A 51,751-nucleotide genomic window follows, 5' to 3' on the forward strand; every position below is an offset into this window, starting at 1 on the left:
CTGAGAGTTCTGACAGGAACACACATTATAGACACACTCTCGAGAGGAAACAAACAGTTACTAGTGAAAGAGAGGCAGAGACTCTACAGCCCAGAGTTTTTCCTGCCTGCTCAGGTCACATTAGGTTACAGTAATCATGCTCTGAACTTCAAATAGGGCTGACGTCATCCCACTGCAACTTACTAATACTTCAAACACTATGACACAAATCATGAGTCATGTTCTTTTTGGATCTGTGTTTTAGCCTATCGAGAACACCCTGAGACGGTTTTTCCGGACACAGATGTAGCTAACACAAAGATAAGGTGTTTCTAGTGGGCCAGGCTAAATCTGTGTCTGGGAAACGGGCCCCTCACTGACTTTAGATAAACAGATAGACACACCTGTTGAGGAAAGATGCAACGCACCATATAATTACATGTATAATTCCTTTGTGATAAACTTTAAGACCTGCTGCTATAAGCTGTCAAAACAACTGAATAAGGCGTACCTGTTGAGGAATGGGTCAGAACTGTTGGTTGTCATGGTTCTGGCATCCTGGCCCATCCCAGGGGACGACACAGGGTTGACGGTTCCCCCGTCCTGCTCCATGCTGACAGGTAGTTGGGTCCTCAAAGCCAGCTCCTATAACACACAGCACACACACCATCTGTTAATGGAACTCAAGGAAAAAAGTAAGTACTCCTGTCCAGTCCAGAATGGCCCATAGGGCAGGAGCCTATCTCCTGTTTCTGTAGTGAGGCAGCTTGATGTACCAGGACACCCCCTGGACAGGACACTAGTCTATCTCCTGTTTCTGTAGTGAGGCAGCTTGATGTACAGGACACCCCCTGGATAGGACACTAGTCTATCTCCTGTTTCTGTAGTGAGACAGCTTGATGTACCAGTACACCCCCTGGACAGGACACTAGTCTATCTCCTGTTTCTGTAGTGAGGCAGCTTGATGTACCAGGACACCCCTTGGACAGGACACTAGTCTATCTCCTGTTTCTGTAGTGAGACAGCTTGATGTACAGTACACCCCCTGGACAGGACACTAGTCTATCTCCTGTTTCTGTAGTGAGACAGCTTGATGTACAGTACACCCCCTGGACAGGACACTAGTCTATCTCCTGTTTCTGTAGTGAGACAGCTTGATGTACCAGGACACCCCCTGGACAGGACACTAGTCTATCTCCTGTTTCTGTAGTGAGACAGCTTGATGTACAGTACACCCCCTGGACAGGACACTAGTCTATCTCCTGTTTCTGTAGTGAGACAGCTTGATGTACAGTACACCCCCTGGACAGGACACTAGTCTATCTCCTGTTTCTGTAGTGAGACATCTTGATGTACAGTACACCCCCTGGACAGGACACTAGTCTATCTCCTGTTTCTGTAGTGAGGCAGCTTGATGTACCAGTACACCCCCTGGACAGGACACTAGTCTATCTCCTGTTTCTGTAGTGAGGCAGCTTGATGTACAGGACACCCCCTGGACAGGACACTAGTCTATCTCCTGTTTCTGTAGTGAGGCAGCTTGATGTACCAGGACACCCCTTGGACAGGACACTAGTCTATCTCCTGTTTCTGTAGTGAGACAGCTTGATGTACAGTACACCCCCTGGACAGGACACTAGTCTATCTCCTGTTTCTGTAGTGAGACAGCTTGATGTACAGGACACCCCCTGGACAGGACACTAGTCTATCTCCTGTTTCTGTAGTGAGACAGCTTGATGTACCAGTACACCCCCTGGACAGGACACTAGTCTATCTCCTGTTTCTGTAGTGAGGCAGCTTGATGTACAGTACACCCCCTGGACAGGACACTAGTCTATCTCCTGTTTTTGTAGTGAGGCAGCTTGATGTACAGGACACCCCCTGGACAGGACACTAGTCTATCTCCTGTTTCTGTAGTGAGGCAGCTTGATGTACAGTACACCCCCTGGACAGGACACTAGTCTATCTCCTGTTTCTGTAGTGAGGCAGCTTGATGTACAGGACACCCCCTGGACAGGACACTAGTCTATCTCCTGTTTCTGTAGTGAGACAGCTTGATGTACAGGACACCCCCTGGACAGGACACTAGTCTATCTCCTGTTTCTGTAGTGAGACAGCTTGATGTACCAGTACACCCCCTGGACAGGACACTAGTCTATCTCCTGTTTCTGTAGTGAGGCAGCTTGATGTACAGTACACCCCCTGGACAGGACACTAGTCTATCTCCTGTTTTTGTAGTGAGGCAGCTTGATGTACCAGGACACCCCCTGGACAGGACACTAGTCTATCTCCTGTTTCTGTAGTGAGACAGCTTGATGTACAGTACACCCCCTGGACAGGACACTAGTCTATCTCCTGTTTCTGTAGTGAGGCAGCTTGATGTACCAGTACACCCCCTGGACAGGACACTAGTCTATCTCCTGTTTCTGTAGTGAGGCAGCTTGATGTACAGGACACCCCCTGGACAGGACACTAATCTATCTCCTGTTTCTGTAGTGAGGCAGCTTGATGTACAGGACACCCCCTGGACAGGACACTAGTCTATCTCCTGTTTCTGTAGTGAGGCAGCTTGATGTACAGGACACCCCCTGGACAGGACACTAGTCTATCTCCTGTTTCTGTAGTGAGGCAGCTTGATGTACAGGACACCCCCTGGACAGGACACTAGTCTATCTCCTGTTTCTGTAGTGAGGCAGCTTGATGTACAGGACACCCCCTGGACAGGACACTAGTCTATCTCCTGTTTCTGTAGTGAGACAGCTTGATGTACAGGACACCCCCTGGACAGGACACTAGTCTATCTCCTGTTTCTGTAGTGAGACAGCTTGATGTACCAGTACACCCCCTGGACAGGACACTAGTCTATCTCCTGTTTCTGTAGTGAGGCAGCTTGGTGTACAGGACACCTCCTGGACAGGACACTAGTCTATCACAGGGCGGAACACATAGTAGGTTGTAATTGTATATTCTGGACTGATTTTATGTATAAATGTGTCAGTGTCACTTTAATGCAGTAGCCTCAGAATATTCCTCAGCCCAGCTCCCAGCTGACCACACCGATATGTGTTAGGGGTGAAATAACTAAGTCCTTGTATGCCAAAGTCTCAGTCTGTGTGTGTGTGTGTGTGTGTGGGTCACCAAGTTCATTTGCTTTCTATCCACTGTATACAAAGTTAAATCTAGGATTAAATAGACAGACACCATTACACCATTACCTGAACCTTCCACTAGTTTCTACTTGAGTAGGACAGTAGAGAGAGAGAGAGAGAGAGAGAGAGAGAGAGAGAGAGAGAGAGAGAGAGAGAGAGAGAGAGAGAGAGAGAGAGAGAGAGAGAGAGAGAGAGAGAGAGAGAGAGAGAGAGAGAGAGAGAGAGAGAGAGAGACAGACAGAGAGAGAGAGTTGGAAGCATTTATTTTTCCATACATGCAGATCTAAAGCCTGGGATTGAAGTTGTGATTAAACTGCTTCTTTCCATCCGTCAAAGTCTACATCCCAAATAGGGCTCTGGTTAAAAGTAGTGCACTATATAAGGAATAGGGCGCCATTCGAGGACACAGTTAATGTCTATGTGTAACGGTAGCCCTGTCTACCTCCTTCCTGCCATCACTAGCCCTGCACTAGCCCTGCACTAGCCCTGCACTAGCCCTGCACTAGCCCTCCACTAGCCCTGCACTAGCCCTGCACTAGCCCTCCACTAGCCCTCCACTAGCCCTGCACTAGCCCTGCACTAGCCCTCCACTAGCCCTGCACTAGCCCTGCACTAGCCCTCCACTAGCCCTGCACTAGCCCTGCACTAGCCCTCCACTAGCCCTGCACTAGCCCTGCACTAGCCCTCCACTAGCCCTGCACTAGCCCTGCACTAGCCCTGCACTAGCCCTGCACTAGCCCTGCACTAGCCCTCCACTAGCCCTGCACTAGCCCTGCACTAGCCCTGCACTAGCCCTCCACTAGCCCTGCACTAGCCCTGCACTAGCCCTGCACTAGCCCTGCAATAGCCCTGCACTAGCCCTGCACTAGCCCTGCACTAGCCACACACAACCGAGCCAACTTAAAGCTGAGTAGGATATGATCTCGTTTTTATGAAGAACGTAAAACCGCAGCTAGACACCTCGGTGGTTCATAAAAACTTTATTGGTCGAGGTTAATGAGAACGGACACACTGTTCTCTCCCAAAATAGTTGACTTTTCATTACCTTGCAGAAATGACAGATTTTAAGAGGTTGGTGCAATTTTCTTTCCTGTGAAGAACACTTCTATAAGGGCTATTCAATTAGAGGTTTTTAGAGGCTGGTTTTTCTATTAACTGTTTCTAGTGTGTCTACTGTTTCATTACTGAGGAATAACCCGATGTTACAGTAATCAAGTAACCCTTTACTGAGGAATAACCCGATGTTACAGTAATCAAGTAACCCTTTACTGAGGAATAACCCGATGTTACAGTAATCAAGTAACCCTTTACTGAGGAATAACCCGATGTTACAGTAATCAAGTAACCCTTTACTGAGGAATAACCCGATGTTACAGTAATCAAGTAACCCTTTACTGAGGAATAACCCGATGTTACAGTAATCAAGTAACCCTTTACTGGGGAATAACCCGATGTTACAGTAATCAAGTAACCCTTTACTGGGGAATAACCCGATGTTACAGTAATCAAGTAACCCTTTACTGAGGAATAACCCGATGTTACAGTAATCAAGTAACCCTTTACTGAGGAATAACCCGATGTTACAGTAATCAAGTAACCCTTTACTGGGGAATAACCCGATGTTACAGTAATCAAGTAATCCTTTACTGAGGAATAACCCGATGTTACAGTAATCAAGTAACCCTTTACTGGGGAATAACCCGATGTTACAGTAATCAAGTAACCCTTTACTGGGGAATAACCCAATGTTACAGTAATCAAGTAACCCTTTACTGGGGAATAACCCGATGTTACAGTAATCAAGTAATCCTTTACTGAGGAATAACCCGATGTTACAGTAATCAAGTAACCCTTTACTGGGGAATAACCCGATGTTACAGTAATCAAGTAACCCTTTACTGGGGAATAACCCGATGTTACAGTAATCAAGTAACCCTTTACTGGGGAATAACCCGATGTTACAGTAATCAAGTAACCCTTTACTGGGGAATAACCCGATGTTACAGTAATCAAGTAACCCTTTACTGGGGAATAACCCGATGTTACAGTAATCAAGTAACCCTTTACTGAGGAATAACCCGATGTTACAGTAATCAAGTAACCCTTTACTGAGGAATAACCCGATGTTACAGTAATCAAGTAACCCTTTACTGGGGAATAACCCGATGTTACAGTAATCAAGTAATCCTTTACTGAGGAATAACCCGATGTTACAGTAATCAAGTAACCCTTTACTGGGGAATAACCCGATGTTACAGTAATCAAGTAACCCTTTACTGGGGAATAACCCAATGTTACAGTAATCAAGTAACCCTTTACTGAGGAATAACCCGATGTTACAGTAATCAAGTAACCCTTTACTGAGGAATAACCCGATGTTACAGTAATCAAGTATTCCTTTACTGGGGAATAACCCGATGTTACAGTAATCAAGTAACCCTTTACTGGGGAATAACCCGATGTTACAGTAATCAAGTAACCCTTTACTGGGGAATAACCCAATGTTACAGTAATCAAGTAACCCTTTACTGGGGAATAACCCGATGTTACAGTAATCAAGTAACCCTTTACTGAGGAATAACCCAATGTTACAGTAATCAAGTAACCCTTTACTGGGGAATAACCCAATGTTACAGTAATCAAGTAACCCTTTACTGGGGAATAACCCGATGTTACAGTAATCAAGTAACCCTTTACTGAGGAATAACCCGATGTTACAGTAATCAAGTAACCCTTTACTGGGGAATAACCCAATGTTACAGTAATCAAGTAACCCTTTACTGAGGAATAACCCGATGTTACAGTAATCAAGTATTCCTTTACTGGGGAATAACCCGATGTTACAGTAATCAAGTAACCCTTTACTGGGGAATAACCCGATGTTACAGTAATCAAGTAACCCTTTACTGGGGAATAACCCGATGTTACAGTAATCAAGTAACCCTTTACTGGGGAATAACCCGATGTTACAGTAATCAAGTATTCCTTTACTGGGGAATAACCCGATGTTACAGTAATCAAGTAACCCTTTACTGGGGAATAACCCGATGTTACAGTAATCAAGTAACCCTTTACTGGGGAATAACCCGATGTTACAGTAATCAAGTAACCCTTTACTGAGGAATAACCCAATGTTACAGTAATCAAGTAACCCTTTACTGGGGAATAACCCGATGTTACAGTAATCAAGTAACCCTTTACTGAGGAATAACCCGATGTTACAGTAATCAAGTAACCCTTTACTGGGGAATAACCCGATGTTACAGTAATCAAGTAACCCTTTACTGGGGAATAACCCAATGTTACAGTAATCAAGTAACCCTTTACTGAGGAATAACCCGATGTTACAGTAATCAAGTATTCCTTTACTGGGGAATAACCCGATGTTACAGTAATCAAGTAACCCTTTACTGGGGAATAACCCGATGTTACAGTAATCAAGTAACCCTTTACTGGGGAATAACCCGATGTTACAGTAATCAAGTATTCCTTTACTGGGGAATAACCCGATGTTACAGTAATCAAGTAACCCTTTACTGGGGAATAACCCGATGTTACAGTAATCAAGTAACCCTTTACTGGGGAATAACCCGATGTTACAGTAATCAAGTATTCCTTTACTGGGGAATAACCCGATGTTACAGTAATCAAGTAACCCTTTACTGGGGAATAACCCGATGTTACAGTAATCAAGTAACCCTTTACTGGGGAATAACCCGATGTTACAGTAATCAAGTAACCCTTTACTGGGGAATAACCCGATGTTACAGTAATCAAGTATTCCTTTACTGGGGAATAACCCGATGTTACAGTAATCAAGTAACCCTTTACTGGGGAATAACCCGATGTTACAGTAATCAAGTAACCCTTTACTGGGGAATAACCCGATGTTACAGTAATCAAGTATTCCTTTACTGGGGAATAACCCGATGTTACAGTAATCAAGTAACCCTTTACTGGGGAATAACCCGATGTTACAGTAATCAAGTAACCCTTTACTGGGGAATAACCCGATGTTACAGTAATCAAGTAACCCTTTACTGGGGAATAACCCGATGTTACAGTAATCAAGTAACCCTTTACTGAGGAATAACCACTGCTACTGTCCCTTCTCTGCAGCCCTCATCCCACTCACTGGTTACGTCCCAAATGGCACCCTAGTCCTAACGGCGCTGGTCAAAAGTGCACTATATAGGGATTAGGGTGGCATTTGGGACTCATTCACTATGTTGTTACTGTGTTGTTACAGGGTGGGCAGGGTGGGCATGGTGGGCATGGTGGGCAGGGTGGGCAGGGTGGGCATGGTGGGCATGGTGGGCATGGTGGGCAGGGTGGGCATGGTGGGCATGGTGGGCATGGTGGGCAGGGTGGGCATGGTGGGCAGGGTGGGCATGGTGGGCATGGTGGGCATGGTGGGCAGGGTGGGCATGGTGGGCATGGTGGGCAGGGTGGGCAGGGTGGGCATGGTGGGCAGGGTGGGCATGGTGGGCATGGTGGGCATGGTGGGCAGGGTGGGCATGGTGGGTATGGTGGGCATGGTGGGCATGGTGGGCATGGTGGGCAGGGTGGGCATGGTGGGCATGGTGGGCATGGTGGGCAGGGTGGGCATGGTGGGCATGGTGGGCAGGGTGGGCAGGGTGGGAAGGGTAAGCAGGGCAGGCACTACCCTGTGAAAATGAATGAATGAAAAATGAAAAATATATATTTTATCAATAATGTTGTCATCTACATGTTTTTTCTGCATGATAAAATTGATTTCTGAACTAATACTTCCCAAATCTGGTGATCTGGTACAAAATGCGCAAGGAGGCCAGGGGAAAGGCAGCCTCGTCATGTGCCTGCCTTTCCCCTCCTTCAAACGCAATGCAAGGCATTGACATGATTGATATGATTACGTTTGCAATCGCAACAAATAATCTGCTCAAACCCCAACCAAGGATTATCAAAAGTCGTGGTATAAATTCTCGGACAACCCAAAGATTCCTAGATGCCCTTCCAGACTCCCTCCACCTACCCAAGGACGTCGGAGTTCAAAAATTGGTTAACCACCTAACCGAGGATCTAACCTTACCCGTAATACCCTAGATGCAGTCGCACCCTTAAAAACAAAAAACATTTGTCACAAGAAATTTGCTCCCTGGTATACAGAAAATACCCGAGCCCTAAAGGAAGCTTCCAGAAAATTGGAACGGAAATGGTGCCTCACCAAACTGGAAGTCTTCCGACTAGCTTGGAAAGAAAGTACCGTGCAATATCGAAGAGCCCTCACTGCTGCTCAATCAGCCTATTTTTCCAACCTAATTGAGGAGAATAAGAACAATCCAAATTGTATATTTGATGCTGTCGCAAAGCTAACTAAAAACCAGCATTCCCCAAGAGAGGATGGCTTTCACTTCAGCAGTGATGAAATCATGAACTTCTTCAATGAAAATATCATGATCATTAGAAAGCAAATTACGGACTCCTCTTTGAATCTGCGTATTTCTCCAAGAGTTTGCACAGAACTGCCAGGACCTCGAGTTGAATGAATGAAAGTTTTTTAATCCTGTATCTCTTGACACATTCATGGAAATTGTAATGGCCTCTAAACCTTCAGGCTGCATACTGGACCCTATTCCAACTAAACTACTGAAATAGCTACTTCCTGTGCTTGGCCCTCCTATGTTGAACATAATAAATGTCTCCCTATCCACCAGATGTGTCTCAAACTCACTAGAATTGGCAGTAATTAAGCCTCTCTTGAAAAAGCCAAACCTTGACCCAGAAAATGTAAAAAACTATCGGCCTATATCGAACCTACAAAGCATTACATGGACTTGCTCCTACCTATCTCTCCGATTTGGTCCTGCCGTACATACCTACACGTACGCTACGGTCACAAGACGCAGGCCTCCTTATTGTCCCTAGAACTTCTAAGTAAACAGCTGGAGGCAGGGCTTTCTCCTATAGAGCTCAATTTTTATGGAATGGTCTGCCTATCCATGTTAGGGAAGCAGACTTTATCTCAACCTTTAGGTCTTTACTGAAGACTCATCTCTTCAGTAGGTCCTATGAGTGAGTGTAGTCTGGCCCAGGGGTGTGAAGGTGAACGGCAAGGCACTGGAGCGACGAACCGCCCTTGCTGTCTCTGCCTGGCCGGCTCCCCTCTCTCCATTGGGATTCTCTGCCTCTGACCCTATTACGGGGGCTGAGTCACTGGCTTACTGGTCCTTTCCATGCCATCCCTAGGAGGGGTGCATCACTTGAGTGGGTTGAGTCACTGATGTGATCTTCCTGTCCGTTTTTTTGGTGGAGGAGATCTTTGTGGGCTATACTCAGCCTTGTCTCAGGGTAGTAGGTTGGTGGTCTGTTGATATCCCTCTGGTGGTATGGGGGCTGTGCTTTGGCAAAGTGGTTGGGGTTATATCCTGCCTGGTTGGCCCTGTCCGGGGGTATCGTCGGACGGGGCCACAGTGTCCCCCGACCCCCCCCCTGTCTCAGCCTCCAGTATCTATGCTGCAATAGTCTATGTGCCGGGGGGCTAGGGTCAGTCTGTTATATCTGGTGTTATTCTCCTGTCTTATCCGGTGTCCTCTGTGAATTTAAGAATGCTCCCTCTAATTCTCTCTCTCTCTCTCCCTCCCATCCCGGAGGACCTGAGCCCTAGGACCATGCCTCAGGACTACCTGGCCTGATGACTCCTTGCTGTCCCCAGTCCACCTGGTCGTGCTGCTAATCCAGTTTCAAAAATTGTTTGCGCTGAAACGGATACCGATCAAGGACGACTCTCATCATCTCCATCGACTTTTAAAACTGAGGGCCAACAGGGAGGAGTTTTACAGTTCAGTCACTGATGTCTTTACCCAGAAGGATAGACGGATGGACTTCATTACAAGTAGACCTAAATGTAAGTGCAAGTGTGTATTTCCAGTAGTGCCGTCTACTATTATTACATTAGCTACGTCTACTGAGTGGTGGGACTGGGATACTGAGTGGTGGGACTGGGATACTGAGTGGTGGGACTGGGATACTGAGTGGTGGGACTGGGATACTGAGTGGTGGGACTGGGATACTGAGTGGTGGGACTGGGATACTGAGTGGTGGGACTGGGATACTGAGTGGTGGGACTGGGATACTGAGTGGTGGGACTGGGATACTGAGTGGTGGGACTGGGATACTGAGGGGTGGGACTGGGATACTGAGTGCTGGGACTGGGATACTGAGGGGTGGGACTGGGATACTGAGTGGTGGGACTGGGATACTGAGTGGTGGGACTGGGATACTGAGTGGTGGGACTGGGATACTGAGTGGTGGGACTGGGATACTGAGTGGTGGGACTGGGATACTGAGTGGTGGGACTGGGATACTGAGTGGTGGGACTGGGATACTGAGTGGTGGGACTGGGATACTGAGTGGTGGGACTGGGATACTGAGGGGTGGGACTGGGATACTGAGTGGTGGGACTGGGATACTGAGTGGTGGGACTGGGATACTGAGTGGTGGGACTGGGATACTGAGTGGTGGGACTGGGATACTGAGTGGTGGGACTGGGATACTGAGTAGTAGGTTGGTGGTCTGTTGATATCCCTCTGGTGGTATGGGGGCTGTGCTTTGGCAAAGTGGTTGGGGTTATATCCTGCCTGGTTGGCCCTGTCCGGGGGTATCGTCGGACGGGGCCACAGTGTCCCCCGACCCCCCCCCTGTCTCAGCCTCCAGTATCTATGCTGCAATAGTCTATGTGCCGGGGGGCTAGGGTCAGTCTGTTATATCTGGTGTTATTCTCCTGTCTTATCCGGTGTCCTGTGTAAATTTAAATATGTTACTCATGCAATATAATCATTTCTCACAGACATTGTATAATAATATGTTTTAAGATCATTTCCACTACAATATTGTGAGTATGAAGGTATTTTTGCAGAGTTCATTCATTTTGCAGACCTAGAATATCATCCATGGACATAAATACGGTATTTTTTGCGGAGGCAGTTTTGCCAACACAGAACTTAACCAATTGACATAAATCTGAGTTAGAATTAGGGACGGACAGGAGCAGCTCCTGGCATTTCAGTCTCATTCTCTCTATAATACTATGCTACTGATGGTGGGGAGAGTCGGAGTTAGGGGCAGAGTTCAGTGCTGTTGTGCCGACATAGAATGTCCCACATGGACATGAATCTGAGTTGGGGTTGGTATTCAGGTTAGGCTATATGGCAGGCTATTGACTTGGAGTCTCTGGCAGTGCAGCTCCTGGTGTTTCAGTCTTAGCGTCTCTATAATATGCAACAAAATATTTTGCTGTGCGACCTGGAATTTTAATTTGGGAGCACTGTGGAACAAAAAATACATCCAATATCCTTTACATATATATATTTTTTAAATAATAATTGTTGTAATGATAAGGCTTCACTGTTTCCCGGGAGCAGATTCATTAGTGTTATGCTTGCACCACTGATATAGCAAAAACGGTGTGTTTCTTACCAAACTGTTTAAAAGATGCTGTTCATTGACTACAGCTCAGCGTTCAACACCATAGTGCCCACAAAGCTCATCACTAAGCTAAGTACCCTGGGACTAAACACCTCCCTCTGCGACTGGATCCTGGACATCCTGACGGGCCGCCCCCAGGTGGTAAGGGTAGGCAACAACACATCTGCCACACTGATCCTCAACACGGGGGCCCCTCAGAGGTGCGTGCTTAGTCCCCTCCTGTACTCCCTGTTCACCCACGACTGTGTGGCCAAGCACGACTCCAACACCATCATTAAGTTTGCTGACGACACAACAGTGGTAGGCCTGATCACCGACAACGGTGAGACAGCCTATAGGGAGGAGGTCAGAGACCTGGCAGTGTGGTGCCAGGACAACAACTTCTCCCTCAATGAGAGAAAGACAAAGGAGCTGATCGTGGACTACAGGAAAAGGCGGGTCGAACAGGCCCCCATTCACATCAACGGGGCTGTAGTGGAGCGGGTCGAGAGTTTGAAGTTCCTTGGTGTCCACATCACCAACAAACTATCATGGTCCAAACACACCAAGACAGTCGTGAAGAGGGCACGACAACACCTTTTCCCCCTCAGGTGACTGAAAAGATTTGGCATGGGTCCCCAGATCCTCAAACGGTTCTACAGCTGCACCATCAAGAGCATCCTGACCGGTTGCATCACCGCCTGGTATGGCAACTGCTCGGCATCCGACCATAAGGCACTACCTCACTGGGGCCAAGATTCCTGCCATCCAGGACCTATATACTAGGCGTGTCACAGGAAGGCCCAAAAAATTGTCAAAGACCCCAGTCACCAAACCCCCTTGGAGTTTTTCCTATTCTGTTGCATTACAACCTGTAATTTAAATAGATTTTTATTTGGATTTCATGTAATGGACATACACAAAATAGTCCAAATTGGTAAAGTGAAATGAAAACAATAACTTGTTAAAGAAAAATCTAAAAAATAAATAACGGAAAAGTGGTGCGTGCATATTATGTATTCACCCCCTTTGCTATGAAGCCCCTAAATAAGATCTGGGTCAACCAATTCCCTTCAGAAGTCACATAATTAGCTAAATAAAGTCCACCTGTGTGCAATCTAAGTGTCACATGATCTGTCACATGATCTCAGTATATATACACACCTGTTCTGAAAGGCCCCAGAGTCTGCAACACCACTAAGCAAAGGGCACCACCAAGCAAGTGGCACCATGAAGACCAAGGAGCTCTCCAAACAGGCCAGGGACAAAGTCGTGGAGAAGTACAGATCAGGGTTGGGTTATAAAAAAATATCAGAAACTGTGAACATCCCACAGAGCACCATAAAATCCATTATTAAAAAATGGAAAGAATATGGCACCACAACAAACCTGCCAAGAGAGGGCCGCCCACAAAAACTCACGAACCAGGCAAGGAGGGCATTAATCAGAGAGGGAACAAAGAGACCAAAGATAACCCTGAAGGAGCTGCAAAGCTCCACAGCGGAGATTGGAGTATCTGTCCATAGGACCACTTTAAGCCTTACACTCCACAGAGCTGGGCTTTACGGAAAGCCATTGCTTAAAGAAAGAAATAAGCAAACACGTTTGGTGTTTGCCAAAAGGCATGTGTGAGACTCCCCAAACAAATGGAAGAAGGTATGTCTTCTTCCGCTATGTCTGGCGCAAACCCAACACCTCTCATCACCCCGAGAACACCATCCCCACAGTGAAGCATGGTGGTGGCAGCATCATGCTGTGGGGATGTTTTCCATCGGCAGGGACTGGGAAACTGGTCAGAATTGAAGGAATGATGGATGGCGATAAATACAGGGAAATTCTTGAGGGAAACCTGTTTCAGTCTTCCAGAGATTTGAGACTGGGACGGAGGTTCAACTTCCAGCAGGACAATGACCTAAGCATACTGCTAAAGCAACAGTGAGTGGTTTAAGGGTAAACATTTAAATGTATTGGAATGGCCTAGTCAAATCCAATTGAGAATCTGTGGTATGACTTAAAGAATGCTGTACACCAGCGGAACCCATCCAACTTGAAGCAGCTGAAGCAGTTTTGCCTTGAAGAATGGACAAAAATCCCAGTGGCTAGATGTGCCAAGCTTATAGAGACATACCCCAAGAGACTTGCAGCTGTAATTGCTGCGAAAGGTGGCTCTATCCAAAGGGGGGGGGGGGGGTTCTGTTTTTTTGTCTTATTTCTTGTTAGTTTCACAAGAAAAAATATTTTGCATCATCAAAGTGGTAGGCATGTTGTGTAAATCAAATGATACAAACCCCCCAAAAATCCATTTTAATTCCAGGTTGGGGGTATTTTACATTCATAAACCATGTCGCGGGTCATTCGAAAACTACTTGCAGGCCGCATTTGTTTTACACCTTGTTCAGTCATGTTTTTACCTCATTAGGTAGCTAGCTAACAACCTGGTAACTTTATATCTTGGTAGCACAGAAAGAAAGAAAAAGGGTCAAAGTGTTTTTTTGTAGTTTTTTTTCTGCGGTTTTTCAAAAATGATCTGATCGGATTTCATCAATTGGATACGATTACATGTTAGAATTGGGTTTTTCAAAACTGAATCCTCCGGATTCGGATCCAATCTGACCTTTAATCTGTTTTTTGTATTTTTTTTTTAAGGTGATTAGGATAATTTTAATGCCAAAAATCTTAATTATCTTGATCCCACTGTAAGGGTGGATTCACGGTGGATTTAGAAAGGTGAAAGGCCCTACAAGCAAGACATTTCAATGTAACTAACGTGACAAGGTTTCAAAAACGTTCTTACATCTGAAAACCAAATGTTCATAATGTTAAATTGACCCAAGTATAGGTATGTGGTCAGTTGTTATTAACATTTACATTTTAGTCATTTAGCAGACGCTCTTATCCAGAGCGACTTACAGTTTAGTGAGTGCATACATTATTATTATTGTATTTTTTTCATACTGGCCCCCCCCCGTGGGAATCGAACCAACAACCCTGGCGTTGCAAACACCATGCGCTACCAACTGAGCTACATATTGAGAAGTGTGTAATAAATGCGTGTACTGGATATGGAGGCTCTATTATATATAATCTAGGAACCTTTATTCATGTAGTTTACTGCTCTCTGTTTCCTTACGCCAGTGTAGAAGTAGTCCCACAACCTGTCCAGTAGATTTATTTTTTATTTTATTTCACCTTTATTTAACCAGGTAAGAAGCCAGTAGAGAACAAGTTCTCATTTACAACTTCGACCTGGCCAAGATAAAGCAAAGCAGTGCGATAAAAACAACAACAACACAGAGTTACATATGGGGTAAAACAACATAAAGTCAAAAATACAACAGAAAATATATATACAGTGTGTGCAAATGTAGCAAGTTATGGAGGTAAGGCAATATTGCCAGGTGGAGGCTGTGATCTTGATATCGTTGGTATTAGAAAAAGAACAGCTCAAAAACAGCCAGATCGATCTGATCCTGGATTACAAAAAAATATGATTCCAGAATCCAGATAATTCTGATCCAGATTAAACTTTTTTTTTTTTAACTGGGCCCTGGAGATCAATTATCATAGATGTCAATGAATGAAGGAGAGATTGCATGTCATTGTCAAAAACGTGACGCTCTTAAAGAGACCGTGTACAATTTTCAATGCATCTCAATAGGAAAAAAATAATTTATACATAATGTAGAAACCTAATATTCCACAAAACCTGGCACCTACTACCATCCCCCGTTCAAAGGCACTTCAATCGTTTGTCTTGCCCATTCACCCTCTGAATGGCACACATACACAATCCACGTCTCAATTGTTCCAAGTTTTAAAAATCCTTCTTTAAACCTGTCTCCTCCCCTTCATCTACACTGATTGAAGTGGATTTAACAAGTGACATCAATGAGGGGTCATAGCTTTCACCTGGTCAGTCTGTGTCACGGAAAGAGCAGGTGTTCTTAATGTTTTGTACACACATGGACATGAAGGAGACAGGCAGGCTCTGTACGTCTCAGCCTCCGCTGTACTATACTATATAATACACTGAAGGTTCTTAAATGGTTATTCTTCAGGTTCCTTGGAGAACTCTTGCCAGATATAGAACCTTTGAGGTAAGTGTGGGGTTCTGGACGTGGCATCTACAGTTCTTTAGAATTCTAAAAAAGGTTCTTTAAATGTATGGAAGCCTGCATATGCGGTCTCTCATAGCACACAGGCGGTGTTAAGTAGTGTAGATGTTTTCAGTGTAACATTTCTAGTGTTGATTCAGGAGTTAAATTAACACTGTAAAGCTGGGGGGGGGGGGGGTCCAACTCATTCCATGGAGGGCCTAGTGTCTGTTGGTTTTTGGTTTTTCCTTTCAATTAAGACCTAAACAACCAGGTGAGGAGAGTTCCTTACTAAGACAGACAACCAGGTGAGGAGAGTTCCTTACTAAGACAGACAACCAGGTGAGGAGAGTTCCTTACTAAGACAGACAACCAGGTGAGGGGAGTTCCTTACTAAGACAGACAACCAGGTGAGGAGAGTTCCTTACTAAGACAGACAACCAGGTGAGGGGAGCTCCTTACTAAGACCTTGACAACCAGGTGAGGGGAGCTCCTTACTAAGACAGACAACCAGGTGAGGGGAGTTCCTTACTAAGACAGACAACCAGGTGAGGAGAGTTCCTTACTAAGACAGACAACCAGGTGAGGAGAGTTCCTTACTAAGACAGACAACCAGGTGAGGGGAGTTCCTTACTAATTAGTGACCTTAATTCATCAATCAAGTACAAGGGAGGAGCGACACTCTGCCCTCCGTGGAATGAGTTTGACACGTGCTGTAAAGAGTTAAATGAGTGTTGTAAAAGAACCCCAGTGTTGGTGTTAATAACCAGAGTTGAACCAAAACCATGCCCATCATTATCATATTTCCCAGCATTCTCTATTGCAGGTAGATTTTTTTAATTGTTTGTTTCAATATCTGTGTTTTTTGCATGTACATTGATTGATGAATTAATCTTATGCTACTCAAATATAAAATAACATACATGTTTCTAAACTATTCCCATCTGTTACTTGGACTTATTGAACCTGTTAATGAGATGTTTAATGAGATGTTTAATTTAGTCTCATATCTTAATCTTCCTAACCTTGGCAGTCATTCTGAATGCAGGTTGCGGGTGAATAACAATTCAAAATATTGGATATCCCCACTCTGGCTGAATTCCAATAGGAATTACACATCACTTTGCAAGCCAGCATAATGTGACTTGCAGGCCTGATGTGGCCTGTAAAGTGAGTTTCAGGCCTCTCTATTAGGGTAAATCTAGGTCTTAAAAAGAAGGCCTTGAAATAATAATAATAATCTCACTTGGTGAAGGCCACTGGACTGAAAATGAATGAATGCAACAACCATGTCTCTGTCAATATCAAACACAGTCATGGCTGGTACTGGTAACTCGAAAGGCAGAGACATTTCTGGTTTTGGGGATTTTTGTATGGTTCTTCAAAGAACCATCCCATTTATGGTTCTTCAGAGAGCCTAAGATTGTTCCCATATGGCATCACTCTCAAGAACCTTATTTGGTTCCAAGTTGCACCTTTTATTTTTAAGAGTGTACTATGCTATACTGTACTATACTATACTATACTATACTATACTGTACTGTACTGTACTGTACTATACTATACTATACTATACTATACTATACTATACTATACTATAATGTACTGTACTGTACTATACTATACTATACTATAATGTACTGTACTATACTATACTATACTATACTATACTGTACTATACTATACCACTGGTTAGGGACAAGGACAGGCTGCTAACCTGTGGCCTGGTGCGTAGCAGCTCCTGATGTTTCAGCCTCAGCCTCTCCTTCTCCATCTGCAGCTGCTGGAGCCTCATCTGGTTGCTGCCTCCCATGACTCCTCCGCTCTGGGGACTGGAGGGCAGCTGACCCCCCTGCTTACCTGGAGCACTCTGGGTGATACGCTGCTGGTTCAGGCCTACGGAGGGGGGAGAGAGAGGCTCATTATGACACAGTATATCGTCAGGTGAAACTGGTGTCCAATCATTCTCATAACACTACAACGTGCAGCTCAGTAACACGTACTTATGCATGGGACTCTCGTTTCCAGACCAGTTTATAGAAATCAACAGATATGATGTCCAGCAGTGTGTCTGTCAGTGTAAAGTGTGGGTGTAGAAGGTAGCTAGTAGGGGTGTAGAAGGTAGCTAGTAGGGGTGTAGAAGGTAGCTAGTGTGGGTGTAGAAGGTAGATAGTGTGGGTGTAGAAGGTAGCTAGTGTGGGTGTAGAAGGAAGCTAGTGTGGGTGTAGAAGGTAGATAGTGTGGGTGTAGAAGGTAGCTAGTGTGGGTGTAGAAGGTAGCTAGTGGGGGTGTAGAAGGTAGCTAGTGGGGGTGTAGAAGGAAGCTAGTGGGGGTGTAGAAGGTAGCTAGTGTGGGTGTAGAAGGTAGCTAGTGGGGGTATAGAAGGTAGCTAGTAGGGGTGTAGAAGGTAGCTAGTGGGGGTGTAGAAGGTAGCTAGTGGGGGTGTAGAAGGTAGCTAGTGGGGGTATAGAAGGTAGCTAGTAGGGGTGTAGAAGGTAGCTAGTAGGGGTGTAGAAGGTAGCTAGTGTGGGTGTAGAAGGTAGCTAGTGTGGGTGTAGAAGGTAGCTAGTGTGGGTGTAGAAGGTAGCTAGTTTGGGTGTAGAAGGTAGCTAGTGTGGGTGTAGAAGGTAGCTAGTGTGGGTGTAGAAGGTAGCTAATGGGGGTGTAGAAGGTAGCTAGTGGGGGTATAGAAGGTAGCTAGTAGCGGTGTAGAAGGTAGCTAGTGTGGGTGTAAAAGGTAGATACTAAGGGTGTAGAAGGTAGCTAGTGAGGGTGTAGAAGGTAGCAAGTAGGGGTGTAGAAGGTAGCTAGTAGTGGTGTAGAAGGTAGCTAATAGGGGTGTAGAAGGTAGCTAGTAGGGGTATAGAAGGAAGCTAGTGTGGGTGTAGAAGGTAGATAGTGTGGGTGTAGAAGGTAGCTAGTAGGGGTATAGAAGGTAGCTAGTGGGGGTGTAGAAGGTAGCTAGTGTGGGTGTAGAAGGAAGCTAGTGGGGGTGTAGAAGGTAGCTAGTAGGGGTGTAGAAGGTAGCTAGTGGGGGTGTAGAAGGTAGCTAGTGTGGGTGTAGAAGGTAGCTAGTAGGGGTATAGAAGGTAGCTAGTGGGGGTGTAGAAGGTAGCTAGTGTGGGTGTAGAAGGAAGCTAGTGGGGGTGTAGAAGGTAGCTAGTAGGGGTGTAGAAGGTAGCTAGTGGGGGTGTAGAAGGTAGCTAGTAGGGGGTATAGAAGGTAGCTAGTGTGGGTGTAGAAGGTAGCTAGTGGGGGTGTAGAAGGTAGCTAGTGGGGGTATAGAAGGTAGCTAGTGTGGGTGTAGAAGGTAGCTAGTGGGGGTATAGAAGGTAGCTAGTGTGGGTGTAGAAGGTAGCTAGTGTGGGTGTAGAAGGTAGCTAGTGTGGGTGTAGAAGGTAGCTAGTGTGGGTGTAGAAGGTAGCTAGTGTGGGTATAGAAGGTAGCTAGTGTGGGTGTAGAAGGTAGCTAGTGTGGGTATAGAAGGTAGCTAGTGTGGGTGTAGAAGGTAGCTAGTGTGGGTGTAGAAGGTAGTCAGTGTTGGGCCAGTGAAGCCGGTTGTGTATGGTGAGGTTAGAGGGAAGGAAGCCCCAACACAAATCCCAAGTCTTCCACAACGCATCAATCAAACAGTGATTCCTTTTAAGACCTGCTTCCCCTCCTCAAATGCTGTGGGGTGTTACTGTAACCCAACCAATCAGGGACTCTGTTGACTTTATGTGCTGGAGGCACCAAAGAGAAAACAATAGGGCTGACAGGGAAGGGGCTGCTCCTGCCTACGGGCCCTACTCTCATCACCATTCAATCACTGTCTGTTTACACCATCTCTACTGCTGAATGAAACACGGCTCAGGGCTCCCCTGGGAACCTGCCCTGTCCAGCCTCCTCAGCCCCCTGCCTGGCCCTGCCCTGTCCAGCCTCCCCCACAGTCCCCCAGCCCCTCTACCCTGTCCTAACCCCCCTCTGCCTGGCTCCCCCACCCCCTGTCCTGTCCAGCCCTGTGGTTCACTGCCCTGCCTCTTGGATACATTTTGGGTGGGGGTGATAGGGGGAGGTGGGGGTGGGGGTGAAGGTGGAGGTGAAGGTGGGGGTGGGGGTGATAGGTGGAGGTGGGGGTGGGGGTGGGGGTGGGAGTGAAAGTGGAGGTGAAGGTGGGGGTGATAGGTGGGGGTGGGGGTGATAGGGGGGGTGGAGGTGGAGGTGGTGGGGTGAAGGTGGAGGTGGTAGGGGGGTGGAGGTGGTAGGGCTGGAGGTGGTAGGGGGGTGGAGGTGGTAGGGTGAAGGTGGAGGTGGTAGGGTGAAGGTGGAGGTGGTAGGGGGGAGGGGGGTGAAGGTGGAGGTGGTAGGGGGGAGGGGTGTGAAGGTGGAGGTGGTAGGGGTGGAGGTGGTAGGGTGAAGGTGGAGGTGGTAGGGGTGGAGGTGGTAAGGGGGGGGGGGTGGAGGTGGTAGGGGTGGAGGTGGTAGGGGTGGAGGTGGAGGTGGAGGTGGGGGGGGTGGAGGTGGTAGGGGTGGAGGTGGTAGGGGTGGAGGTGGTAGGGGTGGAGGTGGTAGGGGTGGAGGTAGAGGTGGTAGGGGTGGAGGTGGAGGTGGGGGTTGGTGGAGGTGGTAGGGGTGGAGGTGGTAGGGGCCTCTGTGGCTGATCACTTCACCATCAGGGCTCCATCAGCAGATCCCAGGGCAGACCCAGGGGTGTTCATGGTTCACTTCAGGCCCACAGTGCAGCGCCTGCCTGGCTGGAAGGGTGGAGTTGGAGGTGGAATATGGGTGGTTACTAGGCCCAAAAGATCCAGGGAGGGGTAGGCTAGGGCTAGAGGTGGATGTGGGGGTAGGGGGTTGGATGTAGGATAGGAGTGGTTAGTAGACCCAAGGATAGGAGTGGTTAGTAGACCCAAGCTGGAGGGGAGGGAGACCTAGGTCAGGCAGAGCCGGGAAGGGCTGGAGGGGGTGGAGGTGGAGGTGAAGGTGGGGGTGGAGGTGATGGTGGGAGGAATAGGGGTAGATAGTAGGTCCAGCAGATAAGCATAGATAAGATACGGGACAGGTTAATGGCGTCTGTTTCATGTCTTGTTCACGCTCCTCTGCAACACAACAAGCCAGCCACAGGACAACAGCAGTCTCTCTGCAACACAACAAGCCAGCCACAACAGCAGTCTCTCTGCAACACAACAAGCCAGCCACAACAGCAGTCTCTCTGCAACACAACAAGCCAGCCACAACAGCAGTCTCATCACAGCATCAGGGTTGGCAGGGAGCTTACTATACAACAGAAAGCACATATCCTGAAGGCAGGGCACACACACACATACACACACACACACGCACACACAGACACACACACACTCTCTCTGGGGAGGGTGTGCCAGCTGAGGGCAGTAAACTAGTACTTTAGATAGATATGACTGGGGCAACACCACAGCTTTTTTTTTCTTTGAAGCATGTGTCAATATTTGGCTGCTGTCAATTGAGGCTGTTGCCAGGGTGATGTGTTTCCAGGTCAAGATAAGCTAAGAGAAGAAATAGAAAGGATACGTGATCAATATGAAAAGGTCCGTTGGCGAGACAATGACAACTAAGACATATTAAAAAGGTGGGCGGGTATCAGTTGTGAGTACGTTTACATGAACACGAATAATTCGATATTAAACTGATTATGGCAGTAGGCAGATTATGGCATTAGTCACGTAAACCCCATCACTCAAAAAAATCTTTCAAATGATTAGGACATGTAAAACATCAGGTTTTCTGAGCAATCTTTCAAATGATTAGGACATGTAAACCCCTTAATCAGAGTGTGTTTGATCCGCATGTGTTAGCCCGAGCAGCGCGAGTTCGGAAAAACTGAACGTGTGCATCTTACAAATAGTCTTCGCATACAAACTGTCCGAACTCAGAATGAAATATGCTTCACAAAAATAACATGTGGTAGAACGTTTATTTTGATTGCCGATTTTTTGTTGTTGTTGCATTTATCAAAGTCCCATCAGGTAGCCTGATTTCAGATGTTCAGAATTATTACGGAAATCGTTCTTCTTGCACAGCATGTAAACGTTTAAATCAAACTATTATATTAATCGGACTATTCACAATAATCCTATTATTTTGTGCATGTAACCGTACTCACCGTAACGCCATTATATTAGATTAGTGCTGGTATATGTTTAGGAGGGTTTGCGATGGAAAATATATTCCATATTCTGAATAAAAAAGAAAGCCTGTACATTTGTCAAATTCATGTGTAAATAAAATATACAAATAAAATAAAAATAAAATAATAATGTAAAATGATCTTGAGTGGTCTATAATGGAAAGTGTTTAGGAACAAGTGCCTGTCACACTGCCAGTGGCCCCACACCGCCTGGCCCCACACCGCCTGGCCCCACACTGCCTGGCCCCACACCGCCTGGCCCCACACTGCCTGGCCCCACACCGCCTGGCCCCACACCGCCTGGCCCCACACCGCCTGGACCCACACCGCCTGTCCCCACACCGCCTGGCCCCACACTGCCTGGCCCCACACCAACACTGGAAAAGATGAGTACTTCACAAGCGTGACATCATCAAGCAGCTGCCAACAAGGTGCCAACTTCTGTGCTGAAGTGCTGCGATAGCAGACAGACAGAATACACACATCACATGACAGATACAGTTAACCGAACTCATTTAGCATTTGGCTTCAACATATCAAAAGAAGAGAGAAGGGAACTAAACAAGAAAGTATCTTTGTGGGTCCTAAGCAGAGAGCTGCAGAGAGATTCTGAGTTCGCATTACGGTTTCAACACAACAAAAAGAAAGAAAGAGAAGAGAACCAACCAAACGTGTTTTTGAGGTCCTGACTCCTGAGTCTCGCTGTCTCTCGTAACTCCTAGCACTGTGTATCTGCTCCTAGCCAACCTGTGAAAAACAACATGAATGCTCTGTGGCACAGCTCCTACAGTGTGGCTCAGTTGGCAGAGCATGGCCCTTGCAAGACAAAGGTTGTGGGTTTGATTCCCATGGGGGACCAGTATGAAAATGTATTCAATCACTACTGTAAATCCCTCTAAATAAGAACATCTGCTAAATGTCTAAATAAATGCTCCAGTATCCCCAAGCCCCCTCCTGAACCAGCCAGCCCCCTCCTGAACCAGCCAGGCCAGCCCCCTCCTGAACCAGCCAGGCCAGCCCCCTCCTGAACCAGCCAGCCCCCTCCTGAACCAGCCAGGCCAGCCCCCTCCTGAACCAGCCAGGCCAGCCCCCTCCTGAACCAGCCAGGCCAGGCCCCTCCTGAACCAGCCAGGCCAGGCCCCTCCTGAACCAGCCAGGCCAGGCCCCTCCTGAACCAGCCAGGCCAGGCCCCTTCTTTTATTTTAAATGTTTGTACCCCCTTTTTCTCCCCAATTTCGTGATATCCAATTGCGATCCAATTACGATCTTGTCTCATCACTGCAACTCCCCAACGGGCTCAGGAGAGGCGAAGGTCGAGTCGTGCGTCCTCCGAAACATGACCCGCCAAGCCGCACTTCTTAACACCCGCTCGCTTAACCCGGAAGCCAGCTGCACCAATGTGTCAGAGGAAACACTGTTAAACTAATGACCGACGTCAGCTTGCAGGCGCCCGGCCCACCACAAGGAGTCGCTAGAGCACGATGAGCCAAGTAAAGCCCCCCAGGGCAAACCCTCCCCTAACCCGGATGACTCTCGGCCAATTGTGCACCACCCTATGGGACTCCCGGTCACGGCCGGTTGGGATCAAACCCCAGGCTGTAGTGATGCCGCAACACTGCAATGCAGTGCCTTAGACCGCTGCACCATTCGGGAGGCCCGGCCAGGCCCCTTCTGAACCCAGTCCAGCCAGGCCCCTTCTGAACCCAGTTCAGCCAGGCCCCTCCTGATATCAGTCTCAGCCAGGCCAGAACCCTTCTAAACCCAGTCCAGCCAGGCCCCTCCTGAACCCAGTCCAGCCAGGCCCCTCCTGATATCAGTCCCAGTCCAGCCAGGCCCCTCCTGAAATCAGTCCCAGTCCAGCCAGGCCCCTCCTGATATCAGTCCCAGTCCAGCCAGGCCCCTCCTGAAATCAGTCCCAGTCCAGCCAGGCCCCTCCTGATATCAGTCCCAGTCCAGCCAGGCCCCTCCTGAAATCAGTCCCAGAGCACCCAATGCTTTTTCACTGCTCACCTTCTCCTCTCATTTTAAAGGGGAACACAACACAGGATTATCCCGGCATTCTTCTCCCTCTTTTTTTATACATTTGCAGGATCTAAAAACGCTTTCAGTGTAAATGTAAACGACTAAAACCAAATAGGAAGTGTGTAGAAAATATAAATGGACATATATATTATATATTTTTTTATAATAGCCTATAGTCTTTACAATCAATGAAATAAAAGCTAGACAATCAGGCCCCCATTGATGTTGATATAATGTTTGAGCATTAGAACACAGCATTAGCCGTGGCAAAATACGTGAAATGGTAGGAAATGATCTTAAAAACTGGAAAATCTTCTCTCAGCTCCATGGCAAAATTGATAGAATTGCAGAATTGCAGGAGATTAGCTTTGAAACTGCTACATTTTCTCTCTGCCGCCAAGATATTTTGGACTTATTCTTTGGTGTGTGTGTTTTTTCATGGCCCAAACCCCTACCCTGCCTGCCTCCTGGCCTGCTCTGCGATGGGGCCTCACACAGGGGGGAGAGGAGAGCAGAGACAGCCCCAGCTGGCTGCAGCCCTCAGCTCTCAGTTAAAGGAGCTCGGCTGCTTTTCTTGTCAGAGCTCAAATTAGCCTCCATTATCAAAGCAGCTGGCGTCTGATTGGAAAGACCTACATATCAGTGCAACAGTCTACAGCTCTCATACAGCCTGCAATGTAAAACCATTACAATACACAGAGAGACAGGGATTACAAAAGCACCGGCACTGTTTTTAAAACATTCAATGAAATAGTTGCGAAACAAAACTTTGTCTTTACCAAATGTACATTAATTCTAAAAACAACTTCCTCGAACTACATACAAATCAGACAATAAGATTAGTGGTTGCTGAACTGACTGTAAAAGTCAAATCAATAAGGTCAAATAATATTGTACTATAGACATCACTACTGGAGAATGAAAAACCTGTTGCTTGTAGCACAGAATTAATCTCCCTCCTCTCTCTCTCTCCCTCCTCTCTCTCTCTCTCTCTCTCTCTCCCTCTCCCTCTCCCTCTCCCTCTCCCTCCCTCCTCCTCTCCCCCTCTTTCATTACATCCATGATTCAGGGTCCCACCAGGCTGCTGCATTCAAGACTTATAAATCTTCAAAGAGCTTAACCCATCTGAGCCGCTTCCCCTACTCAGCTGCCCCACTCCTTCCTCCTTCTCCCCCTCTCCTCAGCTCTCCCCCTCTCCTCATCTCTCCCTCCCTCCCTCCCTCCCTGCTTTTGCTTCTGGGCCGTGCCCCCCCCCCACCCCCCCTTGTTGTGTGCCTAAAAAAAATAGAATATATGTATTTTTTGTAAATAGCACCCCTTGTGTGCACTTCCAGTAATACCGTATACTCCGGTATGGTATAGAAACGGTATGATGGTATGAAAATCTGGATACCACCCAACCCTAGTGTGTGTGTTCCCGGGCGAGCTTCCCTGGGGAACAGGCTCAGTAATGAGTCTCCTCAAGTTAATGAGCCAGAGAAATGAGCAGGACCCATCATCTCTATGAGTCCACACACACAAACACACACACACACACAAACACACACACGTGTTTTACTATCGTTGTGGGGACCAAATTATTCATTCCATTTCAAATTCCTATTTTCCCTGACCCCTAACCCCTAATCCTAAACCTAACTCTTAACCTAACCCTAACCTTAACCCTAACTCATAACCCAAAACCTAACCCCTAACCCTAATTCTAACCCTAACCCTAATTGTAAACCTAAACCTAACCCCTAAGTCTAAATTAGCCTTTTTCCTTATCGGGTATGACGCGACAAGCTTGGCACACCTGTATTTTGGGAGTTTCTCCCATTCCTCTCTGCAGATCCTCTCAAGCTCTGTCAGGTTGGATGGGGAGCGTTGCTGCACAGCTATTTTCAGGTCTCTCCAGAGATGTTCGATCTGGTTCAAGTCCGGGCTCTGGCTGGGCCACTCAAGGACATTCAGAGACTTGTCCCGAAGCCACTCCAGCATTGTCTTGGCTGTGTGCTTAGGGTCGTTGTCCTGTTGGAAGGTGAACCTTCGCCCCAGTCTAAGGTCCTGAGCGCGCTGGAGCAGGTTTTCATCAAGGATGTCTCTGTACTTTGCTCCGTTCATCTTTCCCTCGATCCTGACTAGTCTCCCAGTCCTTGCCGCTGAAAAACATCCCCACAGAATGATGCTGCCGCCACCATGCTTCACCGTAGGGATGGTGCCAGGTTTCCTCCAGACGTGACGCTTGGCAATCAGGTCAAAGCGTTCAATGTTGGTTTCATTCAGACCAGAGAATCTTGTTTCTCATGGTCTGAGAGTCATTTAGGTGCCTTTTGGCAAACTCCAAGCGTATCATGTGCCTTTTACTAAGGAGTAGCTTCCGTCTTGCCACTCTACCATTAAGGACTGATTGGTGGAGTGCTGCAGAGATGGACCTTCAATGCTGCAAAAACATTTTGGTACCCTTCCCCAGATCCGCGCCTCAACACAATACTGTCTCGGAGCTCTACGGACAGTTCCTTCGACCTCATGGCTTGGTTTTTGCTCTCAACTCTGGGACCTTATATAGACAGGTGTGTGCCTTTACAAATCATGTCCAATCAATTGAATTTACCACAGGTGGAATCCAATCAAGTTGTATAAACATCTCAAGGATGATCAATGGAAACAGGATGCACCTGAGCTCAATATCGAGTCTCACAGCAAATGGTCTGAATACTTATGTAAATAAGGTATTTCTGTTTTTTATTTTTAATAGATTTTGCAAAAATTTCTAAAAATCTGTTGTTGCTTTGTCATTATGGTGTATTTTGTGTAGATTGATGAGGATGATTTATTTTACAACCATTTTAGAATTAGGCTGTAACGTAACAAAATATGGAAAAATTAAAGGGGTCTGAATACTTTCCGAATGCACTGTATGTGGTTTTCTTGCCTACCTTAGTTAAATGCACTGACTGTCCTCTCTGGATAAGAAAGTCTTCCAAATGACCTAAATGCAGATGATTAGGGCTGGAGGATGAGGCCAGAGACCCCCAGGAGGATGGTCTGCTCATTAAGGCTGGAGGATGAGGCCAGAGACCCCCAGGAGGATGGTCTGCTCATTAAGGCTGGAGGACGAGGCCAGAGAACCCCCAGCAGGATGGTCTGCTCATTAAGGCTGGAGGACGAGGCCAGAGACCCCCAGGAGGATGGTCTGCTCATTAAGGCTGGAGGATGAGGCCAGAGACCCCCAGGAGGATGGTCTGCTCATTAAGGCTGGAGGACGAGGCCAGAGAACCCCCAGCAGGATGGTCTGCTCATTAAGGCTGGAGGACGAGGCCAGAGACCCCCAGCAGGATGGTCTGCTCATTAAGGCTGGAGGATGAGGCCAGAGACCCCCAGCAGGATGGTCTGCTCATTAAGGCTGGAGGATGAGGCCAGAGACCCCCAGCAGGATGGTCTGCTCATTAAGGCTGGAGGACGAGGCCAGAGACCCCCAGCAGGATGGTCTGCTCATTAAGGCTGGAGGACGAGGCCAGAGACCCCCAGCAGGATGGTCTGCTCATTAAGGCTGGAGGACGAGGCCAGAGGCCCCCAGCAGGATGGTCTGCTCATTAAGGCTGGAGGACGAGGCCAGAGGCCCCCAGCAGGTTGGTCTGCTCAGCACCTGCATAACACTGTAGCCTACAGATAACCACTGAGCACATCTGAACATTTAGAACATGAACATGTGGCAGTAGTGCATCAGTAAATCTATGTTAATTTCACTCTTCACCTCAGATGGCACGGGTTTGGTCAAATACGCAAACAATTGTGCTTGATGGTAAAGTTGTTGTGAGTAGAGCAGCCTCACCGCAGGCCTCTCTCCGGTTGGTAGCCTATTTGATTAAACTGCAGCATTTTTTACAAGCCGTGTCCTTGGTTCCTTCATTGTCAAAGACAACTCCATCAAATTGAGCTTTGTTAATGTTAGTGAAGGATCCTTGGCTGCAACAAAGACGTTGCAATTCCTCTATTGAAGGCTTCTTCATTTTAGCCTACTAACGTAGGCTGGCATCTGAGGTAGCCTGGTGACTGGCATCTGAGGTAGCCTGGTGACTGGCATCTGAGGTAGCCTGGTGGCTGGCATCTGAGGTAGCCTGGTGGCTGGCATCTGAGGTAGCCTGGTGGCTGGCATCTGAGGTAGCCTGGTGGCTGGCATCTGAGGTAGCCTGGTGACTGGCATCTGAGGTAGCCTGGTGACTGGCATCTGAGGCAGCCTGGTGGCTGGCATCTGAGGTAGCCTGGTGACTGGCATCTGAGGTAGCCTGGTGGCTGGCTACCACTGGAGCGAGGCGGACGTGAGCCGACAGAAGGGGGAGGGGGGTTAATGACCGTTAGTTGTATTTATTTCTCAAAGCCTTCACGGTTGTTTTCTTAATGAAATGCTACACATGACATATTTCCGCCCCAAAAAAACTATGTTTATTACTTTTCCTGTACTGCCCATTCATGTGGTCTGTTGATCCTGTCCCATCCTGTCCCAAACATGACTCTAGAACTTCACTCCCATTCCTGCAAGACCCGCGGGAATCCTCTTCCAGCAGCAACCCATGTACCTGTGCCTGTCACCATACAGCTAAATCCCATGGCTGGAGAGAACGCTCCACACCCCAGCTACATGTGCCTGTCACCATACAGCTAAATCCCATGGCTGGAGAGAACGCTCCACACCCCAGCTACCTGTGCCTGTCACCATACAGCTAAATCCCATGGCTGGAGAGAACGCTCCACACCCCAGCTACATGTGCCTGTCACCATACAGCTAAATCCCATGGCTGGAGAGAACGCTCCACACCCCAGCTACATGTGCCTGTCACCATACAGCTAAATCCCATGGCTGGAGAGAACGCTCCACACCCCAGCTACCTGTGCCTGTCACCACACAGCTAAATCCCATGGCTGGAGAGAACGCTCCACACCCCAGCTACATGTGCCTGTCACCATACAGCTAAATCCCATGGCTGGAGAGAACGCTCCACACCCCAGCTACATGTGCCTGTCACCAGCTCACCAGGCCACCAGAGGCTGCAGCATCACAGCCGACCTCACACATTCATTCTCAAGGATTAGCTAAGGGGCTAACTCAGCTATTGTTCAAACACTGAAATGGCTAACGTCTAGGCCTAACACTTAAATACTCAAACTTAGCCGCTGTCTGAGTTCTGGACTATAGGGAGAGCTGTGTATGCTGTCCAAACTCCTCCCATCAACTTTCAATACGCGGAATCAATTGGAAATGACTGGAAAGTGGCTTAAGGTCTCATGTAAAACGTTCTGTTGTTGTTGATGCTGCTACTTTTCCTCTCCCAGACTCTGTGAAGCCATGTAGTAGCAGTGGACCAAGAGGGGATGTTGAAATGTGGTTAGAAAGATGATGTCATAGTCTGACTAGTCACTGCAGGCAGAGCCATATGGTCTCACAGTGAAATGAACTGTGACTGCATATTGAATTAAAGTGAGTTTAATCATGGTTACGTGTCCAGCGTGAATACTGAAGGAGTACTAAAGGAATACTAAAGGAGTACTAAAGGAGTACTAAAGGAGTACTAAAGGAATACTAAATGAATGCTAAAGGAGTGCTAAAGGAGTACTAAAGGAATACTAAAGGAGTACTAAAGGAGTAGTAAAGGAGTACTAATGTAATACTAAAGGAATACTAAATGAATACTATAGGAGTACTAAATTAATACTAAAGGAATACTAAAGGAATATTAAATGAATGCTAAAGGAGTACTAAAGGAGTACTAACGGAGTACTAAACGAGTACTAAGGGAATAGTAAAGGAGTACTAAATGAGTACTAAATGAGTACTAAAGGAGTACTAAGGGAATAGTAACGGAGTACTAAAGGAGTACTAAATGAATACTAAATGAGTAGTAAAGGAGTACTAAAAGAATACTAAAGGAGTACTAAATGAATACTAAAGGAGTACTAAATGAATACTAAAGGAGTACTAAAGGAGTACTAAGGGAATAGTAAAGGAGTAGTAAAGGAGTACTAAAGGAATGCTAAAGGAATACTAAAGGAGTACTAAAGGACTACTAAAGGACTACCAAAGGAGTACTATGTAACAAAAAAGGTTAATACTAAAGTAATAACAGTGTTACTAGACAGGAATAAGACCAACGTGTGAAGTGTTACCTAACAGGCTGAGAGGTGTCGATTACAGAAATGAGAGATGTGTTTGTGTGTTTTCTCACCGTAGCGCGGGTCGAGTCGCGGGTCGAGCCAGGAGGTGGTTTTGTTCTTGTGGTTGATGTAGTAGATCTCTCCCTCTGAGGTGATGGCCTGTTCCCAGCAGTCAGGAAGAGGACCTGAGAGAGGACAGGGACACACACACAGGGAGGTTAGGCTGGGGCTGGGCTGGACAGGCAGGGTGTGGAAGCAGGGTTGCATCACAGAGTGATACTGACTCGATCAGCAACAGCTAGTTACAGGAAAACACACCAATAAAGATAGAAGCAAAAAGTCATCTGGATGGGTGTGCTAAACATCTGGATGGGTGTGCTAAACATCTGGATGGGTGTGCTAAACATCTGGATGGGTGTGCTAAACATCTGGATGGGTGTGCTAAACATCTGTTTAAAATATAGCTGGATCAGTCATTATAGCCATCAACAGGCTCCAAGCAAGGTTCCACCATTAGACTAAATTGTGATGGCCCAAATAACAGCTATTATTGAATGAATAAAGTTACATATTTAAATGAACATAAGAATATATTATCTGAAAAAAAGCAACCATTGCTGAGATGTTAAAATAATACAAGCTCTGAAAGTGATGTCATGCTGATATAGGTAAATAAAGGGTCAAGGGTCAAGGGTCAATATAAGAAAACGAACCCACGAACAGAAAAAAAAACTATAACCTATTCAGAAGTAGTGTAGGAATGGTTGCCAGTGACGACAGATAAAAGTGCCGATCACAGAGGACAAACATGTTGATAATAATAATATGCCATTTTAGCAGACGCTAATATCCAAAGCGACTTACAGTCATGCGTGCATACATTTTTTACGTATGGGTGGTCCCGGGGATCGAACCCACTACCCTGGGCGTTACAAGCGCCGTGCTCTACCAGCTGAGCTACAGAGGACCACAGCCGTGGGGATGTGGTTCCATGTTGAACTAGTCTTGTTCCACCTCCGGGTGTTCGTATCCTGGGGAGAAGAAGTTCACCAGGACCCTATCTGAGGCGGCTCACTAACACGAGTTACAAGTATCAAAGTTTAATTAGTCGTATGTACAGGATACACATGGTATACGTGTGGTCCTCTGTAGCTCAGCTGGTAGAGCACGGCGCTTGTAACGCCCAGGGTAGTGGGTTTGATCCCCGGGACCACCCATACACAAAAAAATTAAAATAATGTATGCACGCATGACTGTAAGTCGCTTTGGATAAAAGCGTCTGCTAAAATGGCATATTATTATATACCGTCCAACAAAATGTGTGCTGGTTCCTCCTGGACAATGCAACAACAATAAGAAGTAATAAAATATACGAATATGAACATGAAGAAAATGTCTCAGTAGAATAGGATAAACATTTTAGCATCAGTATAATACAGGAAGGCTGAATTTATAGTCCAATATTTACATGTGTTTTGGGGAAGGGGGGATTGAGTGGCAAGTATTTAGCAATCATAATAAGAGTCTGGTAGCAGCAGTTGTGATGTGTGTGTAGCATGAATGTATAGGTGTGTGTGTGTTTGTGTGTGTGTGAGTGAATGAGTGCATTTGTTCTAAGGTGTAGGCAATCAGAGCAGGTGGTCAGTCCAGTTCCAGTGTTCAGCAGTCTGATGGCTTGTGGATAGAAACTGTCTCTGAGCCTGTTGGTATCAGACCTCATGCTCCAATACAGTCTGCGTAGCTCCTGCCTTTCTAGGGAGTTTTTCCAAGCCACTGTGCTTCTGCCTCTGCATTGCTTGCTGTTCGGGGTTTTAGGCTGGATGTCTGCATTTTTTAAACATTTTTAGCAGACGCTCTTATCCAGAGCGACTTACAGTTAGTGAGTGCATATATTATTTTTTTATTTTTTTCATACTGGCCCCCCGTGGGAATCGAGCCCACAACCCTGGCGTTGCAAACGCCATGCTCTACCAACTGAGCTACATCCCTGCCGGCCATTCGCTCCCCTACCCTGGACGACGCTGGGCCAATTGTGCGCCACCCAATTGTTCCTTGACTAATGACAGCGGGACAATTATTGGCCGCCATCCTGAGTTGATTTAACATTATAACCTAATATGGCGAACATTATTCTTGATCTAGTAGGTTACATTTTAAATTTTAGTCATTTAGCAGACGCTCTTTTCCAGAGCGACTTACAGGAGCAATTAGGGTTAAGTGCCTTGATCAAGGGCACATCGACAGATTTTTCACCTAGTCGGCTCGGGGGATTAGAACCAGCGACCTTTCGGTTACTGGCACAACGCTCTCAACCACTAAGCTACCTGCCGCCCAGTTAAAATAAATGATAAGAATACCACATGGATCCCCAGTCAACCATGGGGTTTGGTACACGCTTAGAAGAAAAGGTTCCAAAAGGGTTCTGGCTATCCCCATAGGATAATCCTTTTGGGTTCCATGTAGAACCCTCTGTAGAAAGGGTTCTACATGGAACCCTAAAAGGTTCTACTTGGAACCAAAAAAGTTATACCGGCAACCAAAAAGGGTTATTCATAGGGCTCTAACTCCTCTAGCCCCACAGTGAAATAGGGTGCAGGCCAGGCAGCAGGCTGTTAGCCAACCTGCCAGCTTAGTGGAGTTTGCCAATAGCACAGTAGTGTAGTCAGCTCAGCAATACCCATTGAGACTGTGTCTGTGCCTCGATCTAGGTTGGGCAAAACTAAACATGGCGGTGTTCACCCTAGCAATCTTATTAGGATAAAGACCTCCTCCATTCCTGCCATTATTGAAAGAGATCGTGATACCTCACATCTCAAAATAGGGTTACTTAATGTTAGATCCCTCACTTCAAAGGCAGTCATAGTCAATGAACTAATCACTGATCATAATCTTGATGTGATTGGCCTGACTGAAACATGGCTTAAGCCTGATGAATTTGCTGTGTTAAATGAGGCCTCACCTCCTGGTTACACTAGTGACCATATTCCCCGTGCATCCCGCAAAGGCGGAGGTGTTGCTAACATTTACGATAGCAAATTTCAATTTACAAAAAAAAAAATGGCGTTTTCATCTTTTGAGCTTCTAGTCATGAAATCTATGCAGCCTACTCAATCACTTTTTATAGCTACTGTTTACAGGCCTCCTGGGCCATATACAGCGTTCCTCTCTGAGTTTCCTGAATTCCTATCAGACCTTGTAGTCATAGCAGATCATATTCTAATTTTTGGTGATTTTATTATTCACATGGAGAAGTCCACAGACCCACTCCAAAAGTCTTTCGGAGCCATTATCGACTCAGTGGGTTTTGTCCAACATGTCTCTGGACCTACTCACTGCCACAGTCATACTCTGGACCTAGTTTTGTCCCATGGAATAAATGTTGTAGATCTTAATGTTTTTCCACAAAATCCTGGACTATCGGACCACCATTTTATTACGTTTGCAATCGCAACAAATAATCTGCTCAGACCCCAACCAAGGAGCATCAAAAGTCGTGCTATAAATTCTCAGACAACACAAAAATTCATTGATGCCCTTCCAGACTCCTTCTGCCTACCCAAGGACGTCAGAGGACAAAAATCAGTTAACCACTTAACTGAGGAACTCAATTTAACCTTGCGCAATACCCTAGATGCAGTTGCACCCCTAAAAACGAAAAACATTTGTCATAAGAAACTAGCTCCCTGGTATACAGAAAATACCCGAGCTTTGAAGCAAGCTTCCAGGAAATTGGAACGGAAATGGCGCCACACCAAACTGGAAGTCTTCCGACTAGCTTGGAAAGACAGTACCGTGCAGTACCGAAGAGCCCTCACTGCTGCTCGATCATCCTACTTTTCCAACTTAATCGAGGAAAATAAGAACAATCCAAAATTTCTTTTTGATACTGTTGCAAAGCTAACTAAAAAGCAGCATTCCCCAAGAGAGGATGGCTTTCACTTCAGCAGTGATAAATTCATGAACTTCTTTGAGGAAAAGATCATGACCATTAGAAAGCAAATTACGGACTCCTCTTTGAATCTGCGTATTCCTCCAGGGCTTAGCTGTCCTGGATCTGCACAGCTCTGCGAGGGCCTGGGATCGGGAGAGACACTTAAGTGTTTTAGTACTATATCTCTTGACACAATGATGAAAATAATCATGGCCTCTAAACCTTCAAGCTGCATACTGGATCCTATTCCTACTAAACTGCTGAAGGAGCTGCTTCCTGTGCTTGGCCCTCCTATGTTGAACATAATAAACAGCTCTCTATCCACCGGATGTGTACCAAACTCACTAAAAGTGGCAGTGATAAAGCCTCTCTTAAAAAAGCCAAACCTTGACCCGGAAAATATAAAAAACTATCGGCCTATATCGAATCTTCCATTCCTCTCAAAAATTTTAGAAAAAGCTGTTGCGCAGCAACTCACTGCCTTTCTGAAGACAAACAATGTATACGAAATGCTTCAGTCTGGTTTTAGACCCCATCATAGCACTGAGACTGCACTTGTGAAGGTGGTAAATGACCTTTTAATGGCGTCAGACCGAGGCTCTGCATCTGTCCTCGTGCTACTAGACCTTAGTGCTGCCTTTGACACCATCGATCACCACATTCTTTTGGAGAGACTGGAAACCCAAATTGGTCTACACGGACAAGTTCTGGCCTGGTTTAGATCCTACCTGTCGGAAAGATATCAGTTTGTCTCTGTGAATGGTCTGTCCTCTGACAAATCAACTGTACATTTCGGTGTTCCTCAAGGTTCCGTTTTAGGACCACTATTGTTTTCACTATATATTTTACCTCTTGGGGATGTTATTCGAAAACATAATGTTAACTTTCACTGCTATGCGGATGACACACAGCTGTACATTTAAATGAAGCATGGTGAAGCCCCAAAATTGCCCTCGCTAGAAGCCTGTGTTTCAGACATAAGGAAGTGGATGGCTGAAAACTTTTTACTTTTAAACTCGGACAAAACAGAGATGCTTGTTCTAGGTCCCAAGAAACAAAGAGATCTTCTGTTAAATCTGACAATTAATCTTGATGGTTGTAAAGTCGTCTCAAATAAAACTGTGAAGGACCTAGGCGTTACTCTTGACCCTGATCTCTCTTTTGACGAACATATCAAGACTATTTCAAGGACAGCTTTTTTCCATCTACGTAACATTGCAAAAATCAGAAATTTTCTGTCCAAAAATGATGCAGAAAAATTAATCCATGCATTTGTTACTTCTAGGTTAGACTACTGCAATGCTCTATTTTCCGGCTACCCGGATAAAGCACTAAATAAACTTCAGTTAGTGCTAAATACGGCTGCTAGAATCCTGACTAGAACCAAGAAATTTGATCATATTACTCCAGTGCTAGCTTCCCTACACTGGCTTCCTGTTAAGGCAAGGGCTGATTTCAAGGTTTTACTGTTAACCTATAAAGCGTTACATGGGCTTGCTCCTACCTATCTTTCCGAGTTGGTCCTGCCGTACATACCAATACGTACGCTACGGTCACAAGACGCAGGCCTCCTAATTGTCCCTAGAATTTCTAAGCAAACAGCGGGAGGCAGGGCTTTCTCCTATAGATCTCCATTTTTATGGAACAGTCTGCCTACCCATGTGAGAGACGCAGACTCGGTCTCAACCTTTAAGTCTTTACTGAAGACTTATCTCTTCAGTAGGTCATATGATTGAGTGTAGTCTGGCCCAGGAGTGTGAAGGTGAACGGAAAGGCTGGAGCAACGAACAGCCCTTGCTGTCTCTGCCAGGCCGGTTCCCCTCTCCACTGGGGTTCTCTGCCTCTAACCCTGTTGCAGGGGCTGAGTCACTGGCTTGCTGGTGCTCTTTCATGCCGTCCCTGGGAGGGGTGCGTCACTTGAGTGGGTTGAGTTACTGACGTGATCTTCCTGTCTGGGTTGGCGCCCCCCCCCCTTGGTTTGTGCTGTGGTGGAGACCTCTGTGGGCTATACTCGGCCTTGTCTCAGGATTGTAAGTTGGTGGTTGGGGATATCCCTCTAGTGGTGCGGGGGCTGTGCTTTGGCGGAGTGGGTGGGGTTATATCCTTCCTGTTTGGCCCTGTCCGGGGGTTTCTTCGGATGGGGCCACAGTGTCTCCGGACCGCTCCTGTCTCAGCCTCCAGTATTTATGCTGCAGTAGTTTATGTGTCGGGGGGCTGGGGTTAGTTGGTTATACCTGGAGTACTTCTCCTGTCTTATCCAGTGTCCTGTGTGAATTTAAGTATGCTCTCTCTAATTCTCTCGTTCTCTCTTTCTCTCTGAGAACCTGAGCCCTAGGACCATACGTCAGGACTACCGGGCATGATGACACCTTGCTGTCCCCAGTCCGCCTGGCCTTGCTGCTATTCCAGTTTCAACTGTTCTGCCTGCGGCTACGAAACCCCTACCTGTCCCAGACCTGCTGTTTTCAACTCTTAATGATCGGCTATGAAAAGCCAACTGAGAGACCTGAGCCCTAGGACCATACGTCGGGACTACCGGCCGTGGTGACTCCTTGCTGTCCCCAGTCCGCCTGGCCTTGCTGCTATTCCAGTTTCAACTGTTCTGCCTGCGGTTATGGAACCCCTACCTGTCCCAGACCTGCTGTTTTCAACTCTTAATGATCGGCTATGAAAAGCCAACTGAGATTTATTCCTGATTATTATTTGACCATGCTTGTCACTTATGAACATTTTTGAACATCTTGGCATGGTTCTGTTATAATCTCCACCCGGCACAGCCAGAAGAGGACTGGCCACCCCTCATAGCCTGGTTCCTCTCTAGGTTTCTTCCTAGGTTTTGCCTTTCTAGGGAGTCTTTCCTAGCCACCGTGCTTCTACACCTGCATTACTAGCTGTTTGGGGTTTTAGGCTGGGTTTCTGTACAGCACTTCGAGATATTAGCTGATGTAAGAAGGGCTATATAAAATAAAATTGATTGATTGATTGATTCAAAGGGTTCTTCTATGGGGACAGCCGAAGAACCCATTAAGGTTATAGACAGTACCTTTTTTCTAAGAGTGTAAGATTCAACCAGAGCTATTCAAAAAAGTTGCACCTTGTAGCAAACTGAAGCCTAACGCACAAAACCACTCCAGAGATGAAAACTTCCCCTTCAGGTGGTCTGAGATCTTATCCATTAAAAAAGCTCATTTTGCTTTTAGTTTAACTCAAAAGGTCTGTGAATACACTGATCGCTAGCGGTGCTCATGATGTTCTGCCGCTGGACTGGTACAGGGCTGCCCGTGTGTGTGAGTGTGAGTGTGAGTGTGAGTGTGTGTGTGTGTGTGTGTGTGTGTGTGTGTGTGTGTGTGTGTGTGAGTGTGTGTGTGTACTGACCACTAGCAGTGCTCATGATGTTCTGCTGCTGGACTGGTACAGGGCTGGTGGGAGGGGCCTGGTTCATCTGTAGGAGGGCCTTACGAGGGTCCTGCCAGGTGGTCGACTGGTCAAGATGGCTGCACAGAGAGAGAAGAGATGAGTTCATCACTGAACAAAATGAGCAAGTTTGATTATGAACTTTCAGTGCCTTCGCAGAATTCTACTGTCAGATTCATGGAAATTAGTGCAAGATCTAGAACTGTACTGTTATTGGTATGAGGAGTCATTCACAGTTCCAACAAACGTTTGGAGAGGTTCCAGTTTAATCCGGGTTTGACCAGATAATGGAAGCCTATGAGGCTGTGGCAGACGCCCTCGAACCTTGAACAGCTCCGTATCCTAAATGATGGTCTATATCAGTGGACGTCCCATCCTATGTTGTGCTTATAGACACCTAGAGGTTGTGTCCCAAAACGTCACCTTATTCCCTTTATTCATAGGCTGCACCTCCGTCACTCGGTCGCGTCTTGACATTGTCATGAACGTTCTCAAGCCGCCCTCTACCGGCCGCGCCATAGTGGTGCCCTGAAGTGGCGATGAGCCCAGTCATTCTGGACGGAGGCTAACTACCGTTTAGTCTAAATTACACTATAGTGCCTGGAAATACGATGCCATTGCTAAAGTAGTCAAATGTTTAGCAAGAAACAACTTTGCCAGTATTATCATGTCGTCAAATGTACTTTAGACAGATGGCAATGTTGTCATTAGCTAGCAAAGTTCGTCAAAAATAGCTAGCAATGCTAACGTTAGCTAGCTAAAATCCGGTGGCCTCCCCTCAATCTTAGCTAGCTAGCTAACGCTATACTGCATCTAAAGTCAATCTGGTGACATCAAAATGATGACAAAAGGTTTCTCTACTAATTATTTGCCTCCTTCTGAATGTCATTGTATTTCAATGCCACTGTAATGGACTTTTGATGAAATATTCATCAGCGCTCGTTGACGACGCTTTGAGTAGAATGCTCAGTCGGGCATCAGTCCAAAACGAATGTTCAAAACAGTATTGTGACGAAACATGCAACCGATGAATAGTGCACTACTTTTGACCAGTGCCCATAGGGTAGTGCCTTATATAGTGAATAGGGTGTGATTTGGGACTGAACAATAGATAATTATAGAGCGTCCCTTTAGGGAGGGGACCCCACAAACTGAACTACTGTATAGAGCGTCCCTTTAGGGAGGGAACCCCACAAACTGAACTACTGTATAGAGCGTCCCTTTAGGGAGGGAACCCCACAAACTGAACTACTGTATAGAGCGTCCCTTTAGGGAGGGAACCCCACAAACTGAACTACTGTATAGAGCGTCCCTTTAGGGAGGGAACCCCACAAACTGAACTACTGTATAGAGCGTCCCTTTAGGGAGGGAACCCCACAAACTGAACTACTGTATAGAGCGTCCCTTTAGGGAGGGAACCCCACAAACTGAACTACTGTATAGAGCGTCCCTTTAGGGAGGGAACCCCACAAACTGAACTACTGTATAGAGCGTCCCTTTAGGGAGGGAACCCCACAAACTGAACTACTGTATAGAGCGTCCCTTTAGGGAGGGAACCACACAAACTGAACTACTGTATAGAGCGTCCCTTTAGGGAGGGAACCCCACAAACTGAACTATTGTCTTTCCTCCCACACACAGGAGGTTTACACACAGGATAATATTTTCAACACCTTCAGCCTGTAATATATATTGTAAAGCAACACAACTCAACACCTTCAGCCTGTAATATATATTGTAAAGCAACACAACTCAACACCTTCAGCCTGTAATATATATTGTAAAGCAACACAACTCAACACCTTCAGCCTGTAATATATATTGAAAAGCAAACACAACTCAACACCTTCAGCCTGTAATATATATTGTAAAGCAACACAACTCAACACCTTCAGCCTGTAATATATATTGTAAAGCAAACACAACTCAACACCTTCAGCCTGTAATATATATTGTAAAGCAACACAACTCAACACCTTCAGCCTGTAATATATATTGAAAAGCAAACACAACTCAACACCTTCAGCCTGTAATATATATTGTAAAGCAACACAACTCAACACCTTCAGCCTGTAATATATATTGTAAAGCAACACAACTCAACACCTTCAGCCTATAATAGATATTGTAAAGCAACACAACTCAACACCTTCAGCCTGTAATATATATTGTAAAGCAACACAACTCAACACCTTCAGCCTATAATAGATATTGTAAAGCAACACAACTCAACACCTTCAGCCTGTAATATATATTGTAAAGCAAACACAACTCAACACCTTCAGCCTGTAATATATATTGTAAAGCAACACAACTCAACACCTTCAGCCTGTAATATATATTGTAAAGCAAACACAACTCAACACCTTCAGCCTGTAATATATATTGTAAAGCAACACAACTCAACACCTTCAGCCTATAATAGATATTGTAAAGCAACACAACTCAACACCTTCAGCCTGTAATATATATTGTAAAGCAACACAACTCAACACCTTCAGCCTATAATAGATATTGTAAAGCAACACAACTCAACACCTTCAGCCTGTAATATATATTGTAAAGCAAACACAACTCAACACCTTCAGCCTGTAATATATATTGTAAAGCAACACAACTCAACACCTTCAGCCTGTAATATATATTGTAAAGCAAACACAACTCAACACCTTCAGCCTATAATAGATATTGTAAAGCAACACAACTCAACACCTTCAGCCTGTAATATATATTGTAAAGCAACACAACTCAACACCTTCAGCCTGTAATATATATTGTAAAGCAACACAACTCAACACCTTCAGCCTATAATAGATATTGTAAAGCAACACAACTCAACACCTTCAGCCTATAATATATATTGTAAAGCAAACACAACTCAACATCTTCAGCCTGTAATATATATTGTAAAGCAACACAACTCAACACCTTCAGCCTGTAATATATATTGTAAAGCAACACAACTCAACACCTTCAGCCTGTAATATATATTGTAAAGCAACACAACTCAACACCTTCAGCCTGTAATATATATTGTAAAGCAACACAACTCAACACCTTCAGCCTATAATAGATATTGTAAAGCAACACAACTCAACACCTTCAGCCTATAATATATATTGTAAAGCAAACACAACTCAACACCTTCAGCCTGTAATATATATTGTAAAGCAACACAACTCAACACCTTCAGCCTGTAATATATATTGTAAAGCAACACAACTCAACACCTTCAGCCTGTAATATATATTGTAAAGCAACACAACTCAACACCTTCAGCCTGTAATATATATTGTAAAGCAACACAACTCAACACCTTCAGCCTGTAATATATATTGTAAAGCAACACAACTCAACACCTTCAGCCTGTAATAGATATTGTAAAGCAAACACAACTCAACACCTTCAGCCTGTAATATATATTGTAAAGCAAACACAACTCAACACCTTCAGCCTATAATATATATTGTAAAGCAACACAACTCAACACCTTCAGCCTGTAATATATATTGTAAAGCAAACACAACTCAACACCTTCAGCCTGTAATAGATATTGTAAAGAAACACAACTCAACACCTTCAGCCTGTAATATATATTGTAAAGCAAACACAACTCAACACCTTCAGCCTATAATAGATATTGTAAAGCAACACAACTCAACACCTTCAGCCTATAATAGATATTGTAAAGCAACACAACTCAACACCTTCAGCCTGTAATATATATTGTAAAGCAAACACAACTCAACACCTTCAGCCTATAATATATATTGTAAAGCAACACAACTCAACACCTTCAGCCTGTAATATATATTGTAAAGCAAACACAACTCAACACCTTCAGCCTGTAATATATATTGTAAAGCAACACAACTCAACACCTTCAGCCTGTAATATATATTGTAAAGCAACACAACTCAACACCTTCAGCCTGTAATAGATATTGTAAAGCAAACACAACTCAACACCTTCAGCCTATAATATATATTGTAAAGCAACACAACTCAACACCTTCAGCCTGTAATATATATTGTAAAGCAACACAACTCAACACCTTCAGCCTGTAATATATATTGTAAAGCAAACACAACTCAACACCTTCAGCCTATAATATATATTGTAAAGCAAACACAACTCAACACCTTCAGCCTGTAATATATATTGTAAAGCAACACAACTCAACACCTTCAGCCTGTAATAGATATTGTAAAGCAAACACAACTCAACACCTTCAGCCTGTAATAGATATTGTAAAGCAAACACAACTCAACAGCTTCAGCCTGTAATAGATATTGTAAAGCAAACACAACTCAACACCTTCAGCCTGTAATATATATTGTAAAGCAAACACAACTCAACACCTTCAGCCTGTAATAGATATTGTAAAGCAAACACAACTCAACACCTTCAGCCTATAATAGATATTGTAAAGCAACACAACTCAACAGCTTCAGCCTATAATATATATTGTAAAGCAAACACAACTCAACAGCTTCAGCCTGTAATAGATATTGTAAAGCAACACAACTCAACAGCTTCAGCCTATAATATATATTGTAAAGCAACACAACTCAACAGCTTCAGCCTGTAATAGATATTGTAAAGCAACACAACTCAACACCTTCAGCCTATAATAGATATTGTAAAGCAACACAACTCAACAGCTTCAGCCTATAATATATATTGTAAAGCAAACACAACTCAACAGCTTCAGCCTGTAATAGATATTGTAAAGCAACACAACTCAACAGCTTCAGCCTATAATATATATTGTAAAGCAACACAACTCAACAGCTTCAGCCTGTAATAGATATTGTAAAGCAACACAACTCAACACCTTCAGCCTATAATAGATATTGTAAAGCAACACAACTCAACACCTTCAGCCTATAATAGATATTGTAAAGCAACACAACTCAACACCTTCAGCCTATAATAGATATTGTAAAGCAAACACAACTCAACACCTTCAGCCTGTAATATATATTGTATTTGTATTTGTATTTATTATGGATCCCCATTAGTTCCTGCCAAGGCAGTAGCTACTCTTCCTGGGGTCCAGCAAAATTAAGGCAGTTTATACAAATTTTAAAACATTACAATACATTCACAGATTTCACAACACACTGTGTGCCCTCAGGCCCCTACTCCACCACTACCACATATCTACAGTACAAACTCCATGTGTACGTGTGTGTATAGTGCGTATGTTATTGTGTGTGTGTGTGCATGTGTCTGTGTCTATGTTTGTGTTGCTTCACAGTCCCGCTGTTCCATAAGGTGGATTTTTATCTGTTTTTATATCAAATTTTACTGCTTGCATCAGTTACTTGATGTGGAATAGAGTTCCATGTAGTCATGGCTCTATGTAGTACTGTGCGCCTCCCATAGTCTGTTCTGGACTTGGGGACTGTGAAGAGCCCTCTGGTGGCATGTCTTGTGGGGTATGCATGGGTGTCTGAGCTGTGTGCCAGTAGTTTAAACAGACAGCTCGGTGCATTCAACATGTCAATACCTCTCACAAATACAAGTAGTGATGAAGTCAATCTCTCCTCCACTTTGAGCCAGGAGAGATCGACATGCATATTAGTAATATTAGCTCTCTGTGTACATCCAAGGGCCAGCCGTGCTGCCCTGTTCTGAGCCAATTGTATTTTCCTAAGTCCCTTTTTGTGGCACCTGACCACATGACTGAACAGTAGTCCAGGTGTGACAAAACTAGGGCCTGTAGGACCTGCCTTGTTGATAGTGCTGTTAAGAAGGCAGAGCAGCGCTTTATTATGGACAGACTTCTCCCCATCTTAGCTACTGTTGTATCAATATGTTTTGACCATGACAGTTTACAATCCAGGGTTATTCCAAGCAGTTTAGTCACTTCAACTTGCTCAATTTCCACATTATTTATTACAAGATTTACTTGAGGTTTAGTGAATAATTTGTCCCAAATACAATACTTTTAGATTTAGAAATATTTAGGACTAACTTATTCCTTGCCACCCATTCTGAAACTAACTGCAGCTCTTTGTTAAGTGTTGCAGTCATTTCAGTCACTGTAGTAGCTGACATGTATAGTGTATAGTCCTCCGCATACATAGACACACTGGCTTTACTCAAAGCCAGTGGCACGTCGTTAGTAAAGATTGAAAAAAGTAAGGGGCCTAGACAGCTGCCCTGGGGAATTCCTGATTCTACCTGGATTATGTTGGAGAGGCTTCCATGAAAGAACACCCTCTGTGTTCTGTTAGACAGGTAACTCTTTATCTACATTATAGCAGGGGGTGTAAAGCCATAACACATACGTTTTTCCATCAGCAGACTATGATCGATAATGTCAAAAGCCGCACTGAAGTCTAACAAAACAGCCCCCACAATCTTTTTATCATCACTTTCTCTCAGCCAATCATCAGACATTTGTGTAAGTGCTGTATAGTGTTGAGTCATCCGCGTACTGTGAAATAGCATTGTATCTTGTCAAACACAATGTTTTCCAAAAGTTTACTAAGGGTTGGAACAGGCTGCATGGTTACTTGAGCCAGTAAAGGGGGCTTTAGTATTCTTAAGTAGCAGAATGACTTTTGCTTCCCTCCAGGTCTGGGGGCACACACTTTCTAGTTGGCTTAAATTGAAAATATGGCAAATAATTTTACATCTAAGTTGTCAGACACCAGTGTTTGTAAGTTTGCTAAGTTTGCTAATAGTTGGCAATATCAGTTGGTTTTGTGATAAATGTGCCATCTGATTCAATGAATGATGGAGCTGAGTTTGCCTTTTTTCCCAAAATGTCATTGAATGTGCTCCAAAGCTTTTTACTATCATTCTTTATGTCATTTATCTTTGTTTCATAGTGTAGTTTCTTCTTCTTTTTATTCAGTTTAGTCACATGATTTATCAATTTGCAATACGTTTGCCAATCGGTTGTGCAGCCAGACTTATTTGCCATTCCTTTTGCCTCATCCCTCTCAACCATACAATTTTTCAACTCCTCATCAATCCACTGGGATTTAACCGTTTTTACAGTCATTTTCTTAATGGGTGCATGCTTATTAGTAACTGGAATAAGCAATTTCATTCATGTGTCAAGTGCAGTGTCTGTTTGCTCCTCATTACACACCACGGACCAACACATATTCTTCACATCAGCAACATATGAATCACTACAAAACTTACTGTATGACCTCTTATACACTATATTAGGACCAGCCTTTGGAACTTTGGTTTTCCTAGATATGGCTACTATATTGTGATCACTACATCCGATGGATCTGGATACTGCTTTCAAGCATATTTCTGCAGCATTAGTAAAGATGTGATCAATACATGTTGATGATTTAATTCCTGTGCTGTTTGTAACTACCCTGGTAGGTTGACAGATAACCTGAACCAGGTTGCAGGCACTGGTTACAGTTTTAAGCTTTTTCTTGAGTGGGCAGCTTGATGATAGCCAGTCAATATTTAAAATCACCCAAAAAATATACTTCTCTGTTGGTATCACGTACATTATCAAGCATTTCACACATGCTATCCAGATACTGACTGTTAGCACTTGGTGGTCTATAGCAGCTTCCCACCAGAATGGGCTTTCGGTGAGGCAGATGAACCTGAAGTCATATTACTTCAACAGTATTTAACATGAGATCCTCTCTAATCTTCACAGGAATGTGGTTCTGAATATAAACAGCAACACCTCCACCACTGGCATTTCTATATTTTCTATAAATGTTATAACCTTGTATTGCTACCACTGTATCATCAAAGGTATTATCTAAGTGATTGTCAGAGATAGTCAGAATATGAATGTCATCTGTTACTAGGAAATTATTGATTTCATGAACCTTGCTTCTTTAGCTACATATGTTAACGTGGGCTATTTTGAGCACTTTTCTTCTGGGATGCTTACTTGTTTTCATTGCTTTACTGGGAAGCTTAGCAGAAGTAGATATGCTCATGTTATTTATGTTAGTACAGGATGAGCTGCACACAGCGGACTTCCTCCTCGGGCACACCGCCTCAGTGCCAACAATATAAATCTGGTTCTTAGGCACATGATTACTGCATACAATAGCTGTAGGATCAGCAGAGGCATTCAGGGCAGTTAGAGGGACATAAATTAGGTTACTTACGTTGTGTCTACCGACGCCCCTGGTGTAATGTACATTTGCTGAAGCATTATGACAACTCTGCGTCACAATGGTAGGGATTAGCTGAGCTGGGCTTGGGTCACTGATAAGTCATTGTCTCAACACAGCCATATAATGCTGTGAAAGGATCTAGGAACCCAAATGATTTGGGTGGATCCCATCCTTCTTATAAAACGTGTTTTGTTTCCAAAAGGTATCAAAATTGTCAACAAAAGTTGCACCCATTGAGCTGCAATAATCACGTAGCCAGTTGTGAAGAGAAAGAATCCTGTTAAAGCGTTCAATGCCATGATTCAGAGAGAGCACAGGGCCAGATATGATGGGTCTTTTGTCTAGCAGAGAGTCAATCAGCTCTTTAAAATCCAGTTTCAACTGTTCAGAGCTGCCCTTCATAATGTCATTAAAACCCACATGGACTACTATTGTAAATCAAACTCAACTCAATACCTTCAGCCTGTAATATATATTGTAAATAGGCCATTTCTTCTGACAGTTATTCAAACCACACATTTCTTTCTGTAATAGTTAATGTAATAGATAATGTAATAGATAATGTCCCTGTAATAGATAATGTCCCTGTAATAGATAATGTAATAGATAATGTCCCTGTAATAGATAATGTCCCTGTAATTGATAATGTAATAGATAATGTCCCTGTAATGGATAATGTAATAGATAATGTCCCTGTAATAGATAATGTCCCTGTAATAGATAATGTAATAGATAATGTCCCTGTAATAGATAATGTCCCTGTAATAGATAATGTCCCTGCCGTAGTCACACAGTCTTTGGTTCATTTACTCTCAAACACACAGATACACAGAACAACAATCCCCTTATCAAGTACACTCCCCTTATCAAGTACACTCCCCTTATCAAGTACACTCCCCTTATCAAGTACACTCCCCTTATCAAGTACACTCCCCTTATCAAGTACACTCCCCTTATCAAGTACACACCCCTTATCAAGTACACACCCCTTATCAAGTACACTCCCCTTATCAAGTACACTCCCCTTATCAAGTACACTCCCCTTATCAAGTACACACCCCTTATCAAGTAAGCCCAAACCAGATGGGATGGTGTATTGCTTCAGAATGCTGTGGTAGCCATGCTGGTTAAGTTTGCTTTGAATTCTAAATAAATCACAGACAGTGTCACTAGCAAAGCACCCCCACACCATAACACCTCCTCCTCCATTTACGGTGGGAAATACACATGCAGAGATCATCCGTTCACCTAATCTTCATCTCACAAAGACACAGCGGTTGGAACCAAAAATCTCCAATTTGGACTCATCAGACCAAAGGACAGATCTCCACCGGTCTAATGTCCATTGCTCGTGTTTCTTGGCCCAAGCAAGTCTCTTCTTATTATTGGTGTCCTTTAGTAGTGGTTTCTTTGCAGCAATTCGATCATGAAGGCCTGATTCACACAGTCTCCTCTAAACAGTTGATGTTGAGATGTGTATGTTAGTTGAACTCTGTGAAGCATTTATTTGGGCTGAAGTTTCTGAGGCTGGTAACGCTAATGAACTTATCCTCTGCAGCAGAGTAACTCTGGGTCTTCCATTTCATGCCAGTTTCATCATAGCACTTGATGGTTTTTGCGACTGCACTTGAAGAAACTCTCAAAGTTATTGAAATGTTCCGTAATGACTGACCTTCATGTCTTAAAGTAATGATGGACTGTTATTTCTCTTTGCTTATTTGAGCTGTTCTTGCCATAATATGGACTTGGTCTTTTACCAAATAGGGCAATCTTCTGTATACCACCCCTACCTTGTCACAACACAACTGATTGGCTCAAACGCATTAAGAAGGAAATACATTCCACAAATTAACTTTTAAGAAGGAACACCTGTTAATTGAAATGCATTCCAGGTGACTACCTCATGAAGCTGGTTGAGAGAATGCCAAGAGTGTGCAAAGTTGTCATCAAGTCAAAGGGTGGCTATTTGAAGAATCTCAAATATATAATATATTTTGATTTGTTTAACACTTTTTTGGTTACTACATGATGCCATATGTGTTATTTCATAGTTTTGATGTCTTCACTATTATTCTACGATGTAGAAAATAGTAAAAATAAAGAAAAACCCTTGAATGAGTAGGTGTGTCCAAACTTTTGACTGGTACTGTATGTATCATACCTCTTACAGATGACATCATACCCCTTACAGATGACCTCATACCTCTTACAGATGACCTCATACCTCTTACAGATGACCATCATACCTCTTACAGATGACCTCATACCTCTTACAGATGACCTCATACCTCTTACAGATGACCATCATACCTCTTACAGATGACCTCATACCTCTTACAGATGACCATCATACCTCTTACAGATGACCTCATACCTCTTACAGATGACCTCATACCTCTTACAGATGACCATCATACCTCTTACAGATGACCTCATACCTCTTACAGATGTTTTATTTGTAAAAAAAAAAAAAAAAGTCATTTAGCAGACGCTCTTATCCAGAGCGACTTACGGGAGCAATTAGGGTTAAGTGCCTTGCTCAACGGCACATCGACAGATTTTTCACCTAGTCTGCTCGGGGATTAGGACCAGTGACCTTTCGGTTACTGGCACAACGTTCTTAACCGCTAAGCTACCTGCCGCACAGATCATCTCATACTTCTTACAGATGAGGCCATGATTGTTTCCAGTTTCAGCTGTAACATCCATTAAAACGACCTTTGATTCTAGAGGCCATGATTGGTTCCAAAATAACTTTAGTAAGTTACCACATTGTTGCTCCCATCTATTCTGGGCTGGTCTAGCCAGAGGCTAGAGGACTGGCTGGCTGGGTTGCCACATTGTCTCTCAGTGACGTGAAACCATTGATAATTACAGCTTTGTTGGTACTTGTTGGCTGATTCAGATGGAAAGCCTCTGGTCTCTTCTCACAGGGTGTTGTGTATAGACACACAAACACACACAAACACACACACACACACACACACACACACACACACACACACAAACAAACACACACACAAACAAACAAACACACACACACACGTGCAAACACACACACACACAAACACACACACACACACACACACACAAACACGTGCAAACACACACACACACACTCAAACACACACAAACACGTGCAAACACACACACACACACAAACACGTGCTCACACACACAAACACGTGCTCACACACACACACACACACACACACACAAGCACGTGCACACACACACACACACACACATACAAATACAGACACAAACTCTCACAGGGCTGTGTCTATAGACCTGGGATCCTCAACTAGATTCAGCTGCAGGTCGGTTTTTGCTTGAGCGGATGGTCAGGGGGCCGGAACATAACTACAAATAATTTGTAAGACTGAAAATTGATCGCAAGAAGCCCAAACGGATAAACTATATATATAGCAGTATGTGCACACCCTTTCAAATTAGTGGATTCGGCTATTTCAGCCACACCCGTTGCTGACAGGTGTACAAAATCGAGCACACAGCCATGCAATCTCCATAGACAAAACATTGGCTGTAGAATGGCCTTACTGAAGAGCTCAGTGACTTTCAACGTGGCACCGTCATAGGATGCCACCTTTCCAACAAGTCAGGTCGTCAAATTTCTGCCCTGCTAGAGCTGCCCCGGTCAACTGTAAGTGCTGTTATTGTGAAGTGGAAACGTCTAGGAGCAACAACGGATCAGCCGCGAAGCTCACAGAACTGGTCCGCCGAGTACTGAAGCGCGTAGCGTAAAAATGGTCTGTCCTCGGTTGCAACACTCACTACCGAGTTCCAAACTGCCTCTGGAAGCAACATCAGCACAAGAGCTGTTCGTCGGGAGCTTCATGAAATGGGTTTCCATGGCCAAGCAGCCGCACACAAGCCTAAGATCACCATGCGCAATGCCAAGCGTCGGCTGGAGTGATGTAAAGCTTTCCGCCAGTGGACTCTGGAGAAAGAGTCTTTGGAGTGATGAATCACGCGTCACCATCGGGCAGTCCAACAGATGAATCTGGGTTTGGCGGATGCCAGCAGAACGCTACCTGCCCGATTGCATAGCGCCTTCTGTAATGTTTGGCGAGGAGGAATAATGGTCTGGGGCTGTTTTTCATGGTTCGGGCTAGGCCCCTTAGTTCCAGTGAAGGGAAATCTTAACACTACGGCATACATATTCTAGATGATTCTGTGCTTCCAACTTTGTGGCAACAGTTTGGAGAAGGCCTTTTCCTGTTTCAGCATGACAATGTCCCCGTGCTCAAAGCGAAGTCCATACAGAAATGGTTTGTCGAGATTGGTGTCGAAGAACTTGACTGGCCTGCACAGAGCCCTGACCTCAACCCCATCAAACACCTTTGGGATGAATTGGAACACCGACTGCGAGCCAGGCCTAATTGCCCAACATCAGTGCCCGACCTCACTAATGCTCTTGTGGCTGAATGGAAGCAAGTCCCCCGCAGCAATGTTCCAACATCTAGTGGAAAGCCTTCCCAGAAGAGTGGAGGCTGTTATAGCAGCAAAGGGGGGACCAACTCCATATTAATGCCCATGATTTTGGAATGAGATGTTTCGACGAGCAGTATATTTCACTAAAACATAATCATTTCAAACCTTAGTAATTTGTATACAATAGTATATATCTCTCTATTATGCGTGGGAATACTTTGGAACAGATTAAAACAATTAAAATCAATTGGAACTGAAATTATTTATTTATTTTCTCAGAAAACTTGGGGTGGGCAAATAAAATCCCCCGTGGGAGGGAGGGAGGGATAGGGGGAGGGAGGGAGGGAGGGTCAGTCCCATGCCTCGGTGCAGGGGGTTTGTGTTCCTGGAAGCGGCCTGGACATCACAGTGTCAGCATCTAAATCCCAAACAGCACCCTATTCCCTACATAGTGCACTACTTTTGACCAGGTCCCATAGGCTAGTAGTGCACTATGTAGGGAATAGGGTGCCGTTTGGGACGTACCCAGCCTCTTTAACAATCTGGCGCCACATTTACAAAGGCTCAGTCTGAGCTACGACCCAATACCCTGCTGCTAGTCTCTCTCTCTCTCTCCGTGTCTCTCTCTCTCTCTCTCCGTGTCTCTCCCTCTCTCCCTCCCCCAGGAAGGGCCTTCTATACCATCAAAAGGAATATAAAATTCGACATACCAATTAGGATCTGGCAAAAAATACTTGAATCAGTTATAGAACCCATTGCTCTTTATGGTTGTGAGGTCTGGGGTCCGCTCACCAACCAAGAATTCACAAAATGGGACAAACACCAAATTGAGACTCTGCATGCAGAATTCTGCAAAACTATCCTCTGTGTACAACGTAAAACACCAAATAATACATGCAGAGCAGAATTAGGCAGATACCCGCTAATTATCAAAATCCAGAAAAGAGCAGTTAAATTCTACAACCACCTAAAAGGAAGCAATTCCCAAACCTTCCATAACAAAGCCATCACCTACAGAGAGATGAACCTGGACAAGAGTCCCCTAAGTAAGCTGGTCCTGGGGATCTGTTCACAAACACAAACAGACCCCACACAGCCCCAGGACAGCAACACAATTAGACCCAACCAAATCATGAGAAAACAGAAAGACTTGACACGTTGGAAAGAATTTACAAAAAAACAGGGCAAACTAGAATGCTATTTGGCCCAAAACAGAGAGTACACAGTGGCAGAATACCTGACCACTGTGACTGACCCAAACTTAAGGAAAGCTTTGACTATGTACAGACTCAGTGAGCATAGCCTTGCTATTGAGAAAGGCCGCCGTAGGCAGACCTGGCTCTCAAGAGAAGACAGGCTATGTGCACACTGCCCACAAAATGAGGTGGAAACTGAGCTGCACTTCCTATCTTCCTGCCAAATGTTTGACCATATTAGAGACACATATTTCCCTCAGATTACACAGACCCACAAAGAGTTCGAAAACAAATCTAATTTTGATCAACTCCCATATCTATTTGGTGAAATACCACAGTGTGCCATCACAGCAGCAAGATTTGTGACCTGTTGCCACAAAAAAAGGGCAACCAGTGAGGAACAAATACCATTGTAAATACAACCCATATTTATGTTGATTTATTTTCAATTTTGTACTTTAACTATTTGCACATTGTTACAACACTGTATATAGACATAATATGACATTTGAAATGTCTTTATTCTTTTGGAACTTCTGAGTGTAATGTTTACTGTTAATTTTTATTGTTTATTTCACTTTTGTTTATCATCTATTTCAGTTGCTTTGGCAACGTTAACATATATTTCCCATGCCAATAAAGTCCTTTGAATTGAATTGA

The 51,751-nt window shown here is 44.9% G+C and overlaps 1 protein-coding gene across 1 annotated transcript; it reads right to left on the reverse strand.

The window, feature by feature from the left end:
* Positions 1-490: 490 nt before the first annotated feature.
* Positions 491-37,830, reverse strand: LOC311118378 (transcriptional coactivator YAP1-like; the record flags this gene model as incomplete). Its single annotated transcript, XM_084193181.1, has 5 exons — positions 491-624; positions 17,385-17,563; positions 30,038-30,151; positions 37,273-37,391; positions 37,709-37,830. Coding segments are annotated over 5 exons (668 nt in total), but the record flags the coding sequence as incomplete, so codon positions are not given.
* Between the last annotated feature and the right edge of the window lie 13,921 nt (positions 37,831-51,751).

Source organism: Coregonus lavaretus (assembly GCF_964263955.1).
Source record: "Coregonus lavaretus genome assembly, contig: HAP1_SCAFFOLD_4302, whole genome shotgun sequence".
In the NCBI taxonomy this organism is placed as follows: Eukaryota; Metazoa; Chordata; class Actinopteri; order Salmoniformes; family Salmonidae; genus Coregonus; species Coregonus lavaretus.